The sequence below is a fragment of the Schistocerca nitens genome, unplaced genomic scaffold (genome assembly GCF_023898315.1).
Source record: "Schistocerca nitens isolate TAMUIC-IGC-003100 unplaced genomic scaffold, iqSchNite1.1 HiC_scaffold_369, whole genome shotgun sequence".
Taxonomy (NCBI): domain Eukaryota; kingdom Metazoa; phylum Arthropoda; class Insecta; order Orthoptera; family Acrididae; genus Schistocerca; species Schistocerca nitens.
In genome coordinates, this window is record NW_026045903.1 from 190,463 (window position 1) to 262,551 (window position 72,089).

The window sequence follows — 72,089 nt, forward strand, 5'->3', positions numbered from 1 at the left end:
CCGCCTTATTCTTTCGAGAGGGCATTCCTACTGCTGAGGTGGTAATGTTGGATTGTGGCAGGGACATAGGTTATCAACTTTTCAATCTTACCTTGTTTATTTTACATGCCACATCTGGCACTCGTCGCACAGTGGATCGTTCTCGTTTTTATAATCAGTAATTAGTTTATCTGCTGCGTATGAGTCCTCCGAGCATGCTACCGGGCGATACTTTGTGTTGCCTCCTGCAGATAAATCTCCAAACTTTCATTTCTCTCGTGAAATACGTGTATTGGTCCGCTCCTGCTCCTGACGCCTGAAGGACGTATGGATATGTAAATACGCGACGTTGGCTAAATTTACCCACTTTACTGCGACTTCTAATAGCAAATTAGATAGGTTTAATTTATCAGACTGCCTGCGGGATAGTATGCTTAACGTTGAAGTCATCCCTGCTTTCTTTACGCATCACTGCGCTGTGACTGGAACTCTCAATATTGTACGGCAACTGGTCAAACTGTTACACACTCCGTCGATGTTAAACGTCGCTCACCTAGCTGGCCCCTCTCTTGATGACGTAATGCTAGCCGTGTGGGAGCATACTCTGCGTTTCAATGAGAGGCACTGTTCCATCCGTGACTGGTGGATACAGTTAGCAAATGGAGGCTCAGGCAAGCTTTGATACTTTTCTCTGCTGCCAAAGCGCGAGACTTTCGGAGAACTTGCGAATATTACTATTCCATCCTGCGTGAAATTTATGATCACACCCCTCTACGAATTGCGGATGTTAGTCGTGTAAAGGTGAAACTGAGAATACAAATGGATAGATTGAAACTGTGGTGTCACCGCCAGACACCACACTTGCTAGGTGGTAGCCTTTAAATCGGCCGCGGTCCGTTAGTATACGTCGGACCCGCGTGTCGCCACTGTGTGATTGCAGACCGAGCGCCGCCACACGGCAGGTCTAGTCTAGAGAGACTCCCTAGCACTCGCCCCAGTTCTACAGCCGACTTCACTGTCTACATACTCTCTCATTTGCAGTTTAGCATAGCCTTCAGCTACATCATTTGCTACGACCTAACAAGGCGCCATATTCCTCAAGAATGTAATCTGAACAGATAATATTGTGAATAATGTACCGTCAAGAGCGACGTTCATCGTTAATGGATTGAAGTTAAGTATCAAACTAATTACGTCCGCTTTCTGAATTCCAGTTCCTTGTCATGTTCCAGACCTCACGTCAGTATAGTCCTTCCCTCCTCACGCCAGCCTGCGTGAGCTAAGACGCGTGCATTTCGGCCTCCTCTAGTAACACGGTGTTGGCTCTTCTGCTAACACAGTAGAAACCTCGATCTAAGTCACGCTCTTTTGTGACGGAAGAACTGACTTCGTTATATCATCTGCTTCGGCATCAGAGCAACCGCCGGTGCGCTTGTACGAGTATTTGTTCTAGCACGACAAATGATGGACGTACCGTGATGTGAATGCTGATATAGTGCGTGTCTGACACCAATACTGTGTAGACATCTACGACATCGTCCAATGATACCTTTTACGTCCCACTATTCAGCACTGGAAGGTAATGAAACGCTGTTAGGTGCCTTTCAGCCTGAGAAAGTTTATTATTGTGGGTTCGCCTCCACGGGTGTGAGTGGACTTCCCAAGGAATTTTACGTGCGTCTTTGACCTCTGTTGGTTACTACATTTACGTCCCTTTTCAATGGTGTGTTACAGGGATGAGTAGCGCCGACCTCGTTCAAAGTGGGGAATATCATTGTAATCCCGAAACGCCCTCGACCGTCTGCCCCTGATAGCTTTCGCCAAATTACTTTGTTAAATTTTGATTGTAAGACTGTGGATAGGGCTGTTAATAAATAGTAGGATCTCGGCTCTCATGGAGACGATTGTTGCAAGAAGTCAAAGCTGGGTACCCGGTTGTATCATTCTTACTTACCCCTATAGTCGAGTACTGCGGTTTCGCTATAAGGAATTTGTTGCGGATTTTGGAGACTCTTGGCTTTACTGTTGACACACGGCGAGTGTTCTCAAATCTGTTTACGGATACTTGAGCTTCGATGGTTGCTAATGGCCAACTGACGGTCCCGATAAGTATACACCGCCGTCGAGGAGTGTCGCAAGGAAGCCCGCTTTCAATGACTTCGTTTGTGTTGTGAATTGAGCCCCTACGTCGGGTGCTGGCATCCCAGTTGGAAGTTTGAAGCCTTTGCCGAGAGACTATAGCTGTTTTTGCATACGCGGATGACGTGATGGTTCTACTCCGCACTCCAAGTCAGACTGAATGCTGTAATCCATTATTACTGTCGGAGTTCCAGTTCTCTTCTTAAAGAGGGTAAATGCAGGCTTCTTACTTTGCGAAGTTTTGATGACACGATTGTTCAATGGGCTACTGCTGTGGGACGGAATAAGTCTCTCGGTATCATCCATGATCATTGTCCACTCGAAATGGCGACGCTGAACTGGAAGTCTGTTCCCGACAAAATTTAGGGAGCGATACTAGAACATGTAGAGCGTTTTCTTACTCCTCTCCAGAAAGTCCGAATACTGGATACATATGTCTTATGCATTACGCACCCCTAGTTTGTCCTCTTCCCTCGATGATGGCGAAATCGAAGGTCGTCTGGTCATTTCTTATGAAAATGGCACATCTTCGGCTTAGGGGTATGAGGTGGTGTCGACGCCTGGTTCCTCTGGGGGTATCGGCCTGGCTGATATACGAAGGAAGACGCAGATGCTATACGTGCGACATACTGTTTCATAGATCAGAAACTCAAACACTCACGTCCCGTTTATTTCTCTGTGTACGTCCCTTTAGTCTTCACCCCCCCCCCCCCCCCCTTCACTATTGATGTTGGTTGCATAAATTACAGCTTCAAACACATTCTATCTTGCGGTGCGCTATTTATGGACTGACTTTTATGGAGACCCTCGTCACCATGAAATTCCTAAAGACTCATTGGGAAGCAGTCCATAGCTCGAACCTCGTTGAAAGAGATTTGGCTCAAACAACCTGCACGACAGTTTGGTTCAATATCAGTCTTCCGATTTTACCGATGCTCGTAACGTCCTCGTAGTATACGGTAGTAAATAACTTGATTCCAACGAATGAGCGACTTTTCAGTATTAGGCATAGCGACACGGATTTATGTAGTCGTTGTACGTATACAGATACATTACTACATCGTTTTACTTGTGGAGGTCATATGGCTATTTGGTGTTGGATTAGGACACAATTGGTGTTCCTTACTCGATCTTCAGAGGCTCTATACACTACGGACAGCATATTGGTCCCAGATTCTTCCTTCTTTCCTCGGTCGAAGACTCGTACCCTATTGATGTTGCTTGGACTCTTCGTTCAGTATGTAGTAGAAGGCGAGGTCCAAGGTCACATGAGTATCATGCAGTGCATGATCAAGGCTTATTGGACATGCTTGCGACTGTCTCGATAGCGAGACCTCTTCACCAACATGTTGAATATTGGTTTTCGTCGGCAAGGTGTTAGTGAATTTCATTTTCCTGACGATAGATGTTTCCCTCGCTACGTATGTTCCAATCCGTTTTGCTCCGGATTGTTCTCTCTTAGTTTACTTGCTCGTTTTGTTTTGTATTTTGCTCCGGTTCTGTTGCGAATTGAAGATCCAAAGAAAATGGTTGCTGTTACTGTATTCTTCAGTCCAGAGACTGGTTTGATACACCTCTCCATGCTCTTCTATTCTGTGCTAGTCTCTTCACCTCCGAATAACTACTACAACCTGCCACCATTCTGAATCTGCTTAGTGTATTGATCTCTTGATCTCCCTCTATGATTTTTACCCTCCACTTTGCCCTCCAAAACTAAACTGGTGATCCCTTGATACCTGAGAACGTTTTCTACCAACCGATCTCCTCTTCTAGTCAAGTTGTGCCACAAATTCCTCTTCTCCCCAATTCTATTCAGTACCTTCTCATTAGTTACGTGATCTACTCATCTAATCTTCAGCATTCTTCTGTAGCACCACTTTCGAAACTTCCTATTCTCTTCTTATCTAAATTGTTTATCGTCTACGTATCACTTCCGTACATGGCTACACTCCATACAAATACTCTCAGAAAATACTTCCTGACACTTAAGTCTATACTCGAACTTACACAATTCTTTCGTCATGAACGCTTTCCTTGCCATAGCGGTCTACATTTTATATCCTTCCTACTTCCACACTCGTCAGTTATTTTGCTCCCCAAATAGCGAAACACATTTACTGCTTTCAGTGTTTCATTTCCTAATCCAATTCCCTCAGCATCACCTGATTTAATTCGACGATATTCAATTATCCTCGTTTTTCTTTTGTTGATGTTCATCTTATAACCTACTTTCACGACACTGTCAATTCCGTTTAGCTGCTCTTCCAAATCCTTTTCTGTCTCTGACAGAATTACAGTGTCACTGACAAACACCAAAGTTTTTTATTTTTCCTCCCTGGACTTTAATTCCAAATTTTTCTTTTGTTTCCTTCACTGCTTACTCAATATACAGATTGAATAACATCGGAGATAGGCTACGACCCTGTCTCACTTCCTTGTCAACCACTGCTTCCCTTTCATGTCCCTCGACTCTGATCTGCCATCTGGTTTCTGTACAAATTATAAACAGCCTTTCGCTCTCTGTATTTTACCCTTGCCACCTTCAGAATTTGGAAGAAAGTATTCCAGTCAATATTGTCAAATGCTTTTTCTAAGTCTAAAAATGCTACAAAAGTAGGTTTGACTTTCCTTAACCAATCTTCAACCATAAGTCGTAGGGTCAGTACTGCCTCGCGTGTTCCCACATTTCTACGGAATCCAAACTGATCTTCCCCGATGTCGACTTCTACCACTTTTCCATTCATCTGTAAAGCAATCGTGTTATATTCCCCAACCTTGACTTATTAAACTTATAATTAGATAATTTTCACACCTGTCACCACCTGCTTTCTTTGAGATTTGAATTATTATATTCTTCTTGAAGTCTGAGGGTATCTCGCCTGTCTCACACATCTTGCTCACCAGATGGAACAGTTTTGTCATGGCTGGCTCTCCCAAAGCTATCAGTAGTTCTAATGGTATGCTGTCTACTCCCGGGACCTTGTTTCGACTTAGGTCTTTCAGTGCTCTGTCAAATTCTTGACGCAGTATCGTATCTTCATGTTCATCTACGTCCTCTTCCATTTCCATAATATTGCCCTCAAGTACATATATACTACTTCCACCTTTCAGCTGTCGCTTTTTTGCTGAGGACTGGTTTCTCATCTGAGCTCTCGCTATTCATACAGGTGATTCTCTTTTCTCCATAGGTCTCTTTAATTTTCTTGTAGTCAGTGTCTATTTTACCCCTTGTGATACATGCTTCTGCATCGTTACACTTGTCCTCTTGCCATCCCTGCTAAGCCATTTTGCACCCCCTGTAGATCTCATTTTAAGACATTTGTATTCCTTTTCATCCGCTTAATTTACTGAATTTTTATGCTTTTTCCTTTCAACAATTAAATATCTCTTCCGTTACCCACTGTATTTCTACTAGTTCTCGTCTTTTTACCTTCTCGATCCTCTGCTGCCTTCATTATTTCATCTCTTAAAGCTACCCATTCTTCTTCTACTGTAGCTCTTTCTCCTGTTCTTGTCAGTCGTTCCATAATGCTCTCTCTGGTTCTTTCAGTTTATCCAGGTCCCATTTCCTTAAATTCCTACCTTTTAGTCTACAATTCGTAATCAATAAATTGTGGTCAGCGTCCACATCTGCCCCTGGGAATGTCACACAATTTAAAACCTGGTTCCTAAGTCTCTGTCTTACCATATTATAATCTGTCTAGAACCTGGCAGTGTCTCCACGCCTCTTCCACGTATACAACCTTCTTTCATGATTCTTAACCTAAGTGCCGGCTATGACTAAGTTACGCTCTGTGCAAAATTCTACCAGGTGGCTTCTTCTTTCATTCCTTTCCCCCAGTTCATATTCAGCTAATACTTTTCCTTCTCTTTCTTTTCCTACTATCGAATTCGAGTCCCCCATAACTATTAAATTTTTGTCTCCCTTAACTATCCGAATAATTTCTTTTATCGCATCATACATTTCTTCAATCTCTTCATCATCTGTGGAACTAATTGGCATATAAACTTGTACAACTGTGGTAGGCGTGGTTTTCGTGTCTATCTTGGCTACAATAACTAATTCGTTCACTATGCCGTTCGTAGTAGCTTATCCGCGTTCCTATTTTTTATTCGTTGTTATAAAACCTACTCCTGCATTACCCTTACTTGATTTTGTATTGATTACCCTGTATTCACCTGACCAGAAGCCTTGTTCCTCCTGCCACCGAACTTCACTAATTCCCACTATATCTAACTTTAACCTACCTATTTCCCTTTTCAAATTGTCTAACGTACCTGCCCGATTAAGGGATCTGACATTCCAAGCTCCGATCGGTAGAACGCCAGTTTTGTTTCTGCTGATAACGACGTCCTCCTGAGTAGTCACTACCCGGAGATCCGAATGGGGCACTATTTTACCTCCGGAATATTTTACCGTAGAGGACGCCATCATCATTTAACCATACAGTAAAGCTGCATGTCCTCGGAAAAAATTACGGCTGTAGTTTACCCCTGCTTTCAGCCGCTCGCATTACCAGCACAGCAAGGCCGTTTTGGTTGAGGTTACAAGACCAGATCCGTCAATCATCTCCTGAAACTACTGAAAAGGCTGCTGCCCCTTTTCAGGAACGACACGTTTGTCTGGCCTCTCAACGTATACCCCTCCGTTGTGGTTGGACCTACGATTCGGCTTTTGTATCGCTGAGGCAGGCAAGCCTCCGCACCAACGGCAATGTCCGTGATACACCTGCCTAATTTTGTGTAGTGCCCCCTCGAGCACGCAGAAGTACCGCAGCAAGACGTGGCATTGACTCGACTAATGTTTGAAGTTAACGCTGGAGAGAATTGACACCATGTATCCTGCAGGTCTGTCCATAAATCCGGAGGTATACGAGGGGCTGGAGCTCTCTTCCGAAGAGCACGTTGCAAGGCATCCCAGATATGCGCAACAATGTTCATATCTGGGGGTTTCGTGCTCAGCGGAACTGTTTAAACTCAGAAGAGTCTTCCTGGAGCCACTCTGTAGCAATTCTGGACGTTTGGGGTGTGGCATTGTCCTGCTGGGATTGCCCAAGTCCGTCGGAATGCACAATGGACATGAATGGGTGCAGGTGATCAGACAGGAAATTTACGTACGTGTCACCTGTCAGAGTCATATCTGGGCGTATCAGGCGCCCCATATCACTCCAACTGCACACGCCCCACACCATTACACAACCTCCACCAGCTTGAACAGCCCCCTGTTGACAGGGAGGGTCTATGGATTCATGAGGTGGTCTCCATACCTGTACACATCCATCCGCTCGATTCAATTTGAAACGACCAGACAACTTGTTTCCAGTCATCAACAGTCCAGCAACGGTGTTGACGGTCCCAGGCGAGGCATACTAGCTTGGAGGGTACACGAGTGGCACTTCGGCTCCTAAAGCTTTATCGATGATGTTCCGTCGCACGCTGACACTTGTGGACGCCCTACCGTTGAAATCTGCAGGAATTTGCAGAAGGGTTGTGCTTCTGTCACGTTGAACGATTCTCTTCAGTCGTCGTTGGTACCGTTCTTGAAGCATCTTTTTCCGGCCGCAGTGATTTCGGAGATTTGATGTTTTTTTTCGGATTCCTGGTATTCACGGTAAACTCGTGAAATGGTCGTACGGGAAAATCCCCACTTCATCGCTACCTCGGACATGCTGTGTCCGATAGCTCGTGAGCCGACTATAACACCACATTCAAACTCACTTATATCTTCATAATCTGCCGTTGTAACAGCAGTAACCGTTCTACCAAGTACGCCAGACACTTGTTGTATTATGAAGGCGTTGATGAACGCAACCCCATATTTTGCCTGTTTACATATCTCTGTATTTGAATACGCAGGCCTCTACCAGTTTCTTTGGCGTTTCAGTGTATAATGTGTGTAAATGTAGTACATATACATTTGCGCGTATATATTCTTTACAATCAAATTGGAATTTTTTCTCTAGACGGCTTAGTTGGCGATTTAAAATATAATCGGATGCATTGTCTTTCTATAAAAATTAGAAATATAAAAATACAAAATAAATAAAATTTTTAAAAATTTATAAAATGTAAAAGAACCTAAATAAAAAAGTTGTAGCTATAGTACCTGATGCTTTTACTGTAGCCTTCTGAAGTTTCATGATAGCACCAGGTCACTCCCATAGTAAAAAAAGGAAAAGGAAAGCGAGAAATGCACAGTATGACAAGGGCGACGTCCCTGAATCGAATCTCACTGCCGGTAATTCTTCTTTTCTTTCATTACTACGTAAGTCTAACAACGGATGTGTGTGGTACTCCATGAAACTGTGTGATGAACGAAAACCGTTTATGAATGTAAATTACGTTTGCTCTGCAATAGGCACATGGAAAGAATTAAAAAATGGTTCAAATGGCTCTGAGCACTATGGGACTTAACATCTGAGGTCATCAGTCCCCTAGAACTTAGAACTACTTAAATCTAACTAACCTAAGGACATCAGACACACCCATACCCGAGGCAGGATTCGAACCTGCGACCGTAGCAGTCGCGCGGTTCCGGACTGAAGCGCCTAGAGCCGCTCGGCCACCGCGGCCGGCTCTGGAAAGAATTATGCACATGCAGAAATTTCTAATTTGGTTGAAAATTCTTGTGAATCGTTAAAAAAGATTTTGGCAGCGACAGGAAAAAACGGACACTGTTAGCTTCAGGCCGGGTGGAGACAAGGTGGACAGGGGTCAAATCCTGCTGCCTCCCCCACGATGCTTCGCCGCTGCCTGTCACTATGATGGTCCATCACATGGCACGGCCATTTTTTATTTTTTGTCTCTTTCATTATTTATGTATTTTCTGACACCTCATGTTTTGCTACTCAAAAAAAGGAAAAAAAACAAAATCTGAATTAATCCTACATCCATTTCCCTGCAACTTTTTTTGTTTATTCCTTTATTAATAAAAAACACAAAATAAGACCTCAAAAACGAAATAAACTGTGTAGCAACACACCCGAAAAGAGTCCATGACGAAAATACCGTGAAGACGGGTTAACTCAACACTTTGTTTTTTATTTATTTTTTGTCAGTTTTACCAAAAGCAAGGTAACTGCGATGAAACATTCGAAAAGAAAAGAGATTCTACTAAATACGAAGTACAGCATATTCACAATATGACAGCGTGGCATTCATTGCCATGTCCAGTGGGCCGTAACCGTAAACGTTGCTTGTAAAAGGCACCAGTGTCCAAGTGTTCCGAGTTATACCCGCTCCCCGCCACGTAATGAACTGGATGTCCAATAAGCCACTTAACTGTATCTGTTCTGGGAAATAAGGTTGAATCAGAACGCAGGAGAATCTCACCGGAGATTGCTGCTTCCGTCGTCCTGGTGAGAAAAGGCAAATGATGGTGGTGCTAACTCCAATTCCGGTATCCGCAGGAGACCAACGGATGACGTAATGTATCTGTTTCATGGTAACAAATGCATCGGTCTGTCTTATTGAGGCTAATGTAAAAACGTCGGACGTTTGGGAGGACAAGGTTAGGAATGACTCGGTTCCACGAGGACGTCACTTTCATCGGAAAAATGGGTAGGCTAACATGGGACCAAACTTCCCAATCTGTCTCTAGCGACAGGGACTCCACAGAGGAAATGTGGTGTCACCGCCAGACACCACACTTGCTAGGTGGTAGCCTTTAAATCGGCCGCGGTCCGTTAGTATACGTCGGACCCGCGTGTCGCCACTATCAGTGATTGCAGACCGAGCGCCTCCACACGGCAGGTCTAGTCTACGGAGACTCCCTAGCACTCGCCCCAGTTGAACAGCCGACTTTGCTAGCGATGGTTCACTGTCTACAGACGCTCTCATTTGCAGAGACGACAGTTCAGCGTAGCCTTCAGCTACGTCATTTGCTACGACCCAGCAAGGCGCCATATTCAGTTACTATAAGTAATATCTTCAACAACGTCTTCTGAAGAGATAATATTGGGACTCACTTAGCGTCAACAGCGACGTTCATCATTAATGGATTGAAGTTAAGTATCAAACTAATTATGTCCGCTTTCTGAATTCTAATTCCTTGTCATGTTCCAGACCTCACGTCAGTATAGTTCTTCCCTCCTCACGCCAGCCTGCGTGAGATAAGAAGCGGGCATTTCGGCCTCCATTCGTAACACGGTGTTGGCTCTTCAGCTAACACAAAGGGAAACGCCATTTAGAAACTCCCAGCGACATAATAGCGTTTTACAGAGAGATGCGACTGGGAAATAATATCAACTCTCAAATAACTGCCATCAATAAAGATTCAAGAATATTCACCCCTGTTGTGTTGGCAGAAGAGCCAACACCGTGTTACTAGTGGAAGCCGAAAGGCACGCGTTTCAGCTCAGGCAGGCTTGCGTGAGGAGGGAAGAACTACACTCCTGGAAATTGAAATAAGAACACCGTGAATTCATTGTCCCAGGAAGGGGAAACTTTATTGACACATTCCTGGGGTCAGATACATCACATGATCACACTGACAGAACCACAGGCACATAGACACAGGCAACAGAGCATGCACAATGTCGGCACTAGTACAGTGTATATCCACCTTTCGCAGCAATGCAGGCTGCTATTCTCCCATGGAGACGATCGTAGAGATGCTGGATGTAGTCCTGTGGAACGGCTTGCCATGCCATTTCCACCTGGCGCCTCAGTTGGACCAGCGTTCGTGCTGGACGTGCAGACCGCGTGAGACGACGCTTCATCCAGTCCCAAACATGCTCAATGGGGGACAGATCCGGAGATCTTGCTGGCAAGGGTAGTTGACTTACACCTTCTAGAGCACGTTGGGTGGCACGGGATACATGCGGACGTGCATTGTCCTGTTGGAACAGCAAGTTCCCTTGCCGGTCTAGGAATGGTAGAACGATGGGTTCGATGACGGTTTGGATGTACCGTGCACTATTCAGTGTCCCCTCGACGATCACCAGTGGTGTACGGCCAGTGTAGGAGATCGCTCCCCACACCATGATGCCGGGTGTTGGCCCTGTGTGCCTCGGTCGTATGCGGTCCTGATTGTGGCGCTCACCTGCACGGCGCCAAACACGCATACGACCATCATTGGCACCAAGGCAGAAGCGACTCTCATCGCTGAAGACGACACGTCTCCATTCGTCCCTCCATTCACGCCTGTCGCGACACCACTGGAGGCGGGCTGCACGATGTTGGGGCGTGAGCGGAAGACGGCCTAACGGTGTGCGGGACCGTAGCCCAGCTTCATGGAGACGGTTGCGAATGGTCCTCGCCGATACCCCAGGAGCAACAGTGTCCCTAATTTGCTGGGAAGTGGCGGTGCGGTCCCCTACGGCACTGCGTAGGATCCTACGGTCTTGGCGTGCATCCGTGCGTCGCTGCGGTCCGGTCCCAGGTCGACGGGCACGTGCACCTTCCGCCGACCACTGGCGACAACATCGATGTACTGTGGAGACCTCACGCCCCACGTGTTGAGCAATTCGGCGGTACGTCCACCCGGCCTCCCGCATGCCCACTATACGCCCTCGCTCAAAGTCCGTCAACTGCACACACGGTTCACGTCCACACTGTCGCGGCACGCTACTAGTGTTAAAGACTGCGATGGAGCTCCGTATGCCACGGCAAACTGGCTGACACTGACGGTGGCGGTGCACAAATGCTGCGCAGCTAGCGCCATTCGACGGCCAACACCGCGGTTCCTGGTGTGTCCGCTGTGCCGTGCGTGTGATCATTGCTTGTACAGCCCTCTCGCAGTGTCCGGAGCAAGTATGGTGGGTCTGACACACCGGTGTCAATGTGTTCTTTTTTCCATTTCCAGGAGTGTATACTGACGTGAGATCTGGAACATGACAAGGAATGAGAATTCAGAAAGCGGACGTAATTAGTTTCATACTTAACTTTAATCCATTAATGATGAACGTCGCTCTTGACGGTACATGATTCACAATATTATCTGTTCATAATAGTAACTGAATGGGGCGGCTTGATAGGTCGTAGCAAATGACGTAGCTGAGCTATGCTAAACTGTCGTCTCGGCAAATGAGAGTGTAAGTAGACAGTGAACCATCGCTAGCAAAAGTCGGCTGTACAACTGGGGCGAGTGCTAGGGAATCTCTGTAGACTAGACCTGCCGTGTGGCGGCGCTCGGTCTGCAATCACTGATCGTAGCGACTCGCGGGTCCGACGTATACTAACGGACCGCGGCCGATTTAAAGGCTACCACCTAGCAAGTGTGGTGTCTGGCGGTGACACCACAACCCTACCAACTTCTACTGGGGTCGTTAATCTCGCAGGTGGGAAGCAGTCAAAAAGTCACGGTGTGAGTGACTGGAGCGACGGGTGGCGGTGGTGGGGGTGGGAGAGTGGGGGAGGGAGGGGAGGGGGGGGGAGTGGCGGCAGAGACACGTTACAATAGTGCGTCGAAGAAATAAAGCAGAGCCCTTGGCAGGAACATCAGGGACACCGAAACCTCCCATCAGCCGGAGTCTCGCAATAACCTCACAGCGCACCCGGAAAAACAGAGTTTCGCCTGATAAACTTGCCCCATAATCGCGGTAACTTCCACAGGAATTTGTGCAGCAAAATAGGCTTTCCCAACATACAAGTTTCCAAGGTCCGAGCCTGACGAAGTAATGAGAAGGGGCGACGCTTGTGTTCCAGGATCGCTCCATGAGTCCAATCGGTGACGGACTTCCAGTTTAACGCTGCCATCTTCATCGACAATGATCAATAATAAGTAACACCCAACGATCTATTGGGGACGGCCGCTACAGCCCGTGGAATCCCAACCGCGTCGAACCCCGCAAACTGAGTAATTTGACATTTCCGGTCGTTAATCTGTGCTCCCGTAACACGACAAAAAGGGTCCAACATGACCTTCAGCACCGGTATATCGTCACGAGTACGAAGAAGTACCATAACGGTTTCGGCAAACGCGCGAATGGTAAACCTTTCTCACTAGGAACGACCAGCCACCTAGTCGAGTGGCTATGGACAGCAACAAGAGTTCCAGAAATAGGTAAGGGACACCTCTGCAAGATATCTCGACATACTTCTATAGTTGGAGTAAGACAACTATTCTCGTCAACAGATGGTTAAATACCAGCAATTACAGAAACGAACATCTGTCGAGTAGTGTCATTAAAGCCTACAGCCGTCAGTTCTCGCAACAGGAAACATGACTAATTCGGTCAAAAGCACGGTTGTTGTTGTTGTGGTCTTCAGTCCTGAGACTGGTTTGATGCAGCTCTCCCTGCTACTCTATCCTGTGCAAGCTTCTTCATCTCCCAGTACCTACTGCAACCTACATCCTTCTGAATCTGCTTAGTGTATTGATCTCTTGGTCTCCCTCTACGATTTTTACCCTCCACGCTGCCCTCCAATGCTAAATTTGTGATCCCTTGATGCCTCAAAACATGTCCTACCAACCGATCCCTTCCTCTAGTCAAGTTGAGCCACAAACTTCTCTTCTCCCCAATCCTATTCAATACCTCCTCATTAGTTACGTGATCTACCCACCTTATCTTCAGCATTCTTCTGTAGCACCACATTTCGAAAGCTTCTATTCTCTTCTTGTCCAAACTGTTTATCGTCCATGTTTCACTTCCATACATGGCTACACTCCATACAAATACTTTCAGAAACGACTTTCTGACACTTAAATCTATACTCGATGTTAACAAATTTCTCTTCTTAAGAAACGATTTCCTTGCCATTGCCAGTCTACATTTTATATCCTCTCTACTTCGACCATCATCAGTTATTTTGCTCCCTAAATAGCAAAACTCCTTTACTACTTTAAGTGTCTCATTGCCTAATCTAATCCCCTCAGCATCACCCGATTTAATTTGACTACATTCCATTATCCTCGTTTTGTTTTTGTTGATGTTCATCTTATATCCTCCTTTCAAGACACTGTCCATTCCGTTCAACTGCTCTTCCAAGTCCTTTGCTGTCTCTGACAGAATTACAATGTCATCGGCGAACCTCAAAGTTTTTACTTCTTCTCCATGAATTTTAATACCTACTCCGAATTTTTCTTTTGTTTCCTTTACTGCTTGCTCAATATACAGATTGAATAACATCGGGGAGAGGCTACAACCCTGTCTCACTCCCTTCCCAACCACTGCTTCCCTTTCATGCCCCTCGACTCTTATAACTGCCATCTGGTTTCTGTACAAATTGTAAATAGCCTTTCGCTCCTTGTATTTTACCCCTGCCACCTTCAGAATTTGAAAGAGAGTATTCCAGTTAACGTTGTCAAAAGCTTTCTCTAAGTCTACAAATGCTAGAAACGTAGTTTTGACTTTCCTTAATCTTTCTTCTAAGATAAGTCGTAAGGTTAGTATTGTCTCACGTGTTCCAACATTTCTACGGAATCCAAACTGATCTTCCCCGAGGTCCGCTTCTACCAGTTTTTCCATTCGTCTGTAAAGAATTCGCGTTAGTATTTTGCAGCTGTGACTTATTAAACTGATAGTTCGGTAATTTTCACATCTGTCAACACCTGATTTCTTTGGTATTGGAATTATTATATTCTTCTTGAAATCTGTGGGTATTTCGCCTGTCTCATACATCTTGCTCACCAGATGGTAGAGTTTTGTCATGACTGGCTCTCCCAAGGACATCAGTAGTTCTAATGGAATGTTGTCTACTACCGGGGCCTTGTTTCGACTCAGGTCTTTCAGTGCTCTGTCAAACTCTTCACGCAGTATCTTATCTCCCATTTCATCTTCATCTACATCCTCTTCCATTTCCATAATACTGTCCTCAAGTACATCGCCCTTGTATAAACCCTCTATATACTCCTTCCACCTTTCTGCCTTCCCATCTTTGCTTAGAACTGGGTTGCCATCTGAGTTCTTGATATTCATACAAGTGGTTCTCTTCTCTCCAAAGGTCTCTTTAATTTTCCTGTAGGCAGTATCTATCTTACCCCTAGTGAGACAAGCCTCTACATCCTTACATTTGTCCTCTAGCCATCCCTGCTTAGCCTTTCTGCACTTTCTGTCGATCTCATTTTTGAGACGTTTGTATTCCCTTTTGCCTGCTTCATTTACTGCATTTTTATATTTTCTCCTTTCATCAATTAAATTCAATATTTCTTCTGTTACCCAAGGATTTCTATTAGCCCTCGTCTTTTTACCTACTTGATCCTCTGCTGCCTTCACTACTTCATCCCTCAGAGCTACCCATTCTTCTTCTACTGTATTTCTTTCCCCCATTCCTGTCAATTGTTCCCTTATGCTCTCCCTGAAACTCTCTACAACCTCTGGTTTTTTCAGTTTATCCAGGTCCCATCTCCTTAAATTCCCACCTTTTTGCAGTTTCTTCAGTTTCAATCTGCAGTTCATAACCAATAGATTGTGGTCAGAATCCACATCTACCCCTGGAAATGTCTTACAATTTAAAACCTGGTTCCTAAATCTCTGTCTTACCATTATATAATCTATCTGATACCTATTAGTATCTCCAGGATTCTTCCAGGTATACAACCTTCTGTTATGATTCTTGAACCAAGTGTTAGCTATGATTAAGTTATGCTCTGTGCAAAATTCTACAAGGCGGCTTCCTCTTTCATTTCTTCCCCACAATCCATATTCACCTACTATGTTTCCTTCTCTCCCTTTACCTACTGACGAATTCCAGTCACCCATGACTAATAAATTTTCGTCTCCCTTCACTACCTGAATAATTTCTTTTTTCTCGTCATACATTTCATCAATTTCTTCATCATCTGCAGAGCTAGTTGGCATATAAACTTGTACTACTGTAGTAGCCATGGGCTTTGTGTCTATCTTGGCCACAATAATGCGTTCACTATGCTGTTTTTAGTAGCTAACCCGCACTCCTATTTTTTTATTCATTATTAAACCTACTCCTGCATTACCCCTATTTCATTTTGTATTTATAACCCTGTAATCACCTGACCAAAAGTCTTGTTCCTCCTGCCACCGAACTTCACTAATTCCCACTATATCTAACTTTAACCTATCCATTTCCCTTTTTAAATTTTCTAACCTACCTGCCCGATTAAGGGATCTGACATTCCACGCTCCGATCCGTAGAATGCCAGTTTTCTTTCTCCTGATAACGACGTCCTCCATAGTAGTCCCCGCCCGGAGATCCGAATGGGGGACTATTTTACCTCCGGAATATTTTACCCAAGAGGACGCCATCATCATTTAATCATACAGTAAAGCTGCATGTCCTCGGGAAAAATCACGGCTGTAGTTTCCCCTTGCTTTCAGCCGTTTGCAGTACCAGCACAGCAAGGCCGTTTTGGTTAATGTTACAAGGCCAGATCAGTCAGACTGTTGCCCCTGCAACTACTGAAAAGGCTGCTGCCCCTCTTCAGGAACCACATGTTTGTCTGGCCTCTCAACAGATACCCCTCCGTTGTGGTTGCACCTACGGTACGGCCATCTGTATCGCTGAGGCACGCAAGCCTCCCCACCAACGGCAAGGTCCATGGTTCATGGGGGAAGAAAGCACGGTTAAGATCAATAAAAAGTAAAGCCCTGGACACAGGAACAGTGGAAGCAACCGAGATGAGATGACGACATCCAGCAACGGGAGCCAGTACGACGGGGGGACAATTCCCAGAATGCGCGAAAATGTCAACTAGTAAAACCGACACACGGCTATTTATCGCCCGCGCTACGATTTTCTAATCGAGACTGAGTAGCGATATTGGCTGGACCTGACCCACGGACAGACGTACCTTCCTTTAGTGCAGTAAAGCAATTTTTACGACCTTAAAGGAGGGCGGGATGTGTAGTCCTTGGGCCAAACAATTTACTATAGATGTTATCGTATCTCCTATTAGAGGTCGAAACCAAGCATAAACATAAAATGTGTTCAGGCTCAACCACTTCGAAAAGTAAGTCATTGCACATGTTGGAAACGAAACATGTCATCAACAGTCTAGAAAACAATTTGATTGTACTACATAATGAAGTCAACGGTGAGACATTAAATTTATTGGAACCACTGGAGATATACCTCCACAAAACCCAAAAAATGAAATCTATGTTAAATGAACAAACATATTTTGGCAAGTCACAGTGATTTCAGAAATTTTGAAGACCTATTCTAAAGTAATTTCCGCATATGTCAATTGTTTAATAATTATATCTTTAGCGCTACGAATAAATTCGTCCTTGATTACACCATGTACAAAAACATACGTGAAATGTTTACAAACATGTGTATGCAAATGTGCCTCTTGAATGAAGTGATGTGTACGAAAACGATGGGGAAAAGAATGTATGCTAGGTGTTAAAACGTTAATAACGCTTTTCTGGGATTATGTTGTACGTTTACACTGTTCTTTTCCACTATTTCGCACATATTTTACTTGTTTGACTTACGAAATTCATAACCTAACATCAATCCTTTTCATGACAAGAATATCCATTTCACCTAATAGAAGAGAAAAAATAAAGCATGTATTAAGACAATTTACACATGATCATGGACCCGTAGGGTCCGAAATGCATCATGTACTTAATAAAACACGAAAAGATGTGACTAAAGGCGCTTTTCTAATTGGTTGTTCCAGTATATTGAATAAGTCACGTTTGAAGCTGTGAAATATGGATAAAATGAAAATAAAATTCTTTGAAAATACCATACAAACCCGCGTAGGAGAGCGAACTACAATGTTAGATACCTTCAACGGTGAACAGCTGCAAAAACTCCTCGTGGGGAGCTGCAAAAACTCCTCGTGGGGAGTTGTCAAAGAAAAATATCAAGGGGGGAGTAAAATTAGCAGACGGTGTATCATCTGATTCCACTCCAGTGTTAAGATCGGAAAAAAAACCGGGAAGTTCACGCATTGTACCAGGTTGGTATGACCACTCGCGTCCATCTATAGAACGAATAGTAATGAGACGTGTCCTTCGAGATCGCGTTAGAAGTGCAATTAGAAGACACAGAGAGGCAAATATATATTGGAGAATCGAACGTGGTTGGGAATAAAAACGAAGACCACCCAGTTGCTCCCTTCTGAGTTGGATGAGTTTTGCCTTCACGCGGTGAATATCCATAATTCTTAAAAGGACGTCTCGAGCACTGTCATAAAGGCCACTAAAAACAGAATAATAACATTCTCGAGTCCTCATTTCGGCCGCTTTACGAGCGCTAAAACTCATGAGTGCAGTACGAAGCAGAGGTTTGGCAATGGCGACCCAGCATTCCATAACTGAGGGACAAAGCATGGTGAGAACGGATTGCCCGCTCCTACACGGCAGCGATGTTATCATCCAGAGAGGGGTCCGCCAGTTGTAAAATATTTAGCTTCCAAACAGGACGAGAAATATGTAGCCGTTGTGGGACGTGGTTAAGTGTCACTAAAACGACACTGTGGTCAGTGAATCAGGCAGGAATAATTTCAACTGACAATAGTTGACTACGTAGGACAACAGACAACAGAAAAATAAAAATGGTCCAGTCGACAACTAGACGTAGCTGAAAAATACGTAAAACGCACTAATGTGGGGGGTATCTGCAGATCCAAGCATCCTGTAGACTCTCTTACGCCACCATATCATTTAGATCGCGACAATAGTTGTAATTGGGAGTTTAACTAAGAGGACGTAAGACGCAGTTGGAATTACCACCCATCAAAATTATTCGCGGATTTCTAAAAATTTCGTTTATTTAAATGACATTTTCCCTATAAAAACGCAAGCGGTCATATGTAGTACCAGATCTAGGTGGAGCATAAAGAAAAACTAAGACAAGGTCAGCGTTTCAAATTTCGTCAACGGGATACCGTTTCCATAAAGCACGGCCACTCCAGTGAAACTTACTGATGCAGTATTAAAAAGTAAAGGAAACAAAACTTGGAAAAGGGTTTAAGTCCACGAAGAAAAAATAAAAACTCTAAGATTTGCCGATGAGATTGTAATTCGGTCAGAGACAGCAAAACACCTGGAAGAGCTGTTGAACAGAATGGACAGTGTCTTGAAAGGAGGAAATAAGATGAACAGCAACAAAAGCAAAACGAGGATAATGGAATGAAGTCGAATTATATCAGGTGGTGCTGAGGGAATTAGATTAGGCAATGAGACACTTAAAGTAGTAGATGGGTTTTGCTTTTTGAGGAGAAAAATAACTGATGATGGTCGGAGGGAATATGAAATGTAGACTCGCAATGGCAAGGAAAGCGTTTCTGAAGAAGAGAAATTTGCTAGCATCGAGTATAGATTTAAGCGTCAGGAAGCCCTTTCTGTATGGAGTGTAGCCGTGTGTGGAAGGGAAACATGGGCAATAAATAGTTTAGACAAGAAGAGAATAGAAGTTTTCGAAACGTGGGGCTACGGAAGAATGCTGAAGATTAGATGGGTAGATCATGTTACTAATGATTAGGTCCTGCACAGAGTAGGGGAGAAGAGGAATTTGTGGCACAAGTTGAATAGAAGTAGGGATCGGTTCGTAGGACATATTCTGAGGCAACAAGGGAACACAAATATAGTATTGTAGAGCAGACTGGAGGGTAAAAATCGTAGAGGGAGACCAAGAGATGAATACACTAAGCAGATTCAGAGCGATGTAGGTTGCAGTAGGTACTTGGAGATAAAGAAGCTTGCACAGTATAGAGTAGCATGGGGAGCTGCATCAAACCAGTCTCTGGACTGAAGACCAGAACATCGACAACAATGTTAAAAAGCACATCAAATAACACTTCTTGCAAACACGTGATGTCATTTGGGAATCATAAATAAACTGTTGTAATGTTTACCCTATTAACGTCTCGCTCTCCACAAGACCGGTAAATGGTGGACAAGAGGTTACAGGATTTGAATCCTCAACTTCGGAAGGGCAGATTCCATACTATTCCCTTTCTCTATCTTTTATTTCCGACGCGAGGCTACACACTCAGGTTCAAAACGTTGAACATTGTTTCACACCAGTCCGTAACTTCCTGACACGGAAGTGTAGGGGACTCGTCAAGGTCCGCTGAGGGAGGGAGGCGTGCCCAATGGACTTAACGGAGTGGCTGAAATGGTTCAAATGGCTCTGAGCACTATGAGACTCAACTGCTGAGGTCATCAGTCCCCTAGAACCTGTGCTAACCTCTTCATCTCAGAGTAGCACTTGCAACCTACGTCCTCAATTATTTGCTTGACGTATTCCAATCTCTGTCTTCCTCTACAGTTTTTGTCCTCTACAGCTCCCTCTAGTACCATGGAAGTCATTCCCTCATGTCTTAGCAGATGTCCTATCATCCTGTCCCTTCTCCTTATCAGTGTTTTCCACATATTTCTTTCCTCTCCGATTCTGCGTAGAACCTCCTCATTTCTTACCTTATCAGTCCACCTAATTTTCAACATTCGTCTATAGCACCACATCTCAAATGCTTCGATTCTCTTCTGTTCCGGTTTTCCCACAGTCCATGTTTCACTACCAAACAATGCTGTACTCCAGACGTACATCCTCAGAAATTTCTTCCTCAAATTAAGGCCGGTATTTGATATTAGTAGACTTCTCTTGGCCAGAAATGCCTTTTTTTCCATAGCGAGTCTGCTTTTAATGTCCCCCTTGCTCCGTCCGTCATTGGTTATTTTACTGCCTGGGTAGCAGAATTCCTTAACTTCATTGACTTCGTGACCATCAATCGTGATGTTAAGTTTCTCGCTGTTCTCATTTCTACTACTTCTCATTACCTTCGTCTTTCTCCGATTTACTCTCAAACCATACTGTGTACTCATTAGACTGTTCATTCCGTTCAGCAGATCATTTAATTCTTCTTCACTTTCACTCAGGATAGCAATGTCATCAGCGAATCGTATCATTGATATCCTTTCACCTTGTATTTTAATTCCACTCCTGAACCTTTCTTTTATTTCCATCATTGCTTCCTCGATGTACAGATTGAAGAGTAGGGGCGAAAGGCTACAGCATTGTCTTACACCCTTCTTAATACGAGCACTTCGTTCTTGATCGTCCACTCTCATTATTCCCTCTTGGTTGTTGTACATATTGTATGTGACCCGTCTCTCCCTATAGCTTACCCCTACTTTTTTCAGAATCTCGAACAGCTTGCACCATTTTATATTGTCGAACGCTTTTTCCAGGTCGACAAATCCTATGAAAGTGTCTTGATTTTTCTTCAGCCTTGCTTCTATTATTAGCCGTAACATCAGAATTGCCTCTCTCGTCCCTTTACTTTTCCTAAAGCCAAACTGATCATCACCTAACGCATTCTCAATTTTCTTTTCCATTCTTCTGTATATTATTCTTGTAAGCAGCTTCGATGCATGAGCTGTTAAGCTGATTGTGCGATAATTCTCGCACTTGTCAGCTCTTGCCGTCTTCGGAATTGTGTGGATGATACTTTTCCGAAAGTCAGATGGTATATCGCCACACTCATATATTCTACACACCAACGTGAATAGTCGTTTTGTTGCCACTTCCCCCAATGATTTTAGAAATTCTGATGGAATGTTATCTATCCCTTCTGCCTTATTTGACTGTAAGTCCTCCAAAGGTCTTTTACATTCCGATTCTAATACTGGATCCCCTATCTCTTCTAAATCGACTCCTGTTTCTTCTTCTATCACATCAGACATATCTTCACCCTCATAGAGGCTTTCAATGTATTCTTTCCACATATCTGCTCTCTCCTCTGCATTTAACAGTGGAATTCCCGTTGCACTCTTAATGTTCCCACCGTTGCTTTTAATGTCACCAATGGTTGTTTTGACTTTCCTGTATGCTGAGTCTGTCCTTCCGACAATCAAATCTTTTTCGATGTCTTCACATTTTTCCTGCAGCCACTTCGTCTTAGCTTCCCTGCACTTCCTATTTATTTCATTCCTCAGCGACTTGTATTTCTGTATTCCTGATTTTCCTGGAACATGTTTGTACTTCCTCCTTTCATCAATCAGCTGCAGTATTTCTTCTGTTACCCATGGTTTCTTCGCAGCTACCTTCTTTGTACCTTTGTTTTCCTTCCCAACTTTTGTGATGGCCCTTTTTAGAGATGTCCAATCCTCTTCAACTGCACTGCCTACTGCGCTATTCCTTATTGCTGTATCTATAGCGTTAGAGAACTTCAAACGTATCTCGTGATTCCTTAGTACTTCCGTATCCCACTTCTTTATATATTGATTATTCCTGACTAATGTCTTGAACTTCAGCGTACTCTTCATCACTACTATATTGTGATCTGAGTCTATATCTGCTCCTGGGTACGCCTTACAGTCCAGTATCTGATTTCGGAATCTCTGTCTGACCATGATGTAATCTAATTGAAATCTTCCCGTATCTACCAGCCTTTTCCAAGTATACCTCCTCCTCTTGTGATTCTTGAACAGGGTATTCGCTATTACTAACTGAAACTTGTTACAGAACTCAATTAGTCTTTCTCCTCTTTCATTCCTTGTCCCAAGCCCATATTCTCCATAATCTTTTCTTCTACTCCTTCCCCTACAACTGCATTCCAGTCGCCCATGACTATTAGATTTCCGTCCCCCTTTACATACTGCATTACCCTTTCAATATCCTCATACACTTTCTCTATCTGTTCATCTTCAGCTTGCGACGTCGGCATGTATACCTGAACTATCGTTGTCGGTGTTGGTCTGCTGTCGATTCTGATTAGAACAACCCGGTCACTGAACTGTTCACAGTAACACACCCTCTGCCCTACCTTCGTATTCATAACGAATCCTACACCTGTTATACCATTTTCTGCTGCTGTTGATATTACCCGATACTCATCTGACCAGAAATCCTTGTCTTCCTTCCACTTCACTTCACTGACCCTTACTATATCTAGATTGAGCCTTTGTATTTCCCTGTTCAGATTTTCTAGTTTCCCTACCACGTTCAAGCTTCTGACATTCCACGCCCCGACTCGTAGAACGTTATCCTTTCGTTGATTATTCAATCTTTTTCTCATGCAAACCTCCCCCTTGGCAGTCCCCTCCTGGAGATCCGAATGGGGGACTATTCCGGAATCATTTGCCAATGGAGAGATCATCATGACACTTCTTCAATTACAGGCCACATGTCCTGTGTATACACGTTACGTGTCTTTAATGCAGTGGTTTCCATTGCCTTCTGCATCCTCATGTCGTTGATCATTGCTGATTCTTCCGCCTTTAGGGGCAATTTCCCACCCCTAGGACAAGAGAGTGCCATGAACCTCTATCCGCTCCTCCGCCCTCTTTGCAAGGCTGTTGGCAGAATGAGGCTGACTTCTTATGCCGGAAGTCTTCGGCCGCCAATGCTGATTATTTATCAAAATTTAGGCAGTGGCGGGGATCGAACCCGGGACCAATGACGTTTTTGATTATGAATCAAAGACGCTACCCGACCGTAACTAACCTAATGACATCACACACATCCATGCCCGAGGCAGAATTCGTACCTGCGACCGTAGTGGTCGCGCGGTTCCAGACTGTAGCGCCTAGCACCGCTCGGCCACACCGGCCGGCTTAACGGAGTCTGAGAAACGCAGCCAGTAGCGATGAACATCATTATACATACTGAAGAGACAGGGAATTAAGCGTCTGAAGCTGTTTGCATCGTCTGACTACACGGAAGAGTACCCGTAGTAACCTGTTGCTCCACTGCATCAGAATGAGGAAAGGATGGTATTGCACGATGTCTCTGTTAAATCATCAGAACCCACCGGAATAGACGTTTCTACGAATGGAGTAGAGGTTGCCGATGAAAATTCATTTCAACGTCTATATAACCAGCCCCGACATCCCTGGCAAAACAGGAACCTCAATTAGTACCAGTTTCAAAGTGTCACCACTGAAAGAAGCACCCTCGACCGCCAGCTTCTCGGAGGGGTGAGACTGGAGAGGGGTGCCTTCAAAATCTTCACCATCCATAGTTCACCAGCATTTAATTTGTGTTACTGGTGGCGGCACCTTAGAGGCAACAGAGCCACTTCTGAACGTGCTGGTAACGGCCGAAAGGCATAATGTCTCGCTAGTGGCCTTTTAAAGTTGGAGAAGCACTGACAGTAGATTGTGAATTACGGCTAACGTCAACCGACGAAGATTTTCACAGCACGGTACTTAAACTGTAACGCGACACGGACAATTGGACCTCAGATGGCAGCTTTAATTACAAAGGAAGCACATACCTTGTCGACCTGCGTACGTAACGTGAATCCTGTAACCACCAACACTCAGGTTCTAACAACCCTACCACAACAAAGGTCAAAAATTAATTATGATTGTAGTGTTGCTCACGCTGCTAAATGTTGAATTTTCGGGCAACAACAAAGTCACATTATGTGGCAGGTGTCATTAGAGCACAGTTAATAAAGTCATTTCTTGAAATAATGGATAAACTAGGCACTCATCTTTTCGTGTTTCCCACGCTGGTCTCGTTGCGAACTCATGGCTCAATCGTCGAAAATCTAGGTAGTGATGATTCCAAGCTCGGTTGCAAAGAGGCCTAGATGTTATTCTGCAATATTCAAAAGTTTTATATATGTGTTTCATAAACCATTCTTGAAGATTAAACTTTTGCAAGTTAGGGCAATGGTGATGTAAAAAAAGTAATCTGCACTCCGAATTTAAGTTACATTTCTTTTTTATTACTTTTGTTGCAATATCACGTAACTCGTTCCAAAACATCACTTCACAATATAAAACATACTTATAAATATCTTCCTCACTGTTAAAGTTCACATTTCATAAACTGACTACAGTTTGCGTCTTTTTAACATGACGACCAAAGCTTGACTCTCTAATAACTGCTTACACGCCCAAAAATCAGAGTTACAAGTAAGTCAAAGATCATAGTGACAAAAGAAAGAATACACATAAGAATAATATCATTGCAATATATATTCATATCGATGTATCGAAGTACCTCTACATTAATGAAATCAAATCTGAATGTTGTCACAGAAATATGTTAACTATTTTACAGAAACACAGTAGAATATTGCTGGTATCGAGGGGTTGAGGTGAGGTGCCGTAATGGTTATGTAATTCAAGTACCATTACAACGTGTGAAGGACTGTTTCTTTTCCTCTTTTTTTTTTTAACACATATCTCTACTGTTCGGATACCATTGTAACACTGCAAACGATCTTGTGCTGACCAGCGTTCCCGCCAAATGTGCCGAACGAGTCCAAACGGAAGCGCCGCTGCCTTAAAAAATGAATTCCCCACTTCGGGTGGAAGATTGTAAACTGTAACGGAAATATACTCCATCACCGCATTTGCAAGGACTAGACTGAAGGAACCGCCATGACGTGTAAACATCACCAAAGAACCAACGCGAGAGAGAAGCCCGCCTACTTGCAAGGTATTTTGAAACCTCACAAAAATTGAATACAAATAAGAATCAAAACAAGCAGTATCTACCCGATTAGATGTAATTAGAATTGTACCGACCGATCAATCGTTAACTTTTTTTTTTCCTTTATTGAATTTCGATTCCCCCCGAAGGGGATGGGCTGGCAGCAGCTTATTACGCTGCTCTGCAGCCTACAGACTTTTTTAAAACATAAGAAGAAGATAAGAAACAATAAAAGCAGGCGATAAAACGGTGACTTAAATTGGAATACAGCGGAAAATTGTGGAAAGTTAAAACATAAAGGAAAGGATTGGCAAAGCTAATAAAATACACAGGAAGCAGACAGGTAACATAGTAGACAGACAATTAAAAAACATGGCGACAGTCTGGTTTCTGTTCACAAGAGATATAAATCACACCCAGCGACAGTATGATGTCCGTTCACAACACAAAAGACACACGATGCTGAACACTCGCTGTAAACACTGCACTAAAATGTCAGCACAAAGATGACACACCATAGCCAAGAGCAAAGAGGGGGGGGGGGACCTGGACAGATGGGGGGGAAAACAAGGAGGGAGGAGAGGAAAAACGAAAGGGGGGAAACCAAAGGAGGGAGAGGGCTCATAAGGGGGGGTGGAGTGTCTGAGCAGATGCGAGAGGGAATGAGAAAAATCAGAGGAGGGAAATGCAAAAGGACTTCGGGGAGAGAAGGGGGGCAGAGAGAGGGTAAGTGGGGAAAAAAAGAGGATGGAAGGAGGAAGAGGGAGCCCAGTAGAAGGACAGAGGAAAAGAGGGGGGCAGTGAGGATCACAATTGATAGGAGGGATAAATGAGGGAGAGAGGGCATCATCCGGGAGAGGGAGTTGATGGAAGCCGCCTTGGGAAAGGAGATGAAGAGTGTAGAGATGGAGGGTAGGGGGGACACAACAGTGAAGACGTGGCAGGGGGCGGGGATGGGAGAGGAGAGGAGCAACCAGGGGGTGAGGGGGATCAAGGCGGCGGGAGGTGTAGAGTATGCATATGTTCGAGAAACAGGAGCAGATGGGGGAAAGGAATGAGGTCATAGAGGATCCGGGTGGGGGACGGGAATCGCGAATTTCTTGAGAGCGTTGTTGAACATGACGCACGCTCTAGTCAAAACTGGAACGAACGGTACCCTGTAATCTTGGAAGACTCGACAGACATAATGACGCGGGCAGGGAATGCCGCCGCTAGAGAAAAAACGAACAACGCATCCTGATGGGCGAGAACGATGCGACACTGGCCTACACACTCTCAAGACTGAGTACATCCAAGTTCGACACACGTGGTGCTACAGTATAGGCGGAAGTAAGAACAGCCTGCCACCTGGGCGGTCGATGCGGAACTACTACTCGAATGCTAGCGATCATACAAAATATACACGCACGCCTAAAATATTCAAACACGATTTTCTTCAAAACGTTTGAGAGTTGCCTGTCGCTGTTAACACATGTACAAAGTCGTGTTCTACACCATTCAATACGAATTAAATCGAAACTTCCTGGCAGATTAAAACTGTATGCCGAACCGAGACTCGAACTCGGGACCTTTGGCTTTTGCGGGCAAGTGCTCTACCAACTGAGCCACCCAAGCACGACTCACGCCCCGTCCTCACAGCTTTACTTCTGCCAGTACCTCGTCTCCTACCTTCAAAACTTAAGAGACACAGTTTTAATCTGCCAGAAAGTTTCATATCAGCGCACACTCCGCTGCAGATTGAAAATCTTATTCTGGAAACATTCCCCAGGTTGTGGCTAAGCCATGTCTCCGCAATATCCTTTCTTTCAGGAGTGCTAGTTCTGCAAGGTTTGCAGGAGAGCTTCTGTTAAGTTTGGAAGGTAGGAGACGAGGTACTGGCAGAAGTAAAGCTGTGAGGACGGGGCGTGAGTCGTGCTTGGGTAGCTCAGTTGGTAGAGCACTTGCCCGCGAGAGGCAAAGGTCCCGAGTTCGAGTCTCGGTCCGGCACACAGTTTTAATCTGCCAGGAAGTTTCATATCAGCGCACACTCCGCTGCAGAGTGAAAAACTCAATCCTGGACGAATTAAATCGGTGGACTGAAGTTCGTACGGTCACGTTGTAAATTACATCGATGAGCGAAAACATTATGGTCATCTTCATAATAGCTTGTTTGTCCGTCTTTCGAACGAAATACATCTACATCTACATCTATATTCATACTCCGCAATCCACCATACGGTGCGTGGCTGAGGGTACCTCGTACCACAACTAGCGTCTTCTCTCCCTGTTCCACTCCCACCCGAGTTCCTGAAGCATTTCCGTAACACTCGCGTGATGATCAAACCTACCAGTAACAAATCTAGCAGCCCGCCTCTGAATTGCTTCTATGTCCTCCCTCAACCCAACCTGATAGGGATCCCAAATGTTCTAGCAGTACTCAAGAATAGGCCGTATTAGTGTTTTATAAGCGGTCTCCTTTACAGATGAACCACATCTTCCCAAAATTCTACCAATGAACCGAAGACGACTATCCGCCTTCCCCTTCAACTGCCATCACAAGCTTGTCCCACTTCATATCGCTCTGCAATGTTACGCCCAAATATTTAATCGACGTGACTGTGTCAAGCGCTACACTACTAATGGAGTATTCAAACATTACAGGATTCTTTTTCCTGTTCATCTGCATTAATTTACATTTATCTATATTTAGAGTTAGCTGCCATTCTTTACACCAATCACAAATCCTGTCCAAGTCATCTTGTATCCTCCTACAGTCACTCAACGACGACACCTTCTCGTACACCACAGCATCATCAGCAAACAGCCGCACATTGCTATCCACCCTATCCAAGAGATCATTTACGCAGATAGAAGACAACAGCGGACCTACCACACTTCCCTGGGGCACTCCAGATGATACCGTCACCTACGATGAACACTCACCATCGAGGACAACGTACTGGGTTCTATTACTTAAGAAGTCTTCGAGCCACTCACATACTTGGGAACCAATCCCATATGCTCGTACCTTAGTTAGGAGTCTGCATCATACATCATTTATCATGCGTATCACGCATTCGACAGTTTTTTGATAGGTTTCTGGAGGTATGTGGCATTTGATGTCTACGCACGGCTCATGTAGTTCGCGTAATTAACGGACCACTGAATTGTGTACCCGGTGATGGCGCCCGATAGCGAACTAGATGGGTTCCATCTGATTCACATTAGACAAATTTGGTGGCCAAGATATGAAAGTGATGCTCCTCAAACTACCGTAGTACCATTCTACGTTCTAGACATGGACAGTTATACTGCTGAGAAATGACGTCACCGTAAGGGAAGATATCAAGCCTGAAGATACACCAGGTGGCATGTTGTCTTCGATTACTACCACAGGTCCCATGCAAGAGCAAGAGAATGTTTATAATAGCATAATACTGCTCCCACCAATCAGTGTCCGTGGCACGGTGCGCGTTTCCAGCCGCCGTTCGCTTGGATGACGGCATTGTGGAGACGACCGTCGAACTGGTGTAGCCAGAAACGTGATTCTTCTACCCACGTTTCCATTTGTTTACGGTCCAAACCCACTGATCCTGTGCCCACTGCAATAGTAACTGACGGTCTTGTGAGTCCATATGCTAACACGTTGAGGTCATCTGCTGCGAAGCACAATGCGCTGAATGGCGTGTTCAGAAACACATATGGGTGCACCAGCGTTGCGCTCTTTCGCCAGAGGTGCGGCAGATCGCCATCAATCCTACTTTACCGAGCAGACAAGCCCCCGAATCCCACGCTGTGTCAAGATGCCAAACCACTTACCTGCTATGAAACTTCCTGGCAGATTAAAACTGTGTGCCGGACCGAGACTCGAACTCGGGACCTTTGCCTTTCGCGGGCAAGTGCTCTACCAACTGAGCTACCCAAGCACGACTCACGCCCCGTCCTCACAGCTTTACTTCTGCCAGTATCTCGTCTGCTACCTTCCAAACTTTACAGAAGTTCTCCTGCGAACCTTGCAGAACTAGCACTCCTGAACGAAAGGATATTGCGGAGACATGGCTTAGCCACAGCCTGGGGGATGTTTCCAGAACGAGATTTTGACTCTGCAACGGAGTGTGCGCATAGGTACCGAGTTCGATTCTCGGTCCGGCACACAGTTTTAATCTGCCAGGAAGCTTCATATCAGTGCCCACTCCGCTGAAGAGTGAAAATCTCATTCTGGCATTTACCTGCTATTGGTAGCTTCACTGCCCTTCTAGCACTTTCAGTAGATGCTTCCGACAGTAGCATGTGAACATTAGACCAGCTTCGCCGTTTTCGAGATACGCTTTCACAGGCTCTAGGCAATAACACTCTTCCCTCTGCCAAAGTCGCTTATCTCACCGGATTTCACTATTTGAGACCCGTATCTTCGCTGGAATGATTCCGCAGTCGTGTCTGCTCCTCTTACATGCTTTCCTTACCGCGTCACGTTTCCGTAACTCCGCCAGGCCTCAACCAACTGCACGGTGGGCAGTGGTCATAGTGTTTTGGTTGCTCAGTGTATATCTCCGCAATATACTTTCTTCCAGGAATGCTATTTGCCCAAGATATGCAGGAGAATTTCTGTTAAGGTTGGAAGGTAGAACCTGAGGTACAAAAAAAAAAAAAAAAAAATGGTTCAAATGGCTCTGAGCACTATGGGAATATCTGAGATCATCAGTCCCCTAGAACTTAGAACTACTTAAGTAAGGCTGCGAGGGCAGGTCGCGATTCATGTTCCTATAGTTCACTTCCCATGAAAGGCCAAGTCCCGAGTTCGAGTCCCTATCCGGAACACAGTTTTAATGGACCAAGACGTTTCATATCAGCGGGCAATATAATGGGGAGTGAAAATTCCTTCTGAATATAAAAATTTTTACGTATCATGAAGTCTTTTTCTTCTTCCAGGGATAGAGGATTGGATGCCAATGACCTAGCCACCATCCTCCCTCTCCCTCTCCCGTTCACTGAAAAGGAATTTGTGTATCTCATCTGTCTGTGTCCAGTGATATACCATGAGAAATAGAGCTAACTGTTTCTGAGTCTTGTAACTGAGATAGGCCGTGTGTAGCATCACAGTATTCACGTAGTCGGACGTGGGAAACCGCCTGAAAGCCATTTCAAGGGCTCGTCGTTAATTGCCGGGTGGATTGGATTGGTTGCTGGCCCGCCTCCCCTCATCCCGAAAAGAGGAGGCCAACGTGCGGAACTATCCTGGAGGTTCGTTTACATCTATTAAAGTCAACGTAAAAATCCTCAGGTCTCGGATTTAAACATAATGGTGCGTATACGGACACTGACGGTGAAAGTGTTTAGAATCCAAAAGGAAATGACGATCCCAGTATCCGTTAGTTGTTCCATTATCATAAGTCTCATAAACAAATATGCGAGTAATAATATTACACATTCTCCTTGCAAAATCTACAAGGTCAATGAAGATTGTGACTTTGTGTGTATGTATGTATAGACCTGGGGACCTAGAAACGACGGAGAGGCTTCGTCCCCCCCGTAGCCCGCAGTGGTACACAACCTCACAACAGGCTACAGCAGTCCACCCGCTCCACCGCCGCCCAACACCGAACCCAGGGTTATTGTGCGGTTCAGCCCCCAGTGGACCCCCACGGGACGAGTGTAACCCCAATGTTTGCGTGGTAGAGAAATTATGGTGTACGCGTATATGTAGACAGTGTTTGCGCAGCAGTCGCCAACACAGTGTAGCTGAGGCAGAATAAGGGGAACCAACCCGCAATCGCCGAGGCAGATGGAAAACCGCCTTAGAACTCACCCACAGGCTGTCCGCCACACCGGACCTCGACACTAATCCGCCGGGCGGATTCGTGCCGGGGACCGGCACGCCTTCCCGCACCGGAAGCAGCGCGTTAGACCGTACAGCTAGCCGCACGGGCTTATAGTGAACTTACTTGTACTGACCCCAGCTTTGCAAAAGTCATGTGACGAAACAAAGAGTCTTATTACAGTGATGAATATTTTCCGTAAACAGCGCTACATAGCTTGAGAGTATATAAAGAAATGGTTGATGGAACTACGAAATTCTATTGCAATGTCTATTCGTTCACAGACAACCAGTTTCAGTCAATCGGAGATCCTCAAGTTGTGAAATTTCCGATAAAAATAAATTCTGAGTCTCCATGCAGTCACGCCACAAATGCAGGTTGTCGGTTCATCAGTGTCACGTGACGAATGTAAATGGTGGCAGTCGAATTCTAGGTTTATTGTCCCGCATTTAGCTTGTGCTGTCACGTTTTTCTGATGATGCGCCATGTAAAAACTGATAAGTCAAAACATGTCTTCAAACGACAATATTTGTTTACTAATAATCTCAAAAAAGAATTTCTCAGTATCAAATGTAGAGAGACATATCTTTGCACTGTAGCCAACCTACATTGGCGAGGCATTCACAGGCATTAAAATTATTGCAGGTCGTCACGATCAGTTCTCTCGGAAATGTCTTTTGGTGTCTCTTTAAAATATGTTTAAACACATCCGTTTCGCTACTGATTTGAGGGATGTCAGGTCCCAAAACCTAAGCACCTATAAACATGCAGTTAAAAATAGGATTACGCAGCCTGAATACTGGCGCTATTTTAATTAGTAATGTTATTCGTTTGCATATTAAATTTGTTTCAATTGTACATTAATGCGGCAGCAACCACTTCTGCAGTCACACGAAAATAAAACAAATGTAATTTTTACGAAATTTAGAACGACTCAGAGTACATGCCTTGTGTGTCATATCTTAGAGTAATTTTCGTGCTGATGAAAAAGCTAGTCTTAGATTTTGCGAGTCTATAATATTCTCGAAGCTATGGAGAATTAAATGCTATAATTAATACTTTCGTAATATTAATTTAGATCTCGCGTTTGGGCTACATTTGTACTAACGTGTGAAACATGATTTCTTTGTCATGCTCACATGCTGAATAAATGTTAAGTTAAAAAAAAATTGGTTTAACTGAATTTTAATTCTGCGCAACAGATTCCTTTGCTAATAGCGTACGTGATAAAATACTGGAATTAGGGAAATGACTATATTATCCTTCAAAGCTATTATGTTGTGATGGTGAATGGTTGCAAAATATGCGGTGATTTCTTACAGGAATCCTAAAATACAATTGCCGAAGGATTGCAGGTTGTCCATGGAATCAGTAACCAACGTCCATTGTTGTGCTGCTGTTATAAATACGTCACTGGTATAAAACAATCCAGTTCACGTGATATAAATGTCGTCTAAGGTCAAAGATTTTAACGCTAGGCGTCGCCATGGACTTTGATTCGATGATCGAATAGGAATTAATACCACAGAGTCGCGAATTAATATTACAGGGTGTGATACTAAAGGCAATACGTGATTGTTTTCAGTGGCAGATGCGCGTATGGAGGGAGAAACACTACCGCCAAGATCCTCCTTTTAACTTAATGTAAAGTTTATGCGTGACTTTGGGGCTATTTCTTGACGGAAACGGGTTGTCTGTGAATAGGTACAGCTCACAGCAGCTTTTGGTGGTTCCGTGAAGCATTTGTTCAAACACAATTAAGCTGGGAAGCATTGTTTATGAAAAAAATTAGCAATGTTATTTGGATTTTGTTCGCCGGAAAAGTTTCCCTAGAAGCGAGCCGGTACATGTAAGTACACAATCTTTATCTCTGAAGTCACAGCTAATGGCCCCTGTTTAACATCCTTACAGTCTTCCTTATGCTTGAAGACTTTGTAAGGAGATATTAAGGAGAATATGTAATATTATTAGTGTAATAACTGTGGTGTCACCGCCAGACACCACACTTGCTAGGTGGTAGCTTTAAATCGGCCGCGGTCCATTAGTACAGGTCGGACCCGCGTGTCGCCACTGTCAGTGATCGCAGACCGAGCGCCACCACACGGCAGGTCTCGAGAGACGGACTAGCACTCGCCCCAGTTGTACGGACGACTTTGCTAACGACTACACTGACGAAGCCTTGCTCATTTGCAGAGCAGATAGTTAGAATAGCCTTCAGCTAAATCCATGGGTACGACCTAGCAAGGCGCCATGGCAATTGATAGTTATAGTATGAAGCATGTCTCATCAAGAACGATGTGTACAAATGATGGATTAAAGTTAAGTATTCCAGAAGCTACGTACTTTTCTTTATAGCATTCATTACGTATCCTGTTTCAGACCTCACGCCATCCTGCGTGAGCTTATAGCGTGCATATCGGTCTCCTCAAACCACACTGTGTCGGCACTTCTGTCGACACATCAATAACTGCCTCCGAAATTTGTGAGAGTTAAATAAATAACGGATACCAAACTCGGCTTTTTCATTTGAATTAAAAAATAATTGCAGTCTGAATAATAGTGTTCCCATCACGGTTTACTACACAGTACGTGAAGAGAATACTCATAACACTAATTACAATAATCTACGATAATGATGGAAGCAGAAGAAATGAATTAAATTTTGTGCCACGGTCGGGACTCGAACCCGGGTATTCTTGCTTACTGGGCAGAAATGCTAAGCATCTTTTTTTATTTGTCACCTCAGATTACAATATAATTCCACGTATTTACAAAACTTTCAACAGTGCAAAACATACAACACCGTACTTCACCCTAAGCAGCTATCCCCTACTTGTTGGCATCACCCTACACACTCTACAACAATAAATTGAGAAGCTACATGTTTCTTACCTACAGTCGACTTTTGGAAATAGAGGTTTAGCATATTTACAAATTGTAGTTTGTGATCTTTTAATGAGTGTTTGCGAAAATACTCTTTTTCGATATATAGGGTGTCCGAAAGGCCTTTCCCTGATTACATAAATTGATAACTCAGGCTAGAAATAACATACAAATATGAAACTGGTGTCTAATTGTTTACAAACGATCAAAGTTTTTTTCATACGTCAGTAAACTTCCACATGAGCACCCTTGGTAGCACGTAGCACATCTAGGCGATATTCAATTTCCGTCCACACATTATCCAACATCACTGGAGGAATCGATTCAACGACTGTGGTTATCCGTTACCGCAGGGTTTCAAGATCTGGTACACGTGTTCGATAGACCTCGTCCTTGACATAATCCCATAAAAAGAAGTCTAATGGGGTTATGTCAAGAGAGCGTGGAGGCCAAACCGTTGGCCCATCACGACCAATCCATCGCCCAGGAAAGGTCATATCGAGATAGGCACGGACTTCCAAACCCCAATGAGACGGTCCGCTGTCTTGCTGAAACTAGACATCAGGGTGATAATGAACCAGCTGAGGAACAGCATACAGTTGCAACATGTCCAGATACACTTCAGATGTGATCGTAGCCTCAGCGAAGAAGAATGGCCCGATAATTCGATCGTGCAATAGCGCGCACCAAACATTCAACCTTTGGACTGCCTCTGGTGCACTCCATGACCTCGCCTGGGGGTTGTGAACCCCAAATGCGCACATTATGGAGATTTATTACTCGACTGACAAAAAAGGTCGCTTCGTCGGAAAAGGCAATTCGTCTGAGATAACCATCATCGTCCTCAATACGTGATAGCGACTGCAAAGTCATATCGACGTGTACTGTCATTGGGCAACAAGGCCTGAACGATTTGCACTTTGTATGCACGAAACAATAAACGTTTGTGTAAAATGTCATGGAGAGAGCTTTCTGGCATCTGTAATTCACGTGAGGCCCTGCGCACCGATTTCTGCGGACTTCGCAGAAAAGATTGCCTTACAGCTTCCACCCTGTCTGCTGAAGCTCTTGGTCGACCTTGGGTCAGCAACCGATCCTGTGTTTTTGAACTTCTCACACCAGGCTTTAATGCTCTTGACATCAGGTGGATTCCTTCCAAATGTTGTCTGGAAGTGTCTCTGCACTGTGGTTGGTGATCGTCTCTCATGGTACCACAGGACACACTGTGCCTTTTCCTGATTGGTTAACATGGCTTCTTGGGCACTGCACCTCATCCACTACTTAAGTACTGCGAACCTAAAACAGAAAAAAAGACTTTGATAGTTGTAAACAATTCGACACAAGTTTCATATTTGTTTCTTACGTCTAGTCTGAGTTATCAATTTATGTAATCAGGGAAAGTCTTTTCGGACACCCTGTACGTTTGGAACTCCAGTAGGCTGTCATCTCCTTTCTCGTTAATAATGTAATCGACATAATTCCCGAAAAGCCACATTGTGGCATTGTTACACCACCGCAGCACTATGGTCAACATTGCTGCACGAACCATCCAAGTCGAGTGCCCTCCCCAACAATCTAGTTGGGTTGTTGGTGCTGCAATATTGAACTTAGAGGTGCGGCGGTGTAATGGTTAGCGTTTCTCCCTTAGTAAGCAAGAATAGCTGAGAATAGCTGGGTACGAGACCCGGCTGTGGCACAAGTTTTAATTCATTTCTCCTGTTTCCATCATTATCGTAGATATAGATGAGACTTCAACGTCTCGAGGAAAACCTAATTATGAGAATTACAATAATGCACGTGAAAAATGGAAGTGACATGATAAGTGGTACACAACTAGATCACATGAGCGCCTATTACAAAAGACAGAAAACGAATATGTAAAAAAAATCTTATATATACCTAAATATCCAACCTCGAAACTAATCGTGTTCCATCGGATCTGTCCGGAGCACGTGGTCTAGTGGCAGCTGGCACGGTAGCTCAGCGCGTTCGGTGAGAGGGTTAGCCACCCTCTGAAATAAAAAAACTGCGTTAACGGAACGACGATGAACTCGAACAAGCGTCGTAGGACGGCCAAACCGCACAAATGAAAACGGACAATCACGAACAACATGAGATTTAAAAAAAAGTGGCTAGCATTGCTACGTCTGGATCGCAGGGTCCCGGGTTCGATTACCGGCTGGGTTGGGGACTGGGTGTTTGTGGTGTTATCATTTCATCATTATCATCATCATTCGTGACAGTGGCTAGACTGGATTGTGTAAAAAATTGGACAACGTGAACATTGGGACTTTTTACGGGTACTGATGACCGCGCAGTTGAGTGGACCACAAACCAAACATCATCATCGCCATTCCGTCATATCTGTGCAATCCTACAGCATCGACTGCACACCAACCATCGTAGCACCGCGAAACACAATCAACAAGGCGTTGACCCAAGCACCAATGGAAAGACAGGGCAGCGTCGCATCTCCAGAAAGACAGCGCGCATGTCAACGCTGATTTCACCAGCCGCCCATCGCTTGTCGACCCAGTTCAGTAAAGTCTTTGAGAGCATCAGTACTGAGTAATAGGAAGGCTTTACGTAGCCTGCCTTATGTGAGTAGTAAGAGAGAGTAAAGTGTTTATGATTCTGGATTCCTGCCACCGACCATCGCAACTTCTGTCCTTCCTTGTCTGTCTCGGTGCTCACTCCCAAACTCACGGACGAAAATCTAATAGTCATGGGCGACTGGAATGCAGTTGTAGGGGAAGGAGTAGAAGATAAGGTTATAGGAGAATATGGGCTTGGGACGAGGAATGAAAGAGGAGAAAGACTAATTGAGTTCTGTAACGAGTTTCAGCTAGTAATAGCGAATACCCTGTTCAAGAATCACAAGAGGAGGAGGTATACTTGAAAAAGGCTGGGAGATACGGGAAGATTTCAATTAGATTACATCGTGGTCAGACAGAGATTCCGAAATCAGATACTGGACTGTAAGGCGTACCCAGGAGCAGATATAGACTCAGATCACAATATAGTAGTGATGAAGAGTAGGCTGAAGTTCAAGACATTAGTCAGGAAGAATCAATACGCAAAGAAGTGGGATACGGAAGTACTAAGGAATGACGAGATACGTTTGAAGTTCTCTAACGCTGTAGATACAGCAATAAGGAATAGCGCCGCAGGCAGTACAGTTGAAGAGGAATGGACATCTCTAAAAAGGGCCATCACAAAAGTTGGAAAGGAAAAGATAGGTACAAAGAAGGTAGCTGCGAAGAAACCATTGGTAACAGAAGAAATACTGCAGTTGATTGATGAAAGGAGGGAGCACAAACAAGTTCCGGGAAAATCAGGAATACAGAAATACAAGTCGCTGAGGAACGAAATAAATAGGAAGTGCAGGGAAGCTAAGACGAAATGGCTGCAGGAAAAATGTGAAGACTTCGAAAAAGATATGATTTTCGGAAGGACAGACTCAGCATACAGGAAAGTCAAAACAACCTTTGGTGACATTAAAAGCAACGGTGGGAACATTAAGAGTGCAACGGGAATTCCACTGTTAAATGCAGAGGAGAGAACAGATAGGTGGAAAGAATACATTGAAAGCCTCTATGAGGGTGAAGATTTGTCTGATGCGATAGAAGAAGAAACAGGAGCCGATTTAGAAGAGATAGGGGATCCAGTATTAAAATCGGAATTTAAAAGAGAAGGGATGGATAACAAACATTCCAGCAGAATTTCTAAAATCATTGGGGGAAGTGGCAACAAAACGACTATTCACGTTGGTGTGTAGAATATATGAGTCTGGCGACATACCATCTGACTTTCGGAAAAGCATCATTCACACAATTCCGAAGACGGCAAGAGCTGACAAGTGCGAGAATTATCGCACAATCAGCTTAACAGCTCATGCATCGAAGCTGCTTACAAGAATAATATACAGAAGAATGGAAAAGAAAATTGAGAATGCGCTGGGTGACGATCAGTTTGGCTTTAGGAAAAGCAAAGGGACGAGAGAGGCAATTCTGACGTTACGGCTAATAATGGAAGCAAGGCTAAAGAAAAATCAAGACACTTTCATAGGATTTGTCGACCTGGAAAAAGCGTTCGACAATATAAAATGGTGCAAGCTGTTCGAGATTCTGAAAAAAGTAGGGGTAAGCTATAGGGAGAGACGGGTCATATACAATATGTACAACAACCAAGAGGGAATAATAAGAGTGGACGATCAAGAACGAAGTGCTCGTATTAAGAAGGGTGTAAGACAAGGCTGTAGCCTTTCGCCCCTACTCTTCAATCTGTACATCGAGGAAGCAATGATGGAAATAAAAGAAAGGTTCAGGAGTGGAATTAAAATACAAGGTGAAAGGATATCAATGATACGATTCGCTGTTGACATTGTTATCCTCAGTGAAAGTGAAGAAGAATTAAAAGATCTGCTGAACGGAATGAATAGTCTAATGAGTACACAGTATGGTTTTGAGTAAATCGGAGAAAGACGAAGGTAATGAGGAGTAGTAGAAATGAGAACAGCGAGAAACTTAACATCAGGACTGATGGTCACGAAGTCAATGAAGTTAAGGAATTTTGCTACCTAGGCAGTAAAATAACCAATGACGGACGGAGCAAGGAGGACATCAAAAGCAGACTCGCTATGGGTAAAAAGGCATTTCTGGCCAAGAGAAGTGTACTAATATCAAATACCGGCCTCAATTTGAGGAAGAAATTTCTGAGGATGTACGTCTGGAGTAGAGCATTGTATGGTAGTGAAACATGGAGTGTGGGAAAACCGGAACAGAAGAGAATCGAAGCATGTGAGGTGTGATGCTATTCATGCAGCATTGCGCTCAACAGATAATCTAATGTATATTCATTGTAATTAACTTTCAAGAATCGCCCCAATAATAATTTTGATTTCAAAGCAATTTTTAACAAACAAAAAAAAAAAAATCATTTGATACCCTTGCATTTCCTTAAAGAAAATTTTCAGTTAACTAAAAAAAAAAAATTTAATACTTGCAATGCATTTCCTCCAAGCCGCCGCCAACAATAAGAGCAGAACTTTGACATGCAGTTATACTGAGGTAAGAAATTAATTCTGATTTTTTGCACAGGGCCAAAGACTGACATTTCGGTCTATTTGCATTTTTATTGTCACTGAGATTTTTTTATCACAGAATTGACTTTCATTTTGTGAGAAACTTATACTTGGGTCAGATAGCTAATTTTATTTAATTGTCTTTGTCATTAAATCTCTCTGGGGAGCTTACACTTAGCTCTAGGTTCATTTCCATTTGAGTAAGATTAGACTTTTATTTTGTGGGGAGGTAACAACAGGTATTGGTTTCTGTAATTATACCTCCTGCTTCGTTTCTTTTTGAACGCCCCTTATACATCAAGTGCAAGGTACTGTGAAACTTTCTTTAGTCAACGGCCGGAATAGAAGTTTACCGCCTCGCTTAGAAGTTATTTCCGATTACTAGACCACAGTTGCTAGTCTTTGAAGATTTAGTTTCCACACTCACTAATTATTAGGAGGCTTAGGTACAGGTTGCTGCAGCTCGTTACGAGTTCTTTCGACTGAGGAAAAAGCCGGAACAGACATACCGTCTGTAACTCAGCTTCAGGGTTTGACACGACAGTGTCGTTTTCATTGTCGTTGTGGAAAGTATTATAGTGACGGAATGATTTGTGATGCAACTGCATACAATGTGCCAGACAGTAGGTTCAAAATGGTTCAAATGGCTCTGAGCATTATGGGACTCAACTGCTGTGGTCATAAGTCCCCTAGAACTTAGAACTACTTAAACCTAACTAACCTAAGGACAGCACACAACACCCAGCCATCACGAGGCAGAGAAAATCCCCGGCCCCGCCGGGAATCGAACCCGGGAACCCGGGCGTCAGACAGTAGGATTCGTGAACAAATTCTTAAACATTCTGATACTTTGAAACAACTGTTACAAGTAATGGAACATCAAGATTCGTGTTATAGTGCTGTGGAAAACTTAGAGGTAGCTCCCGTCTTCAGTGTAACACAAAGTGACAAACAGGTACTGCTTTGAGACCGACCGCTGCACGCAAATAGCCTGCCGAACAGTGGCCAGAGTAAAAAGGGGTCAACAGGTGTGTCTGCTGCGAAATCATGTCAACGCTGCTTTTCAACGCATAAGATACAATATTTCCCTTGCTTTGCTTGTGGAATACCAGGTCACGTACAGTCTGTGTGCTTGCAAGAAAAAATGTCCACGTTCGATTTCGTAAGCGTGGAGCACCTTCTCACTCAGTGAATGTACTGTTTTCCAAACCGGTTACGCTTATCAGTTATGACCAAATTCAGGATGTGCCCTCACCCTATCCAAGGGCTATGCAACGACAGTCAGACAAACTGTTTGTGAAGTTAGTCATTGCCGGACACTGTGCGCGACTTCAGTTAGGTACTGGCGCTTCCGTTACATTGCTTAATCGTGCCACTTATGAACAGTTCGGCTCGATGCAGTTGACAAAAACTTGCATGCAACTTACTGCGTATAATGGTCAGGACATTCCAGTGCTTGGTACATGCAGTTTGCCTGCCACATTCTCACACCAGAACAGTGAAATTTACAATTTAACTTTCGCGAGGCAGTGAAAATACTTTCGGGTTCGATTCATTTGTTTTGATTAGTCTTCGTCTCCAGAACAATGTACATTCTGTTTCTGCCTTCAACCCAAAAGACAGTGATAATTGATTGAGGATTTCCCTGATCTGTTTTGTGAAGAACAAATTATTTTGTGGCGCACCTGACAATGAAGGACAACGCACAACCTAAGTCTCTTCGGGAGCGTCTCATCTCTCATACACTTAGCGATAAATTTGCAAGTGAACTTAAAAATTGCAAGTAAATGGTGTTATTGCTCCTATCCACGCTAGGCAATGGGCTTCTCCCTTAGTAATCTTACCGAAGCCCTCGTGTTACTTTAAAGCTTCTGTGAATCCACAATCAATAATTGATACTTATCTGTTGCCATGCTCTGTGGAATTAATGGACAGACTTGATGGACGCCGCTATTTTTCACAAATTGACTTATGCGATACGTGTTTGCACAAGATGAGTGTGGTGTCACCGCCAGACACCACACTTGCTAGGTGGTAGCCTTTAAATCGGCCGCGGTCCATTAGTATACGTCGGACCCGCGTGTCGTCACTGTCAGTGATTGCAGACCGAGCGCCGCCACACGGCAGGTCTAGAGAGACTGACTAGCACTCGCCCCAGTTGTACAGCCGACTTTGCTAGGAAAGGTTCACTGACAAATACGCTCTCATTTGCCGAGACGATAGTTAGCATAGCCTGCAGCTACGTCATTTGCTACGACCTAGCAAGGCGCCATTACCAGTTTATATTGATATGATAAATTATGTATCATCAAGAGCGATGTTCTCCAATTATGGATTAAAGTTAAGTATTCCAAGAACTACGTTCTTTCCTTATTAGACTCAACTCCTTTAATTGTTCCAGACCTCACGCCAGTCTGCGTGAGCTTTGAACGCGTGCATTTCGGCCTCCTCTAGCAACACGGTGTTGGCTCTTCTGCCAACACTACAATGAGCAGTCTCAGAAAGTGTTTGTGGTCAACGCACATTGAGGACTGTTCAATTTTTTGCGCTTACCATTTGGCACCGCTTCCGTGGCTGCCATATTAAAACGATACTTTGTACAGCTTACCTCAAAAGCCCCATTCTCTTCAAATTACTTGGATCACGTTGTGGTGGTAGAACGTACACTGGGGGAACATATCAGTAAAAGTCGTACGCTTTTTGAAGTACATTCAGCTGCAGACTTGAAGTACCGCCTGAACAAATACGCCTTTTTTCAGACTGACATTCAGTACTTAGGCCACGTTCTTCATAGCCAACGTGTTCACCCCGTCACTCACATTTGGCCATCCGAGACCTCCCTGGCCCCTGGGAACTTGCCGGAATTGCAGTAAGATCTCGAGAAAAGTTGGAAATTTATGGTAAGGACTGTGGGATCAAACTGCTGAGGTCAACGGTCCCTAGGCTTACGCACTACTTAATCTAAATTTAACTTACGCTAAGGACAACACACACACACTCATGACCGAGAGAGGACTCGAACCTCTGACGGGAGAGGGGGGGGGGGGGGGGGGGGAGCCGCGCTGAGAAGTTGACGTATTATAAACGGTTTACACCCAACACACCCCAGATCGTGGCTCCGTTGTATCGTCTGCACCGGAGGAATATGCCTTTTTTTTTAACCAAAGAGTGTCAGGATTCATTCCAGAAACTTAAAAATGCCTTCTTCAGTGGCTGATACCTTTTTCATTTCGAGCCCGCAAAGCGGATGGTTTTGGAAGCGGACGCTTCTTCGTACGGTATCGGAGTTGTGCTGTCGCACGGATTTGATTCACAGGACAGGCCGATTGTTTTCGCTTCCAAGTTATTGACCAAGACTCAATGTAACTATTCCCAAATCGAGAAGGAGGCACTCGCTACTATCTGTGACGTGACAAAGTTTCATCACAAACCGTGTGATCGGAAGTTTTACCCAGTGATGGACCATAAGCCTCTTCAGTTTTTGTTTCATGCGTCCAAACCTGTTCCTCCACGCGCGGCTCAGACGCTTCAGCGTTGGGCTTTCCTATTGTCAGAGTATCAGTGCGAACTATTGCACCGGCCCACGCCGAAGCATCCAAATGCTGACACCCTTTCTCGCCCTTCTGCTGGTCTTGTTTGCGAATTCGATGCTACTGCCGTAGTTTCTTCTCAGGTCGACGCTCAGGACACTGAACTTTTACAGACTTTTCCACTGAAGTACAGTAAAATTACACAGGTCACGGAATCAGACCCTGACTTGAATCTTTCGTTGCGCTTCATCCATATTACCTGCCTTCGTTCAGTGAAAAACGTTCAGAATTATTTTGTGCACCAATATCCTGCTGGTCGGCATAACCTCTCCGTCCAGCTTGGTTTGATTTTATTGCGAAGTGACTCTGGGCAATCGCGTGGGCTTATTCATAAAGTGTTGCAAAAAGATGCGGTACCATTGCTCCACCAACTACACTACTGGCCATTAAAATTGCTACACCAAGAAGAAATGCAGATGATAAACGGGTATTCATTGGACAAATATATTATACTAGAACTGACATGTGATTACATTTTCTCGCAGTTTGGGTGGATAGACCCTGAGAAACCATTACCCAGAATAATCACCTCTGGCCGTAATAACGGCCTTGTTACGCCTGGGCATTGAGTCAAGCAGAGCGTGGATGGCGTGTACAGGTACAGCTGCCCATGCAGCTTCAACACGATACCACAGTTCTTCAAGAGTAGTGACTGGAGTATTGTGACGCGCCAGTTGCTCGGCCAACATTGACCAGACGTTTTCAGTTGGCGAGAGATATGGAGAATGTGCTGGCCAGGGCAGCAGTGGAACATTTTCTGTATCCAGAAAGGGCCGTACAGGGCCTGCAACATGCACGGTCGTGCATTATCTTGCTGAAATGTAGGGTTTCGCAGGGATCGAATGAAGGGTAGAGCCACGGGTCGTAACACATCTGAAATGTAACGTCCACCGTTCAAGGTGCCGTCAGTGCGAACAAGAGGTGACCGAGACGTGTAACCAATGGCACCCCATACCATCACACCGGGTGATACGCCAGTATGGCGATGACGAATACACGCTTCCAATGTGCGTTCACAGCGATGTCACCAAACACGGATGCGACCATCATGATGCTGTAAACAGAACCTAGATTTATCCCAAAAAATGACGTTTTGCCATTCGTGCACCCAGGTTCGTCGTCGAGTACACCATCGCAGGCGCTCCTGTCTGTGATGCAGCGTCAAGGGTAACCGCAGCCCTGGTCTCCGAGCTGATAGTGCATGCTGCTGCAAATGTCATCGAAGTGTTCGTGCAGATGGTTGTTGTCCTGCAAACGTCCGCATCTGTTGACTCAGGGATCGAGAAGTGGCTGCACGATCCGTTACAGCCATGCGGATAAGATGCCTGTCATCTCGATTGCTAGGAATACGAGGCCGTTGGGATCCAGCACGGCGTTCCGTATTACCCTCCTGAACCCACCTATTCCATATTCTGCTAACAGTCATTGGATCTCGACCAACGCGAGAAGCAATGTCACGATACGGTAAACCGCAATCACGATAGGCTACAATCCGACCTTTATCAAAGTCGGAAACGTGATGGTACGCATTTCTCCTCCTTACACGAGGCATCACAACAACGTTTCACCAGGCAACGCCGGTCAACTGCTGTTTGCGTACGAGAAATCGGCTGGAAACTTTCCTCATGTCAGCACGTTGTAGGTGTCGCCACCAGCGCCAACCTTGTGTGAATGCTCTTAAAAGCTAATCATTTGCATATCACAGCTTCTTCGCACTGTCGGTTAAATTTCGCGTCTGTAGCACGTCATCTTCGTGGTGTAGCAGTTTTAATGGCCAGTAGTGTACATTGGGCAACTGTACGCACAAAACAGTTAGCACGTCGGGGCTGCACTTGGCCAGGCATGGACGCCCACATTGAATATATTACGACACAGTGTCGCACTTTTGCTGAAACTCGAAGGGCCCCGCAGTAAACGTTTTCAGCTTCACCAGAGTCTCACCCGCCGCAATAACGAGCGCATATTAACCTCTCTGTTTCCTTTTTGGACACTCGTCGGTTTATTGGTGTGAACTCTTTCAGCAAAATCCGTTTGCAGTGCCGATGAACTAGACTACGTCGCGTCGTACCATTCCGGCTTTGTCATCTATCTTTTTCTTGGAAGATTTGCCTGAAATGTTGGATACAGACAACGGACCACAGTTTACGGCTCAGGACTGTGAACAGTTACGTGCAGGCACGGTTCTTCTCACCTTACCAGAGTTCCGTTCCATCGTCTGTTGAACGTAGAAGGCTAACGGTTTGTGCGACGTTCAAACAACAGAGCAACAAGCTACGTGCCTTCCACATACGGGGGCAAGCGCTGGTGCTCTTCCTCCTCGCACTGAATCGCTCCCAACCCCGCGCCTGTCCGTCGCCTATGGAGCTTCTATGAGTACAGCGCCTCCCACGCTCCGAAAGTATAACTTTGCGTCTAGCGATTCTGTTCTTTTCAGAGGTTTTGCTCACACCAGCTGCCGGGAGAGAGGAACTATTCTTTGAAGTTTGGGCCATTGCATGTATTTAATTCAAGGTTCTGCTGGACTGGTGCGCCACCATCAGAACCACATTCTCGCTTGTTGATTGCGAGATCTTTCCGCGGATTTTCTGTCCCCAGATTCGCATCCAACCGAGATCTAGCAGCCTCCGTTGCCGCTCCCGGGTGCCTCAACGGCGCCGCCTACGGAACCAATGGTGATGGACCCATCGCCTTCGCCACTGCAGCAGCTCAACTTGCCAGCGCTTGTCCTGGCGTCTGCAGTGGAGCCGACGCTATCGTCGTTGCCGCCGCCGCCGCCGCCGTCACAGCCGCCGTCATTGCCGTCTTCTTCATTTTCGTCGGACTGACCCAGGAAGAGGGTTTTCCAGACCGATGTTCGCCTCGGAGCCGTGGACGAATGTTGGGGCGCGACCGGCTCCTCACGCCACCCAGCTTCCTCCGCCGCCCAGTACAGTTGTCAAAAGATAGCCCCCTACACGATAACACCGTGACATTTACGGGGGGGGGGGGGGGGGGGAAGCTGTGCAATCCTAAAGAATCGACTGCACACCGTGCAGCGAAGCGCCGCGCAACGTCACCAAGAAGACGCAGACCTGCGCTCCGATGGAAAGAGTGAGCAGTGCCTCACCTCCAGGAAGTTCAGCACCCCTGGTCAATGCTGATTTGGCCAGCAAACCATCGCTGGTCGGTCCAGTCTTAGAGAGTATCAGTACTCAGTAATAGGAAGTTACTCAGCCTGCATTCTATGAGACGTAATAGAGAAAAAAGTAAGTACTTATGATTTTGGATTACTGGAACCGGTCATCGTGACTCCTCTCTTTGTGTTGGTGCTGACTCCCACAGTATCTGACACAAAAATCTATATCCTTGCAATATGTGGATGGGACTCCTTCAGCAGGGCACATAGAAAAGCCTCAGACGAACCTTGGAAGGCCTCATGGTGGAACCATAGCTAGAAAACAAACATAGAAAATAACAATTAAAATACCTCTTACAAACAGTAATACACTCCTGGAAATTGAAATAAGAACACCGTGAATTCATTGTCCCAGGAAGGGGAAACTTTATTGACACATTCCTGGGGTCAGATACATCACATGATCACACTGACAGAACCACAGGCACATAGACACAGGCAACAGAGCATGCACAATGTCGGCACTAGTACAGTGTATATCCACCTTTCGCAGCAATGCAGGCTGCTATTCTCCCATGGAGACGATCGTAGAGATGCTGGATGTAGTCCTGTGGAACGGCTTGCCATGCCATTTCCACCTGCCGCCTCAGTTGGACCAGCGTTCGTGCTGGACGTGCAGACCGCGTGAGACGACGCTTCATCCAGTCCCAAACATGCTCAATGGGGGACAGATCCGGAGATCTTGCTGGCCAGGGTAGTTGACTTACACCTTCTAGAGCACGTTGGGTGGCACGGGATACATGCGGACGTGCATTGTCCTGTTGGAACAGCAAGTTCCCTTGCCGGTCTAGGAGTGGTAGAACGATGGGTTCGATGACGGTTTGGATGTACCGTGCACTATTCAGTGTCCCCTCGACGATCACCAGTGGTGTACGGCCAGTGTAGGAGATCGCTCCCCACACCATGATGCCGGGTGTTGGCCCTGTGTGCCTCGGTCGTATGCAGTCCTGATTGTGGCGCTCACCTGCACGGCGCCAAACACGCATACGACCATCATTGGCACCAAGGCAGAAGCGACTCTCATCGCTGAAGACGACACGTCTCCATTCGTCCCTCCATTCACGCCTGTCGCGACACCACTGGAGGCAGGCTGCACGATGTTGGGGCGTGAGCGGAAGACGGCCTAACGGTGTGCGGGACCGTAGCCCAGCTTCATGGAGACGGTTGCGAATGGTCCTCGCCGATACCCCAGGAGCAACAGTGTCCCTAATTTGCTGGGAAGTGGCGGTGCGGTCCCCTACGGCACTGCGTAGGATCCTACGGTCTTGGCGTGCATCCGTGCGTCGCTGCGGTCCGGTCCCAGGTCGACGGGGACGTGCACCTTCCGCCGACCACTGGCGACAACATCGATGTACTGTGGAGACCTCACGCCCCACGTGTTGAGCAATTCGGCGGTACGTCCACCCGGCCTCCCGCATGCCCACTATACGCCCTCGCTCAAAGTCCGTCAACTGCACATACGGTTCACGTCCACGCTGTCGCGGCATGCTACCAGTGGTAAAGACTGCGATGGAGCTCCGTATGCCACGGCAAACTGGCTGACACTGACGGCGGCGGTGCACAAATGCTGCGCAGCTAGCGCCATTCGACGGCCAACACCGCGGTTCCTGGTGTGTCCGCTGTGCCGTGCGTGTGATCATTGCTTGTACAGCCCTCTCGCAGTGTCCGGAGCAAGTATGGTGGGTCTGACACACCGGTGTCAATGTGTTCTTTTTTCCATTTCCAGGAGTGTATATTCTTAATATATATATATATATATATATATATATATATATATATATATATATATATATATATATATATATATATATATATATATGTCTGTGTGCTACCTAAGCTCATTGAGGTGCATAATTATTAAGTCCATGAATCAGTTTAAAAATTTGGTGTAGGTAAATGGCTAAAAGTAACCTGAAAAATGAGACCGTATGTGAAATGCAAACTATGAATTTTATTCATGTATTTTTTAACTTTGTGCCAGCGAGTTAGTTTGAAAAAACGCCGAGAGGAGTGTCATCATTGTTGAAAATGGCGGCGACCAGGAAGAGAAATCGTTCTGGGAGCAAGAATTTGCTCGTTGTCAATCGGTAGTGAGCGTGCGAACAGGTTTCCGTGGCAAGTCTCACAAGGCACCGTCAGTTTACAACAGCGTAGTGAAGTCGTACGAGAAATTAGCGGAAGGATGCTTTCTTGTGCAGTGCAAAACGTTAGGAACGCTCGGATGTGTTACAACAGTCACTGGACCGAATGGGGGAGGAAAATGATGTTGACGTGTCACACACATTCTACCTATCGACGAGGTGCAGAACAGAACATCCCTCAGCCAATAGTGTGGAATAGTCCTCGTAAACGACTAACGGTGAAACCATATAGTTCTCAACTCCTGCAAGCTATAAAACATGTCGACAAATTGCGCCGTCTCCAGTGGTGCACTGATATATAGAACCGACTTGGAAACGGCGACTTCACAAGCAAATTAATCTCACCGGTCTACACTAAAAATCTCCGCGAGTTAAAAATAGTGAATTCCTAATCATTGCGATATGTAGTGAACGAATATGAGGTTTAAAATGTTAACTTCGCTCTAATTTCGTTGAAAAACACCAGGAATTAATGTTATGGCAGACGGATATTTTGCAATGACGGTAATTTTTTATTGTTACAGTTAAAGGCTGTCAACCTCAACATGCCGCATTTTGTTCCTAAAGAAACCATTGTGCTTATACCAACGTCATATACTGTGATTAGAGAATCTATCTGCACTTCTTTCTCATTAATTTTCTGTGTTTGAAGCTAAATTTTCACAGATAAATAGGAAATCAAGTGTCAGACTTATTTATCTTTATAGGCACAAAAGACATTTTCGTACTCTATATCTTCTTACTCAAATTTATTTTGTTTACATTTCAGATTAATTCAACTTTAAGATGCCACTTATACTCGTTAACAGTGTGAATAACTTGTGCTGTGTGTGCGGTGATTTTTGTTCTCAGAAAGACAACTGACACCATTAATTAAGGCAGCATATTACCATTACTTCGACTGTAAAACAAATGATAATAAACCTTCGGCACCAGAAAGAAGCCGGCCGGGGTGGCCGTGCGGTTCTAGGCGCTACAGTCCGGAACCGCGTGACCTCTACGGTCGCAGGTTCGAATTCTGCCTCGTGATGACTGGGTGTTGTGTGATGTCCTTAGGTTAGTTAGGTTTAAGTAGTTCTAAGTTCTAGGGGTCTGATGACCTCAGAAGTTAAGTCCCATAGCGCTCAGAGCCATTTGTTGAACCAGAAACAAATCAGTTAGGTCAGTGCCACTCGCAGTTCCCACGACATGGCGAGAATCTTCAAATCGCGCCAGTGATTGTTATTTTTGTATGTTGGCTCCTATTGAACATGGGATGTCGAGAAAGAAAAAGCGGGCCATCAGATACCAGCTTTGACATCTGTTACACGACCAGTACCACGTGCAGAAGGTCCTCCTTGTCCTGTCCCTCTGGAACATAATGTCGTAGAATCTGATGAAGACGTGGAGGCTAAATGAATACAACTGCCTGAGCCTTTGTAGCAAGATAAAAATTGTACACCAGAATCGATGTCGCCCACTAGACCACATTCAATTTCGCAGTAAGAACATAACGATTTCATTCGTGCTCTATAGTTGCAAAAAAGCGAGGCCGTAGTTCTTCGTTACAAGCTACAGCAGTGGACTCTCCTGGGAAAATGTGCGAAAGTGTATATAGATATCGAGCGGAGGAAACACACAACGCCGTTCTTTTAAACGGAAAACAACCCTGGTGGATGCAGTGATGTAAATGGCCTGATGGCATCTTTGAGAGTGAAGCGTGTTTGCGAAGACAGCAGACTTTTCACTGAGTCCTCCACGTTAACCTTGAAACCTCTTTCGCTTCAAAACGGAAACACATTAATTACTGTTCCTATAGGTCACACTGTACATCTTAATGACAGCTACGAAAATGTAAAATTTCCTTCTGAAAAATTACACTACGATGTCGATCAAAGACACATATGTGGCGACACAAAGATTATTCCTATTACATTCGGAATGAGCTAGGATATACTGAGTGTTGATGCTTCCTTTGATAGTGTACCTGTCGTGACAGAAAATCACGCTACATGCGAGAAAACTGGCTTGAAAGAAAAATGATGGAGTCTGGAGAAAAGTATGAAGAATTTAGTGAAATATATGGATCAAGAAGAATAAGCTTTCAAGTGTTTAAAGACAAAATTCCCACATGTCGGTGATGCTAAGATCAAAGAGGCAGTCTTCGCCGGACCCAAAATGTGGGAAGTGTTTAATGTTCGAACATTTAATAGGATCACTGAGGGCAAGAGTAAGCCTTCGAAAATGCTGGTCACAATTTCTTGAGAAATATAAGACATGAAAATTACAATATAGCTGTTAATGAGCTTCTGAGGACATACCAAGAGTTAGGTTATAATACGTCGCTCAGGTTTCATTTTCTGGACTCACATCTCGATTGCTTTACCAGTAACTGTGACGCTGTGTTTGACGAACACGGAGAGCACTAATTGATGGAAGATATCAGGCTATGCTTGCAGATTAATGTTAGATTGTCATGAGACATGCTCCAAAAGTATATTGCAAACAAAAAGAAACTCTTAGGTAAATAACTACACAGGAAAGAGACTGAAAGGGGAATGTAGGGCCACGCGAGCACGCAGAAATGGCGCAATATGACGCGACAATGACTCGACTATGTCTGAAGTAGTGCTGGAGGAAAATGACACCATGGATCCTGCAGGGCTGCCCATAAGTCTGTAAGAGTCCGAGGGGATGGAGATCTCTTCTGAACAGCACGTTGCGAGGCATCCCAGATATGACCACTAATGTTCATTTCAGGGGAGTTTGGTGACCAGCGGAAGTGTTTAATGAGTGTTTCTGGAGCCTCTCTGTAGCAATTCTGCATGCGTGTGGTGTCGCATTGTCCTGCTGAGATTACCCGTCGGAATGCAGAGTGTACATGAATGGAAGCAGGTGATCAAACAGGATGCTTACGTACGTGTCACCTGTCAGAGTCGTATGTAGACGTATCAGGGGTCCCATATCACTCTAACTAAACACGCCCCACACCATTACAGAGCCGCTACCAGCTTGAACAGTCCCCTGCTGACATTCAGGCTCCATGGATTCATGAGGTTGTCTCCATACCCTTACACGTCCATCCGCCCGATACAATTTGAAACGTGACAACATGTTTCCAGTCATCAACAGTCCAATGTTGGTCTTGCCGGGCCCAGACGAGGCGTAAGGCTTTGCGTCTTGCAGTCATCAAGGGTACAGGAGCGGACCTTCGGCTCCCCAGGCCCATATCGTTGATGTTTCGGTGAATGGTTCGCACGCTGACACTTGGTGGTGGCTTCAAAGTGATTCAAATGGCTCTGAGCACTATGGCACTTAACTTCTGCGGTCACCAGTCCCCTAGAACTTAGAACTACTTAAACCTACCTAATGACATCACACACATCCATGCCGGAGGCAGGATTCGAACCTGCGACCGTAGCGGTCGCGCTGTTCCAAGACTGTAGCGCCTAGAACCGCTCGGCCACTCCGGCCGGCTTGGTGGTGGCCCAGCACCGAAATCTGCAGCAATTTGCGGAAAGGTTGCACTTCCAACCCGTTGAGCGATTCTCTTCAGTCGTCGGTCCCGTTCTTGCAGCATCTTTTCCCGGCCCCAGTGATGTCGGAGATTTGATATTTTACCTGATACCTGATATTCACGGTACACTTGTGAAATAGTCGTATGGGAGAATCCTCACTTCATCGCTACCTCAGAGTTGCTGTGTTCTATCACTCGTGAACCGGCTATAACATCACGTTCAATAGCACTTAAATTTTCATAATCTCCCATTCTAGCAACATTGAGCGATTTAACAAGTGCGCCATGTGTCTTACACTTGTTGTCTTATACATACGTCGCCAGCCGCAGTGCCGTATACTGCCTGTTGACATTGTGTATTTGAATACACACACGTATATCAGTTTCTTTAGTGCATCAAGGACTAAAAAGATTGTGGAGTCATATTCCTGTTCTTCGTCTGCTTTTTCAGCCTTTGGGAAACGTCAGCCGTCACAACACACACAAATTAGGGACAGGGAATCCAAATGCAATGGTCTAACACGTCTGTGATTCCACGAAATTTGGCGTGATTTGTGCCGTGGGCAACAACAGAATGTATGAGTCTCCCTTTTCACTAATTGTGAGTGGTCAATGCTATCAACTACTAAGATATACTGCAAGTGGGGGTCACATCAGAACTTGACACTGATAGTAGGGATTTCATCTTTCGACAAGGTGGCGGCCCTTCACATTTCCACATCTGTGACCAGCTAAGTTAGACTTGCCATGTCGCTGGATGGGTCGTGTTTCGGATATGATCAGTGACGGGGCCACACGTCTTGGCGATCTCTTCTTGTGGGGTTTTATCAAAGATAACAGTCATGTTCCACCTCTGCATCAGAACCGCGGTGACTTGCGACAGTGCATTGCAGCAGCTATTCTTACTGTTGTGTACATAGTTCCGCGTAGTCAGCGCGTACACAACTTTCCCACTAGAGCGAGCCCCGCTAAGCACAACAGCGCAGGCGCAGCGCTCGTCCGTCTCCGCACTACGAGATGGCGCTGTCTTAGAGACGGACCAAATTCTGCTTCCGCCGATCCGCGTATTAATATGAAACGCAGCCAATGAGATTTCTGCTAACACAGAACCTTTTCTCCTCGCGGATCACACTCGCGCAGTGATACATGAACGCGCGAGGTATTATAACGAGTGTACAGACCTCCGATTAGTAAGTCTGCAATTGTATGCACCAGTCTGTACCAGTCTGCATTAGTCTGTACCAGTGTATAGTCAAGTTTCAGTCTGCGCCTAACAAGATTACCATATTCCTGTACATAGCCATGAAGAGAAATGTATAGACACTTTGTCAAGTATCAGAGATATGTGAGAATAAGATTAACGTACCAAGACCAAAGGAACTTCAGATTGTCAATTGTAAACAGCACCCAGAATCAAGTTACGTAATGTCTATGTTATTTATTATTTTAATAAACGTGTGTGAAAATTAATCAAGTTCTGTTTAAAGCTGGTCACCGTCAATATGCTACTCTAAGCGTGCAAGTGGCATTAATATCGTCTGACCTAACGGCAGAAGATAAACACGCCACGATAAGACCACGAGACATATTGCTGACACTCGCCTACTTCGTTAGAGCGACAAGTCAAATAATCTGATGGTGTGTGTACCGAGGGTCTTACAGTACGCACACCACACTTACCGTCACTTCTCATATGCTATTTAGGGTGGTGTGTGCCGTGTGACGAAAGGCGGACAAATAGAACATCTGTAACCACTTAATATTTATCGGAAACGAATTTTTGAAATGTTCTGTGGACTTAATGAAAACCCTGCATATTAGAATCAGCGTGTTTTACTGGACTATGGCAAACTTTGACGCACATTCATTCTTTCCCATACATCTCGCACGATAATGTGGCCTTTAGAGTGAGCCGTGTGTCGGCTCTCAACATATATCGCGCGGTAAAGATTGTTCCGAGTCCTTCCATTCCATCGTTAATTGATTCACCTCTGGCAGCGTGACTGGTCTTATCGATCTCCGAGTCGTTGCTTCCTGTTAGCCTTGTGTAAGGGAATAAGATCTTTGTGGGGATGGCCGGTTGGTTGCCTAGCGGTGACGAGTCGGTCGGTCGGTTTTTAAAGTCGGGAATTAGAGAATGTCGTACGATGAGACCGCGGCGTGGCGTGGCGGTGGAGAGTTGGCTGTTGTTCCGAGAACCCGCGTGGTCTATCCTGGAGGTGCGAGACGTGTGGGACGAGTTGAGGGGACAAGGCTGTAAGCTCTTGCTGTGAGCACCCGGGGGCTACGGCTGTGGTTCCGAGTCACTACTTGGTGGGAGCGACAACGAATGTCTTTAAATTGTCCGCCTGGAGGCTGGAATGATGGACTGGTAACTCGCCTAACCTGAGGAGTGGTATTTCGCCGCCGTGGGTGCAGAGAAGACGAGGGCTCCGGTGACAGAGCGCGTGGCTGCGTGACTGTGTCCAGTTGGGTACGCTGGCGACGTGTACACGGTCGGGTGTGAGGAACCTTTGCATCGGAGTTCACCTGCTGTTCCTCTGATAAACGGCAAGTTAAATTGGTTAAAGGTTTAGATGTTAATTGAAGAATTTTGGTTTGATAACCAGCGTCTTTTCTGCCTTGTGGCCTCCTGCGTTGTTTCCTGTCCCTGTCGCCGGTGTAGTTATAGACAGTGATCTTTTTGCTTCTTATTAGTACTGCATGGGTGGAAGTGTATTTTTGGGCAGGGATTATGGTTCCTGATTTGATTCCTACTCCTCCCCTGGCCTCGCGTGAGGTCGATGTGATTGCTGAATGTGAGGGGTTGTGGGTCTGTTAGTCCTCTTCTAGCCTGAGCATCCTTCGGGAGACTATTGTGGCGGCCCTTACACCCGGTCGGTTAATTATTTCTTTCCCAGGACATTTTGGCGGCAGGACATGGTATTAAAGTTTTTGTAAAATTTTAAATGGTTGTATTTTACTCTGACTGTTTTTGCCCACTGTTTAAAAAGGTTAAGTTTGCCTTTCATTGGTGGCTTTTTAAAATTATGAGGCTTTAAAATTGTTAGATATTGTAAAAAGTGAATGACTGTATCTTTACTTTCATTGTTTTAATCTACTTGGCATCCTTTGAAAATGCTAATTCTGCCTCCCTGTTAGCGAGCCCTTGTAATTTAATATCTTATTGCGCCAAAGTTTAAAGGCTCCCTAGATGTTCGGTAGCGAAATTGTATGCAAATTGGTGGTTTTTTTCTTTCATTACTTGGAAAATTTTAATTTTGTTATTAAATGCTTTATCAAAGTCTCTTTTAAGTAAAATGGCTTGGTTATTAACGGTAAGGTAATGTTTTTAAATTCATTACTTGAAAAATTTCGATTTGTTATCAAATGTTTTATCAAAGTCAGTTTTAAGTATAATGGCTTGGCCGTTAACTGTAAAGTAACAGGGTTGTAGCCTCTCCCCGATGTTATTCAATCTGTATATTGAGTAAGCAGTAAAGGAAACAAAAGAAAAATTCGGAGTAGGTATTAAAATCCATGGAGAAGAAATAAAAACTTTGAGGTTCGCCGATGACATTGTAATTCTGTCAGAGACAGCAAAGGACTTGGAAGAGCAGTTGAATGGAATGGACAGTGTCTTGAAAGGAGGATATAAGATGAACATAAACAAAAGCAAAACGAGGATAATGGAATGTAGTCGAATTAAGTCGGGTGATGCTGATAGAATTAGATTAGGAAATGAGACACTTAAAGTAGTAAAGGAGTTTTGCTATTTGGGGAACAAAATAACTGATGATGGTCGAAGTAGAGAGGATATAAAATGTAGACTGGCAATGGCCAGGAAAACGTTTCTGAAGAAGAAAAATTTGTTAACATCGAGTATAGATTTAAGTATCAGGAAGTCGTTTCTGAAAGTATTTGTATGGAGTGTAGCCATGTATGGAAGTGAAACATGGACGATAAATAGTTTGGACAAGAAGAGAATAGAAGCTTTCGAAATGTGGTGCTACAGAAGAATGCTGAAGATTAGATGGGTAGATCACATAACTAATGAGGAGGTATTGAATAGAATTGGGGAGAAGAGGAGTTTGTGGCACAACTTGACAAGAAGAAGGGACTGGTAGGTAGGACATGTTCTGAGGCATCAAGGGATCACAAATTTGGCATTGGAGGGCAGTGTGGAGGGTAAAAATCATAGAGGGAGACCAAGAGATGAATGCACTAAGCAGATTCAGAAGGATGTAGGTTGCAGTAAGTACTGGGAGATGAAGAAGCTTGCACAGGATAGAGTAGCATGGAGAGGTGCATCAAACTAGTCTCAGGACTGAAGACCACAACAACAACAACTCATGCCTACTAGCTTTTTTGGATCTGTTACTGGTCAAGTGACAAAGAAATGACTTTTTAATGGTTGAAGTAATCGATAAAGAAATTGTAAATTGCAACTCGACAGTAACCAACTACTTTTGGCCCCGTTTCCAAACTGGGGGTTTACCTTGATTAATCGTAACACCCGTCTCACAGAGTTTAGGTGTTTAAGGTTTCTGTGGACGCCCAGCGCCTCTGTTGTACGCTGTTCCCCGCTGAAGTACTGCACTGTATCACGGATTCAGCTCGGCCCGCTATTACGGGCGGCGTTATAAAGCGCGGAGATCTGCCGGCTCGTTATCGTGCTAATCAGCCACCTGTTCTATTCGTCTCATTCGTCTCTCTCCCTCTGTTCGCTGATGCCCTCGTACCGACAACATTTTCTCCCTGCTTCTGCGTCCCGCCCCCCAATAACCACCCATCCCTGCGCTTCCAACCGCCGCCGGCTAACTGGATTTGTTAGCTGCTCCGGCGCCGGAATTACCCCGAGCATTTGCATTTACCCCCGATTTGTTGGCTCGTTCCTCGGGGCCGGGAATTCATTCGCATAACGACAGGGAGAGGTCCTGCCCCCGCCTTAAGTCGCCGCCGCCTCGCGCTAATGTGGGTCAATTTGCCTCGAGCGCTCTTCTCGTCTCCCCAGTCACGCGCCGGTTCTCCGCTTCTTGCCCGCTCTTGCCGGATTCATCAACTTCCTGTCGTCCTCTTCCTCTCTCTCGCTCTGCCTCACGTCGGTTTACATTCCGTGTCAGACGCCGCCGAACCGTTTCCTTAGTTTCCAACGTAATGTGATTACGTGTTTTGATACTTAAGAAAAGTATGAGAACTTGTAACATTAGTACTCGCTACTTCAGCTAACACGATCATGTCAACTTCCTTCTTCCTGACAAGTCTTAATTTAAACAAGTAGATCAATATGTGTGTGTGTGTGTACGTGTGGGTGCGTGACTGTGCGACAGCGTGGTTCTGGACCGACACGACACGACTCTGCGTATACATAATGCATTACCAGGAAAAAATTTGTGGTGTGCGTTCTGTAAGACCTTCAGTACACACACAATCAGATGATTTGACTTGTCGCTCTAACGAAGTAGCGAGTGTCAGCAAAATGTCTCGTGGTCTTATCGTGGCGTGTTTATCTTCTGCCGTTAGGTCAGACGATAGAAATGCCACTGGCACGCTTTGAGTACCAGATTGACGGTGACCATCTTTAAACAGAACTTCATTAATTTTCGCACACATTTATTAAAATAATAACAACCATAAAAATTACTTAACTTGGTTCTGGATGCTATTTACAATTGACAATCTGAAGTTCCTTTGGTATTGGTACGTCAATCTTATTCTCTGATACTTGACGAAAGTGTTTATACAGTTTTCTTCATGGCTATGTACAGGAATATGGTAATCTTATTAGGCGCAGCCTGAAACTTGACTATAGACTGCTACAGACAAATGTAGAACTTGTACAGACTGGTACAGACTAATGCAGACTGGTACATACTAGTGCAGACAAATGCAGACTGAGTGACTGGAGGTCTGTACACTTGTTATAATATCTCACGCGTTCATGTATCACTGTACGAGTGTGATCCGCGAGGAGAAAAGGTTCTACGTTAGCATCAATATCATTGGCTGCATCACATATTAATACGCGGGTCGGCGGAAGCAGAATTTGGTCCGTCTCTATGGCAGCGCCATCTCGCAGTGCGGAGACGGACGAGCGTTGCGCCTGCGCTGTTGTGCTTAGCGGGGCGCGGAACTATGTACACAACAGAATTACAGTGTGGTAAGGCACAACTAGACGTGAAAGTATGGCTGTAAGGAACAGGTAAAAATTTAGCAAATCCAAAGCATCTAATACTATATTACTACACTTAAACGCCAAAGAAACTGGTACAGGCATTCGTATTCAAATACAGAGATATGTAAACAGGCAGAAGACGGATCTGCGGTCGGTAACGCTGTGTCTGGCGCAGCTGTTTTATTTGGTACTGCTGCTACGATGGCAGGTTATCGAGATTTAAGTGAGTTTGAACGTGGTGTTGTAGTCGGCGCACGAGGAATAGGATACAGCATCTCCGAGGTAGCGATGAAATGAGGATTTCCCCATATGATCATTTCATGAGTACACCATGAATATCAGGAATCCGGTAAAACGTCGAATATCAGAAATCGCTGCGGCCGGAGAAAAATGCAGCAAGAATGGGACCAACGACGACGAAGATCTTGTTCAACGTGACAGAAGTGCAACCTGTCCGCAAATTGCTGCACATTTCAATCCTGAACTACGAACGAGTTTCAGCGTACGAACCATTCAACGAAACATTGTCGAGATGGCATTTCAGAACCGTGGGCCCACTCGTCTACCCTTGATGACTGCACGCCACACAGCCTTACGCCTTGCTTGGGACCGTCAACACCGACATTGGACTGTTGATAACTGGAATCGTATTGCCTGGTCGGACAAGTCCCGTCCCGGGTTCCCGGGTTCGATTCCCGGCTGGGTCAGGGATTTTCTCTGCCTCGTGATGACTGGGTGTTGTGTGATGCGTGGTGTCACCGCCAGACACCACACTTGCTAGATGGTAGCCTTTAAATCGGCCGCGGTCCGTTAGTATACGTCGGACCCGCGTGTCGCCACTATCAGTGATTGCAGACGGAGTGCTGCCACACGGCAGGTATAGAGAGACTTCCTAGCACTCGCCCCAGTTGTACAACCGACTTTGCTAGCGATGGTTCACTGACAAAAGACGCTCTCATTTGCCGAGACGATAGTTAGCATAGCCTTGAGCTACGTCATTTGCTACGACCTAGCAAGGCGCCAGTACGTTACTATTGATACTGTAATAATGTACCGTCAAGACCGATGTTCACCATTAATGGATTAAAGTTAAGAATTCCACCAGCTACGTCCGTTGTTTGTAAATTCTAATTTCCTTGTCCTGTTCCAGACCTCACGCCAGCCTGCGTGAGCTAAAATGCGTGCCTTTCGGCTTCCTCTTGTAACCCGGTGTTGGCTCTCCTGCCAACCCACAACATGATGTCCTTAGGTTAGTTAGGTTTAAGTAGTTCTAAGTTCTAGGGGACTGATGACCATAGATGTTAAGTCCAATAGTGCACAGAGCCATTTGAACCAAGTCCCGTTTCGTATTGTATCGAGCGAATGGGCGTGTAGGGGTATGGAGACAACCTCGTGAATCCGAGGACCCTGCCTGTCAGCAGAGGACTGTTCAAGCTAGTCTAGGATCTATAATCGTGTGGATGATGATGATGTTTTGCTTGTGGGGCGATCAACTGCAGGGTCATCAGCGCCCGTAAATACGTCCCAAGTTTCCAGAATGAGATTTTCACTCCGCAGCGGAGTGTGCGCTGATATGAAACTTCCTGGCAGGTTAAAACTGTGTGCCGGACCGAGACTCGAACTCGGGAACTTTGCCTTTCGCGGGCAAGTGCTCTACCAACTAAGCTACCCAAGCACGACTCACGCCCCGTCCTCACAGCTTCACTTCTGTCAGTACCTCGTCTCCTAACTTCCAAAGTTTACATAATCTCTCCTGTGAACCTTGCAGAACTAGCACTCCTGAAAGAAAGGATATTGCGGAGATATGGCTTAGCCACAGCCTGGGGGATGTTTCCAGAATGAGATTTTCACTCAGGAGAGCTTCTGTAAAATTTGGAAGGTAGGAGACGAGGTACTGGCAGAGGTGAAACTGTGAGGACGGGGCGTGAGTCGTGCTTGGGTAGCTCAGTTGGTAGAGCACCTGCCCGCGAAAGGCAAAGGTACCGAGTTCGAGTCTCGGTCCGGCACACAGTTTTAATCTGCCAGGAAGTTTCAAAGTTCCAATTTCTTATACAGTCGAACTTTTTTACACAGTCCAATCTATCCACTGTCAAAAATGATGATGATGATGAATTGATAAGGACAACACAAACACCCAGTCCTCGTGCAGAGAAATTCCCATCCGGCCGGGAATCGAACGCGGGACCCCGTGATCCACAGGCAGCAACGGTAGCCACTAGACAATGGTGTGGAACGTGTGTAGTAGGAGTGATATGGGACTACCGAAACGTCTAGATACGACTGTGACAGATGACACGTACGTAAGCATCCTGTCTGATCATATTGCATCCATTCATGTCCATTGTGCGTTTCGATGGACTTGAACAGTCCCAGCAGGACAATGCGACACCCCACACGTCCAGAATTGCTACAGAGTGGCTCCAGGAAAACTCTTCTGAGTTTAAACACTTCCGATGGTCACCAACCCCCAGACATGAACATTATTGAGCATATCTGGTATGCCTCGCAACGTGCTGTTCAGGGGGAATCTCCGTCTCCTCTTACGGATTTGGATAGGTGTCATGTATAATTTTGGTATGTTAATTTTTGGTATCTGAATCGATTGTGAGCGAGCAGCGATGTTGTAAGCTGTATCGCAGAAGTTAAGATAACTTCTTTGAGTAGCGCGAGGGCACAGTGAGGGCAGACTGTTTAGCTCTGGTAGCGAAGGGGGTCGAAATTCTACTGTCTTGGAGTTAAGCTGATAATTTTAAACAGTGTTAGTGAGGAACCTATGGCACTTTTATGATTCAAATTAAAATTTATAATTTGTTCAATTAACATGATTACGAAACTGATTTGTGAAGGAAGAAATCTAATAGAATGTCAGGTAAATACAATAATGATGTTATTTTTTTTTCACTGTTACTGCGCCATCGAACGAATTTGGTTAATGTACTGAAAGTTAATAGATTTGAGAGATAGGAAAGTTTATTGTTAAGATGTTGGGAAGTTAATTAAATTTAAAGTCTACCATGAGCACTTTTTCTCAATATACGAAGACAACAGAGTGTTGTCAATTATATGCATATTTCATTTTCTTCCCAACCTTCCCTCTTACAGTTCTTTTTAATGGATGATCCAACCCAATATATTCGATTTGCTATCACCAGAGAACTCATTGCAACTCTGGAATGTCTCTGTAGATACAGTAATTTGAATAGCGGCACACAAGACAGAGCAGTACGGTATCGCGTTATCAAGATTTGCGCTGATCAGAGGTAAGGATTTTTATTGTTTTATTTATTCAGTCAAGGTCAATTTACGTTACTCAGAGACAGTTTTTTGTGATCAAATTTTGCAAAGCCAGTTGCTCCAAATTTCATGTACAAGGCAATTATTCAGGCAGTTTATTCTGTTCAAAATTCTTTCAATCTGATTTTAACTTTTACTGTATGAAAGACTTTTGATTATGACAATTTATTACATTTATAGTGCAGCTTTGCTTTCACAATACGACAGTTGATTTATCATCACAGCTCAGGCTTACAACCAGAAACAGAGTACTTCAGCTATATTTTAATTTATTCAGATAACTTTCATTTTTATTGTTACTTATGTAGATAACTTTCAGTTGGGGATGTCCTTATACAGTACGGGCGACGCAGGAGTTTTTGAGAAGTCGTCAGAAATTATATACTGCTCTCTCTTAGTTTAGTTAGTATTGTACTTTAGTGCAACGCCTATTTTGCTAATACTGTGTTTTCTGCCTTTCATTTTTGACATTATTGTCTTCGACAGTGTCTTTTACATCTGTGGTTTTGTGATTTGTTTCATATTTATCTATTATCATGCTGCGTAGTACATTCATCGGCAAATCACAGATCCGCAAAAATCTGATTTGCAAAATGCATTCGACAGCAACAATATCTTGGCTGATCATCCTGTTGATACTAATACTAACCATATTTCTGACACAATAATCCAAGATGCTGTGTCTTTGCAACCGGATAGTCAAGTCACGAACATTGTAGACACTCTTGATACTGACAGAACTCTGCATTCCGATAATAATTCTGATATTTCATGTTCTGATATTTTATGTTCTGAGGCAAGTAATATCACACATAGAATTATGAAAACCTCTCAAGCCTTTCCAAAATCCGACACCCAACCTTCACGAAATTTTTCCGACTGAACTGTCACACAACAGCATCATATGACTTGAGACAATATGAATTTCTCCCAGCAAGCTCTGTTCGACCATTTGTTTCAGTTTTTAGGTGAAATGCAAAAGCAAAATAATGATCACATTGAGGAAAAATCCACTCGTATTGCTGAGCAATTCAAAGATAACAACACACTTTACGGAACGTTTTGATGAACAATCCACTCGTTTTGATGAACAGTCCTCTCGTTTTGACACCCGTCTTGACGAACTTAAAAATAGCAACGAGACCCTTACAAATCAATTTGGAGAACTTAACGATAAATGTTCTAAAAACCATGAATCTCTTACAGAACGTTTTCATGCGCAGGCTACTCATTTGGAAGAGCTTAACCACAAATTCGAAGAGCATAAAAATTCTTTAGATGCGCTTCGTGACAATCAGAGAGCACTCTCTGGTGAATTAAAGACAGTCACAAAGCTTTAACAGATCTGGTAAATGATATTTCAACGGATGTTACCAGTGTCACATCTCGTATAAACGAACTAACTACAGTTCATGACAGCTTGTGTCAGAGGGAGAAGCAGCCGTTGATGAACAACTCAATACTACTTCAGAAACTCAGCGGCAAGACAAAGCCCTGCTTACTGCCAAAATTAGAAATTCGGTACCCAGTGAAACTGTTGCTACCCTGCAAAAGAAAACGCCTAGTCATGCTGTACAGTTACAATCACTTAAAGATGATACTACGAAAATTCACGACCAATACGACAATCCGAAAGCGGAATATGATGAACACGCCGACACGTAGCACTATTAAAATTAAATGATAACAATCACTCCGAAGGTACACAACCGGTACACTTCACTGACACAGAAGAATTTTAATCACTTGATAACTATCGCCAGGGACAGACGCAAATTAATCATCAAATCAAACAGGAACTTCACAAACTTAATGCTCGCTTTTCTGACAATAAGAACGATACTACACTCCTGGAAATGAAAAAAGAACACATTGACACCGGTGTGTCAGACCCACCATACTTGCTCCGGACATTGCGAGAGGGCTGTACAAGCAATGATCACACGCACGGCACAGCGGACACACCAGGAACCGCGGTGTTGGCCGTCGAATGGCGCTAGCTGCGCAGCATTTGTGCACCGCCGCCGTCAGTGTCAGCCAGTTTGCCGTGGCATACGGAGCTCCATCGCAGTCTTTAACACTGGTAGCATGCCGCGACAGCGTGGACGTGAACCGTATGTGCAGTTGATGGACTTGGAGCGAGGGCGTATAGTGGGCATGCGGGAGGCCGGGTGGACGTACCGCCGAATTGCTCAACACGTGGGGCGTGAGGTCTCCACAGTACATCGATGTTGTCGCCAGTGGTCGGCGGAAGGTGCACGTGCCCGTCGACCTGGGACCGGACCGCAGCGACGCACGGATGCACGCCAAGACCGTAGGATCCTACGCAGTGCCGTAGGGGACCGCACCGCCACGTCCAAGCAAATTAGGGACACTGTTGCTCCTGGGGTATCGGCGAGGACCATTCGCAACCGTCTCCATTAAGCTGCGCTACGGTCCCGCACACCGTTAGGCCGTCGTCCGCTCACGCCCCAACATCGTGCAGCCCGCCTCCAGTGGTGTCGCGACAGGCGTGAATGGAGGGACGAATGGAGACGTGTCGTCTTCAGCGATGAGAGTCGCTTCTGCCTTGGTGCCAATGATGGTCGTATGCGTGTTTGGCGCCGTGCAGGTGAGCGCCACAATCAGGACTGCATACGACCGAGGCACACAGGGCCAACACCCGGCATCATGGTGTGGGGAGCGATCTCCTACACTGGCCGTACACCACTGGTGATCGTCGAGGGGACACTGAATAGTGCACGGTACATCCAAACCGTCATCGAACCCATCGTTCTACCATTCCTAGACCGGCAAGGGAACTTGCTGTTCCAACAGGACAATGCACGTCCGCATGTATCCCGTGCCACCCAACGTGCTCTAGAAGGTGTAAGTCAACTACCCTGGCCAGCAAGATCTCCGGATCTGTCCCCCATTGAGCATGTTTGGGACTGGATGAAGCGTCGTCTCACGCGGTCTGCACGTCCAGCACGAAAACTGGTCCAACTGAGGCGCCAGGTGGAAATGGCATGGCAAGCCGTTCCACAGAACTACGTCCAGCATCTCTACGATCGTCTTCATGGGAGAATAGCAGCCTGCATTGCTGCGAAAGGTGGATATACACTGTACTAGTGCCGACATTGTGCATGCTCTGTAGCCTGTGTCTATGTGCCTGTGGTTCTGTCAGTGTGATCATGTGATGTATCTGACCCCAGGAATGTGTCAATAAAGTTTCCCCTTCCTGGGACAATGAATTCACGGTGTTCTTATTTCAATTTCCAGGAGTGTATTTATGATGTGCATACCGTAAGACCTTCGGTACACCCACCATCAGATTATTTGACTTGTCGCTCTAACGAAGTAGGCGAGTGTCAGCAATATGTCTCGCGGTCTTTCGTGGCGTGTTTATCTTCTGCCGTTAGGTCAGACGATAGAAATGCCACTTGCACGCATTGAGTACCAGATTGACGGTGACCAACTTTAAACAGAACTTCATTAATTTTCACACACATTTATTAAAATAATAACAAGCATAAAATTACTTAACTTTGTTCTGGATGCTATTTACAATTGACAGTCTGACGTTCCCTTGGTATTGGTACGTTAATCTTATTCTCACATATCTCTGATACTTGAAAAAAGTGTCTATACATTTATCTTCATGGCTATGTACAGGAATATGGGTATCTTGTTAGGCGCAGACTGGAACTTGACTATAGACTGGTACAGACAAATGCAGACTAATGCAGACTGGTGCAGACTAATGCAGACTGAGTAATCGGAGGTTTTTTTTCTTTATTGTGATGTTGATCACCTTACACAAGGCGGGCTGTCAGCAGCAGAGTACGCCGCTCTTCAGCCTTTAGTTTTACAATAAGTAAAACATAGAGTTGGCACAGAGAAGACAAAAACGGCGGGCAAAAAATGTAGACACTAAAAAACAAAGAACAAGGGAGCCGTTCACGCTGGATGAGAAACATCACTAGCACTAGTTGACACGGCGCACATAACACGGATGATGGCGACGGTACACGTGAACAGTGGTGGCGTGACGGCGAACAAACACAAACGAGGACACACACACGAGACACTGATGGCGATGACCTCCGGTGCGCGAATGTTCACTGAGCGTGTGCGAGTCCAGGGACCTGCCAAGAGAGGAGGAGGAAGAAGGGGAGTGGGAGAGCGAGAGGGGAGAGCAGAGATGCCACGGGCAAGGGAGATGCGGGGAGGGAGGAAGGGGGAGGGGGAGCCCGGGGGTAGAGGGGTGGAGGGAGGGGACGGAGCAAAAGGAAAGAGAAGGGAGTGGAAGCTAAGGGAGGGAGGGTGCCTAAAGGAAAGGACACCGGAAGTGGGGGGGGGCAGGTTCAAAGTTGATAGGAGGGATAGATGGAGGGCAGGAGGACATCATCAGGGAGGGGGAGCTGGCGGAAGCCACCTTGGGAGAGGGTAAGGAGGGTGGAGAGATGGAGACCGGGTGGGACGTGGGAATACAGGCGCGGCAGCGGGCAGGGGTGGGAGAGGATGGGTGAGACAAGCAGATGAGGAGGATCTAGTTCGCGGGAGGTGTACAGGATCCGTATCCTCTCAAGTAAAAGGAGGAGGTGGGGAAAGGGGATGAGATCATACAGGATCCTCGTGGTGGAGGGGAGACGGATGCGATAGGCGAGGCGGATAGCATGCCGTTCAAGGATTTGTAGGAATTTATAAAAGGTAGGGGGGGCGGAGACCCAGGCCGGATGGGCGTAACAAAGGATAGGGCGGATGAGGGATTTATAGGTGTGGAGGATGGTGGAGGGTTCCAGACCCCACGTACGGCCGGAAAGGAGCTTGAGGAGACGGAGTCGGGAGTGTGCCTTGGCTTGGATTGTCCAGAGATGGGGAGTCCAGGAGAGGCGACGGTCGAGGGTGACGCCAAGGTACTTACGGGTGGGAGTGAGGGCGATAGGACGGCCATAGATGGTGAGATAGTAATCAGGGAGGCCGAAGGAAGGGGTAGTTTTGCCTACAGTGATCGCCTGGGTTTTGGAGGGTATGACCTTCAGCAAGCACTGGTTGCACCAAGCGGTGAACCGGTCAAGATGGGATTGGAGAAGGTGTTGGGAGCGCTGCAGGGTGGGGGCAAGGGCAAGGAAGGCGGTGTCATCGGCAAACTGGAGAAGGTGGACGGGGGGTGACGGCGGCGGCATGTCCGCTGTGTACAAAAGGTACAGAAGGGGGGAGAGGACGGAGCCTTGGGGCACACCGGCGGAGGGGAAAAAGGTGTAGGAATCCGTGTTATGGATGGTGACGTAGGAACGACGGTGGGAGAGAAAGGAACCGATCAGACGGACGTAGTTAATGGGAAGGGCGAAGGTTTGGAGCTTGAAGAGGAGACCGGAATGCCATACGTGGTGATAACCACGTTCGAGGTCCAGGGAGAGCAAGATTGCGGAGTGACGGGAATTAAGCCGTTCGGAAAGGAGATGAGTGAGGTGAAGGAGAAGGTCGTCGGAAGAGAAGGACGGTCGAAAGCCACACTGGGTAACGAGAAGGAGGCGGTGCTGGCGGAGATGCTGCTGGATGCGTTGGGTGAGGATAGATTCCAGGACCTTGCTGAAGACCGAGGTAAGGCTGATAGGATGGTAGGAGGAGACAGCGGACGGCGGTTTGCCAGGTTTAAGGAACATCAGGATACGGGAGGTTTTCCACAGGTCGGGGTAGTAACCGGTGGACAGGACTACATTGTAGAGCCTGGCCAGAGTGGAGAGGAAAGAGACAGGAGCTTCACGAAGGTGGCAGTAGGTGACACGATCGTGACCAGGAGCGGTGTTGCGTTTTGTGTGGAGTGTAGCAATGAGATCCTGTGTAGTGATAGGGGCATTGAGTTCCGTGTGTGCAGTGTTGTCCAAGTACTGGAAACCAGGTGCGAGGGGAGGGACAGAGGTGTCAGTTCGATCGCGGATATCCGGGAAGAGGGAGTAATCGAACTGGGGATCATCGGGGATGGAAAAGACATCGGAGAGGTAAGAGGCAAAGTAATTGGCCTTACTAAGGGAGTCATGGAAGGGGTGATCGCCATGGAGAAGAGGATAGTAGGGGGAGGGTTTAGTTCCGGTAAGGCAACGGAAGGCTGACCAGAACTTGGACGAGTTGATAGGTAGGGTAGCATTTAAACGGGTGCATGTCTGTCGTCAGTCCCGGCGGTCTGTACACTCATTATAATACCACGTGCGTTCAGGTATCACTGCGCGAGCGTGATCCGCGAGGAGAAAAGGTTCTACGTTAGCAGCAACCTCATTGGCTGCGTTACATATTAATATGCGGATCGGCGGAAGCAGAATTTGGTCCGTCTCTAAGACAGCGCCATCTCGTAGTGCGGAGATGGACGAGCGCTGCGCCTGCGCTGTTGTGCTTAGCGGGGCGCGCTCTAGTGGGAAAGTTGTGTACGCGCTGACTACGCGGAGCTATGTACACAACACTATTTATCAGGAGTGCTCACACAACGTTGCCACGAGTTGTATCGATCAGAATACAGAACATTCTTCGCAACCTCAGCTTACTAAACCGAACAGATAAAGAGACTTTTTGCAATCGCATGACACTTTTATCAGTCGACAACATTCTTTTGATAATTTAAGAACAAAATTCAAAGTGTCCTGCACCCCATGGATTGGATTTAGCAATTTACCTTTTCCTTGCCGCCAAACTGGCCTGTCTCTCATAAATTAGAAATTATTTTTCCTTTCGAAAGGGGAACAGTCAACGAGAATGCAACCTATTGCATGCCAATGTCTTTAAGTTGAAGAATTTCAAAGCGCTTACCTCGCAGTGTACTGTTCTGAGACGACACAGCGCGCTGTAAAAGATAAACTGATAAATTGGCCCAGCTTCAACAACTCGAATTTTGAAACGTCAACACAATACTTTGAATACATGGCACAACAAAACCAGCAGTTCTTGAGCCATTCAGCCTGTCAAGTTTGATCCACCTCTGTGTTTCAAAACTTCCAGGAAATTTTAAACTTGCGTTAAGATCAGGTCAACAAACGTCTAACATACATGGTTTTCGTAACGTTTTACAATTACTTGGGACTAATCAGTCGTTTTCTCAGCAGAAGAATAATAATAACTTTTCTAACAACAATCACAGTTTTCACTACTATCACAACGGTGGTCATTCTGGTACGTTTCTCAATCACAATAAGAGTGACTATTTTAAGAATGAAAGACGTAACAAGAACTTTGACAACAACAACCAGAATTTTAATGGTAATCAGAAGCGACATTTTCAGCAGAACCGAAGTGTTTCTAATAACTACCAACAGCAAAAACACAATTTTCAACTGTCTAGTCAGCAACATATTAATTCCGGACAGCACATAAATCAGCCTTTGCCGCAACAGCTGTCACAGCAGCGATCATTCTCGCAAAATGATTCTAGTAATAATTTTATACACAAGGACACTTTCTGCAATTACAGAGAACAGACATACCATCAAAACTCTTATAGCAATGCCCAGCACTTTCAGGGTCACAATGGGAATAAGCAGGAAAGTAGAATTTTTAATCATGATTTCTGGAATATGGGCACTTTGATAACAACCAATCTTTATGCTTAAACGAACCAGGTTCACATTTTCATCCGCGCCAAGATAATCAGAATCATTCGGAACCCCAGCGCACTGTTCATATAATTGAAGTCACATCCGCCAACGTACAGAATGGTGCAGATGCTACGCAACAATGACTAGCGGACCAGGCCTCAGATGATGACGACGATGCGCCAACACAGGCTACATCGCATTGTGCACAGATTATAGAGCATACGATCCGCTTAGAAGACATCAGGGATATACCGTTACGTGAAACTGAACAGCAAGTGAAGCATTTTTATCATCCTGTTATTACCATTCAAGTAGGGAAACACATATTAAAAGCAGTTCTGGATTCTGATTCTCCCGCTACTGTCATGAGTGACGCAGCATTCAGACGCTGTAATTCCGATGATTCTTGTCCGATGTTACCTCTTAATAAAATCGAAAGAAATGGTGCTGTACCTGGTAAAAGCGTTGAAGCTAAATCTCAAACTCATTTACAATTTTCTACTCAAGGTCATACATTTTTCGCCAACTTTCTTATAGCTCCACTATTAACAACTGAAGTCATTCTGGACATCGATTTCTTAAACAGACATAAAGCAGTGCTGGATTTTAAAATCTCTTGTATTCTGTTGCAAAACGACGATAATATGATATCTTTCGATTTTGATCAGAGGCTATCTAGCGAGGAACAAGATATCAACCGTCTGCATTTACTTTCTTCAAATAAAAATATCGACTGGTACACTACACTAATGACCTGAACTGCGAGCACAACGATGACGGCCGGCCGCTGTGGTCTAGCGGTTCTAGGCGCTCAGTCCGGAACCGCGCGACTGCTACGGTCGCAGTTTCGAATCCTGCCTCGGGCATTAGTTAGGTTTAAGTAGTTCTAAGTTCTAGGGGACTGATGACCACAGATGTTAAGTCCCATAGTGCTCAGAGCCATTTTGAACCACAACGATGACGACACTGTGATTGACATCTTCGACACGATTCAGAACAAAGTTGACAACTGTAAAGCCACCTCTGATTTTCATAAACAACAAGTACGAGAAATTTTACAAACTGATGCTCACGTTTTTGATAATGTACCTGTCACTATTCGTGGTTTTCTTTATGAATTTCAAGTTAAGCCACACAGTACTTTTGTTGAACGAAACTACAACATTCCTTTCGTTTGTCGTCAGAAAGTTAAAGAAGAAATTAATGCCGTGCTTCAACAAGGTATTATTGAGCCGGCAGCCACCCATTCTAACAACCCGCTCCATATTGTGCGGAAAAGACATGGTTCACTGATGCTTGTTCTCGATTCGAGGCAAATTAACAACATTATTATTCGGGAAACCGATAAACCGCAAACCTTGGAAGAAATTCTGCAGAAATTTCATGGCGTCACAGTTTTCTCCTCCCTTGATTTAAAATATAGTTTGTGGCAGATTGAATTGCACCCTCATTGCCGCAAATAAACCGCCTTCCTCTGTTTTGTCATACGCTATCAGTTCCGTAAACTTCATTTTGGATTAAATATTTCGTCTGCAGAATTCATCAGAGGTTTAAATTCTTTTTTACCACAGTATTTAAAAAATAAGCTTATCACTTATGTCGATGATATTCTCATATCCGAAAAGATATGGGGATGAGAGCAATGATACCTTGAATTCTTTATTACAAGTCGGTGTTACAGTCAACTTGAGCAAATATGAATTCAGCAAATCTAACATGTAAATTTTGGGTCACGTCGTAACTGTTTCTGGGTAGCGAGGGGTGCGTGATATCATTGTACCAACTTCCAAGCGTCAAATCAGAGGTTTTCTCGATTTGGTTTAATTTTACCGTCGTTACATGTTCAACAAGGCTTTCAATACCCCACGTTCCTGCCATTATGTAATGTCCTTACATATTGTAATATGATTGTCATATTCCGTCTGCGAGTACCAGCGATGATGCGAACCGTAATTTGATACAACGCTCTTTGCACTGACAACGTTCTTCGCTGAAAAAAAAAAAAGAGAAGCATCTGTATTTCCTTGTAATTGTAGGATATAATAAATGTCGATTGGACTTTGAACCTTTCTGAGGTCAGATAAGTTTTGCATATAAAAGTAATGTGAAGTGCAAAGGTCAACATGTACCCGCGATTATCAAGAATACAAATTGAATTTGTGAAAAAAAAAAGAAGGTAAGTATCTTTACGAACCTCAGACCTTCATAAAAACAGTGCATAGTGATTTCTTGGCGAATTAACAATACTGGGTGATGGTTCAAATGACTCTAAGCACTATGGGACTTAACATCTGAGGTCATCAGTCCTCCAGACTTAGAACTACTTAAACCTAACTAAGCTAAGGAAATCACACACATCCATGCCCGAGGCAGGATTCGAACCTGCGGCCGGAGCGGTCGCTCGGCTCCAGACTGTAGCTCCTAGAACCGCACGGCCACTCCGGCCGGCGACAGGTAAAAATTTTATAATGTATGCATCTAGGCAAACATAAAATTCAGAAGAGAGGTTTTTTAATGCAGAACCTGTCGTATCTTTGTCAAAGACAAAGGTCAAAGAGCAAGTTAATTTATTAATAATTTTTGTTTTGCGTAATAGTTTCATTTCAGAGCGACGACCAATTGACAGGACTGCTTGCAAAGTTAGGGAACTTGTTAGGATTTTGTATCATTTCCATGTATGTATGCTATTGATAAGAAGTGTACTTGTAACACGATAGCTCTAATGCTGTACGGATTTATTTTGCCTTTTGTTTTGGTTTAATGTTATAACGTTCAGTATCTGTAAATGTTGTTTGATTGAATCTATATCATGAGAGTGTTTATTCTTTTCTGTGTAATAAACTTTGATGTCATGGTTTGATTCTATGCAATGTAGTGTATCTATCATTTAAATTCTTTGTCTCATTTGGAGGGAGACAAAACTTACTGTATATAATTGTAGTTTTGTTTAAATTATTTTTATAGATATGTTAATATGTGCAAATGTTCTATTTTATTTAAAATGTTTGTTTGTTGGTATGTAAACTGCTGACATTCACTTAGAATTCTCAGTTATTTTGTACGTAAAAGGTGGTGTGGTTCCCCTCGGGAACGAAACTGTGTAGCGCGCGCAAGTTGTGGTTGGCCTAGGCAGAAAAGGTGGAACCAATAGTCAGTCGGGGACGAGCTACCAAACTGTAAGCTGCCCATGTAAAAGTTGTATATTGTGCTGGTTCCGAAAGAGGCTTTTCCTGTCGCTTTTCAATGCCTCGGATGGATGGATGAAGAGCTGGAATTTTTCTGAAATTGGTATCTATCATCGCCACCAAGAAATGACTGTGTCCAGCAACTCTATCTGCAAATCCACCTATTAACATGCAATCGCCACCACATTGCGCAATCACTGTAACGGAACACTATAATAATGTGCAGTGAAGGATAAGGTTATTGGATGTTTTAGTGTGCTCAAATATAAGGTAACTTATAACTGAATTTATGTACCTACCTTGATTTTTTTCCCTTATCATAACACCTCTCAGGTTCCT